This window comes from Antechinus flavipes, chromosome 3, assembly GCF_016432865.1.
Source record: "Antechinus flavipes isolate AdamAnt ecotype Samford, QLD, Australia chromosome 3, AdamAnt_v2, whole genome shotgun sequence".
Lineage (NCBI taxonomy): Eukaryota > Metazoa > Chordata > Mammalia > Dasyuromorphia > Dasyuridae > Antechinus > Antechinus flavipes.
The window spans coordinates 240,990,534-241,062,622 of NC_067400.1; the positions used below are offsets into that span (position 1 = coordinate 240,990,534).

Consider the following 72,089-nt stretch of genomic DNA (forward strand, 5'->3'; position numbering starts at 1 on the left):
TTCAGCTTAGTATTTGAGTCTCCTATTGAGACTTTCCCTCCAAACTTCATTTGCTAATGGGACCCACTCAGGTTGTTAACATAGCATCCCGTTAGTCAGAATCCAAAAAACCAGTAATTCAAGATTTAGTATTCCATTTGAGGTTTCTCACTCTAAATTGATTAATATTAATAAACTGTGAAGAGCTAAAAAACCGTGGTTTCCTAATGGAATATGGCTTTGTTGAATATTCTTCCTCTTCTATGGCTATATAAATCTACATTTATTGACTGCTGATTAATCTCCAAATATCTCCTGTTATTAAAATGTTGTAATTAAATGCATAAGAGGACCAGCCTAAGTTATCCTTCGCCTCTTTAATTACCAAGGGAGCTTCTCTTTTTAACTCAATTGCCAGTCTTTTTTTGACATAATTCTAGTGAATACTCAATAGCCAACTAAAATTATTTGACCATGTAAATTATTTATCAAGGATCCATAAATGTAGCCTTCTAGAAGAGACTAGAGCACATGCTCAGCTCCATGAAAAGTGTCATCATGTAGTAGGTAGAGGAGTAGGGGGATCATTTAATTTTTAATACATGTAATTTGATTATAAAAATAATACAGTTTATATAATAGTTATTAGGAAGTATCCTCTATGACCAAGTATGCTTTTTTTATGCTCAAGTCAAAAAAGAAGTCTAAACATTAAACTTATTTCTTCTATTTAAAAAAAATAACACTTTTGTTTTATGATTTGTCTTGATTCTTTGTATCCAAAAAAACCACTGCCAAGATAGTAGCATCTGCCAAGACAGATAACATAGACATCATTCCAGATTTCAGCAGTTCTATAAGCATTTGACAGTAAAAGATAAGTCTCGTGTATAGTATTATTTAATAAGTTTCTCTCCTGGTGGTAAATTAATTTTTGAAACTGAATTTTTCTTCCCAATTAATCCTGGTTCTACTATTGGCTAACTCTGTGATATTAGACAATTGGCTTAGCCTTTTCTTACCTGTAAAATGATGTCTCTTACCATTGGAAGATTTTATTATTCTATAAATTTATGATTTTTAGCCCATTCATCTATTTAAAATCAGTTGTTGCAGAAAATACTTTAAATCAACAAAAAAGAAAGGATAAGTATCATAAAATGATAATATATGCTAAATTTATAGAGTTCCTTCAGGATCAAAAATTCAAAGAAAAGACCAAATCATTTTAAAAGTAAATTTGTGAGCCTGAAGGAATGAGTGTTAGATTATGGAAAAAACTAACAAGCTAGGATATAATAGGATGATTGCTACCTTTATGTTTATTTAATTAAACTCAACCATGACCTAGACCTATATTTGAGACTCAGTATAAACAATGACACTAATTGCCACAATTTCAGGATAGTGTTGCTCCTGACCTATAAATCCTTAGAAATGACAGAAATTTCCAATATTAAGAATTCAAAATAATTGACTTACATAAGTATCTTATGATGCATGAACAGATTTTGAGCATAATTTCTCTGATTTTTTACATTTGTTGTAATCAGCCTATTAATGAACATCATTATGTTTTCATGATTTCATTGCTATGTCTTTTACTGATACATATTATAATATCTCTACTGCAACATAATCACTGGTAATGCCATGTTTTCCTAAAGTTCTACCTAGTAAATATACTCAAAAGCCTGAAATTCTTCCTTTTGTTCAATTAGTGTCTCTAGGGCAGTAATAATATACCATTTTAGGTGTTTGGAATATTGTTTTTAAATGTTTGTTTTATTCCATAAAATAAAAATAACAAAAATGATAAAAAAAAAAAAGTCAAATTTCAAAGCTTCCATGTAAAGAAGAAAATATTGTTAGCAATAACAACATTAAACAATTTAAATATCATGGAACTACAGTACTAACAGCTACTAGATTTAAGAACTATAGGTCTTGACATACTATATTTCATAGAACAAAGAAGCTGGGATTATAATCAAGGATAACTTGTCCGGCAAATAAAAAAATAGACATTTAATGAATTGAGGAGAAACAATAAAAAATTGTAAGACTACCTGAAAGTTATGATAAAAAAAAAAAGAATCTGGATACAATATTGCAAGAAATTATTAAGAAAAATTATCCTGAAGTTCTAGAAGAAGAAGGTTAAGTAGAAATAGAAAAAAAAAAATTTACCATTCACCACCTAAAATAGATCCCAGGAGGAAAACTTACTGGAATGGCGTAACCAAGTTTCACAACTTCTAGGTTGAGAAAATATTTCAAGCAACAAGAAAAAAAATTAATACTATGGAAATATACTTAGAATTTCACAAGATATATCAGCTTCTACTCAAAAAGACTGTAGATCTTGGAACATATATTTCAAAGAATGAAAATACTAGGTCAGCTTCTGTCAGCCCATAGTCAGTAAGGTCTAGTTCAGCTAGCTGGATACAATAACACCCATATAAATACAAGATATTTGGGATAATAAGAGATAATAGAAGCTTGAGCAATAAGAATTTGGTTATTTGAAATAACCAAGTAATGAGGGCAATGAGGGGAGTGACTAGGTGAATAGAGGGAAGGAGATTAGATTTGAAAATTAGAAATATTTAGTCCAATCTGAGGGAATGAGTAGGTTTTTGCTGATGTCACTGATGCAAACTCACATTATTCTGTTGTATTCTTCCTAACAAAAATAAAGTATCTCCTTTATATGACTGATACCCTCCAGTGATTGGTATCCCACTGTCATTTAACCCATTAAACAAAAATTCCTTTTTACAAAGGTATATTTATGAAAACTAGCTAGTAAGGACAGAAGTACACATGCTTTTGTCCAGCAATTGGAAGTAAATACTTTCCAATATCTGATTTCACCCTAGGAAAAGTGATCTCAACCTTAAAGCAATTGATACAAAGCCTTTGCCCAATCAAGATCACTTCTGAAAACAACATAGCTGCCACTCCCTCCTTTGGAAGCCTTTGAAACAGGTCATTAGGGAAAATATTTCTTCTCACTGTGTTTAGAGTCTATAATATCTGGCATAGGACTCCAGCTCTCAGACTGTTAGTGGCATACTCTCCCAAAGTGTCAAATCTCAGAAGTTTTTAAACAAGATCAGTATCCCCACAATTTAAAAAAGGAAAGAACTAATGAAGAACAGCAAAGAAGAAAGGCCCATATTCAAGGACCCAGGTGGTGAGGACCTGAGGTCTCTCCAAACCCAAAGTATCAGAACAATCTCCTCCTCAATGCAATTGCTCCAGTCTGTCTTTTGTCTTTCTTTCAGTTGTAGTTTAGCAGCCACCCAAAATTAATCTGGTTGTTAGAACAGAATTAATATTTGCATATGCTTCAAAATGAACAAGGCTGAATATATTTAGTGTGCACTTAAGGGCTAGGTTCCTGTTAGCCAACTGTTATTAGGAACAAGTTTTGGCAACTTGATTATATATGTGGAGTGAGGGAAAATAAGAATTGAGGATGACTGTAAAACTGTGAGCTTGGCCAGAAGAGCAACTGTTGTGACCCCACCTACAATAAGAGACTGAGGCAGAGTTCTTAGCCAACAGCACTTTATTAAAGAATCCATGGAACCCTCTAATTAAGTGGTCCTCAGATCTTTCTCATTATCTGAAATGCCTCCTCTTTCGAGGAGCTTATTTTTATAGAATCATATATCTAGACATTCAAGAATAATTATGTCAAATATAGAATAATTTCATTGACATATGATACATAAGCTAAAATAAGCAAAATAATATGTCAGGGAATCACAAGTTGGATGAAACAAGGAATATCTACATAAAAGATGAAAAAGCTTCTCCTCAGGTCAAGCAATAGAAATGGTACAAACTATCACAGTCAGTGAGCTAAATGGTCATAAGATGCTCATCTTATCCTACTGGGCAAGAGACTGGATCAGAGCTACAAAAAATATTTTGGGAGACTTTCCATGTGGTAGAGTCATCTCTGCCATGTTGGATCACCATGGTCACTTTGACAAGAAAAAACAAGGGTGGAGGGCCTCTAACTTCCTGTTAACTGAGCAAGTGAAATTAAAATCTGCAACTCATAGCTCTAGGACCTAATATATGGAACTTTGATATGATTCTATAAATTGATTCATACTGACTGGAATAGAGTAGGGGTCTAAATGCAATTTTGAATAAAGGACTACTGAGGTGAAGTTAAAAGTTGCCTTACAATAAAGTCTTTTAACCCATTTTATATTTGAAGAAGATTCTACAGAGATATATGTCAAGCAAGGAGCATGATGAGACCAAAGAAATCAAAATAGATTTCTAATGTTAGATTAGAGTTCAACTGAGAAACTCAGGAGAGAAAGGGCAATTTAATCAGTCAATACACATTTATTAAACACCTACTGTATGCCAGGCACAACATGAAAGCAACTATATATAAACAAGCTATACACAGGAAATGATGAACATAGGGAATGTACTAAAATTAATAGAGATTGGGAAAAATCTTCCTATAGAAGATGAGATTTAAACTGGGACTTGAAGAAAGCCAAGAAAGCCAGAAGGCAGAGATGAGGAGGAAAACCATTCCAGTCATGGGACACATCCAGCAATAATGCTTGCAATTGGACAATGCAATGTCTTGTGGGGGGAATAGCAAAGAGGCCAATATGATTTAATCAAAGAGTATTGGGGAAGAGCAAAGTATAAGTAAACTACAAAGAGCAGGCAAAATGGAAAGAAAGAGTGAGAAAGTGGGAAAGGGTAAAGAAGACAATTCTACCTAAACTAATTCATATATTCAATGCCATTCCAATTAAATTATTTTATTGAATTAGAAAAAAAAATTCATTTGAAAGAACAAAAAGTCAAGAATATCAAAGGAATTAATTTTAAAAAATGTAAAGGAAGGAGGTTTAGACAGTACCAGACCTTAAACTATCTTATAAGGTATTAATTATCAAAACTATCTGGAACTGGCAAAGAAATAGGAAGGTAGATTAGTAAAATAGAGTAGACAAACAATTTACAGCAACATATGAGTATAGTAACATTGTATTTGATAAAGTTAAGACAAGTTTTTAAGATAAAAATTAATTATTTGGAAAATTTATTTGGAAGAACAAGAAGGCAAGAATATAAAAGTAACTAATAAAAAATGTAAAAGATGGATATTTAGACTTATTAAACTATATTACAAGGCACATCTTAAACTATATTATAAGGCAGTAATTATCAAAACTATCTGGCTAAGAAATAGAAAGTTAGATCAGTGGAACAGAGTAGATATATAATTTACAGTAGCAAATGAATTTTGTATTTGTATTTGACAAGGGTAAAGACAAGTTTTTAAGATAAGAATTCATTATTTGTTCAAAAAAAATGTTGATAAAAACTGTAAAGCAGTCTGACAGAAACTGGATATAGATCAATATCTTATTTTTATTAATCCCCATTTACTGACAAGGTCAAAAGAGATACATGACCTAGACATACAGAGAGATATTACAAGTAAGTTTGAAGAATGTAGAACATATTACTTAACAGATTTATGGATAGGTGAATAATTTATGAAACATAAGACAGCAGAGTTGTAAGAGACTAGAATGTTACCAAGAATTCTATAGAATCGCTGTCTGAAGCCAGGAAAGGATTTTATTTTATGTTCTTGCAGGAGCGGGTGTCTAAACTAGTCTGCACTTAAAATCAATAAAGCATGTCTTTCTATTCCCTAACCCACCTACTTCCAAATGCAAGTCCCTCTCTGATTCCCCCCATTAACTGGGTACTATGAGTTTACAAATAATCCAAAGCACCAAATTCCCTCACATGCATGTGAGTCCCCAGCCTTGATTACATACCCCCTTAGCAGTCTCAATCACATTATTTGGACATAGTTCAGTCCCTCTACTGCTTTTCCATTGGCTGGGTACTACAAAGGTTACTATCAGGAATGCCTAATTCTCCTAGTGAGTGTGAGTCCAGATTATATCTGTTTGGGTATGTATACACTTCTTCTGCATTTAAAAGCATGTTTCTTATTCTAATTTGTGGTTCCCTCTAAAAGTTTTGTTTTCTTTGTTTCACATAAGCCTAATCTTTAGGTTCCATTTCTTAGGTTTCAATTTTATTTTTCTGATTTAATTTTTATTTCTCTGCATTTCTCCAATTTAAATTTGGAAACTAAGCCCTCATCCAATTCTCAAAGAGTGAGGTATAAAATGGGTATTTTTGACTAGATTAAGTTAAAAAAAGATTGTATAAATAAAACCAACCAAGATCAGAAGGAAAGCTGACAGTTTCTCAGATATCTTATATCTCAAATATAGAAAGAATTTTATCAAATCTACAAGAAAATGAGTCATTCCCCAATTGATAAATGGTCTAAGGATATGAACAAGCAATTTTCCACTGAAGAAATCAAAACACGTTATAGTCATATAGAAATAATCTACATTATTATTAATCAGAAATGCAAACTAAATCCTTAAGATATCATTATATATAAAATCAGATTGACTAAAATGATAGAGGGAGAAAGTGACAAATGTTGCAGAGGATGTGGAAAAATTGGGACCCTAATTCACGGTTGGTGCAATTTGAAATAACCCAACCATTTTGGAGAGCAATCTGGAATTATGCCCCAAGAGTTATTAACCTGCTTATACTCTTTGACCCAGCAATACTACTACTAGAAAGGATCAAGGGAAAAAGGAAAAGAACCTACATGTTCTAAAGGAAAAGATTATAGATGTTCTAAAATATCTATAGCAGCTCTTTGTGATGGCAAAAACCTGAATTGTGGGGATGCACATGAATTAGGGAATGACTGAACAAGCTGTATTATATGATTTTGATGGGACATTATTTTGCTGAAAATGATAGGTTCAATTTTGGAAAAACATGGAAAGACTTGCATGAAATAATGAAGAGTGAAATAAGTAGAACCAAGAGAACAAGAATGGTTTATACAGCAACAGCAATACTGCTTAAAGAATAACTTTGAGCTACCAAATCATCTTGACTATTTATAAATATCCAAATTAACTACAGAAGACTTGCAAAGTAAGATGTTACTTGAATATAGAGAAAGATGTGATAAATAGAAATGCATAAAATGATTTTACATATATTTATACAGTCAACCTGAATTTAATGAAAACAGTTGATACAACAAAATGATGGTCTTGAATCTGAGCATATGAATGGGTAGCCACACAGCAAGTGCTGGAGTACCAAAAAAGGGGGCTGGGAACAGGATTTATATAGATTTACTAAGGAAGAGAGAATGACTCTCCAGCAAGAGGGTTAGTCTACTCATAGTTACATTAAGTAAGTTTGTTTTACATAACAAACAAAAGTCCACAAAGAAAGCTATAGAATCTCCAGAAGGAAGAATTTGGGAGCACAACAAAATTCTAGAGGCTGGAATTGACAATCAGGTCAGCTCCAGGCAATTCATTACTTTTGGAAAGGAGATAAGCTCTTATTTAACTGAGTTTGTCTGTCTGAATCTTTCTCTCTTTCTCCCTCCCTCCTTAGACACACACACACACACACACACACACACACACACACACACACACTTGTGTCTTCTAATGGTAGCAATTGGGGGTGGGGTGGGGGGTGGGCATCAGAGAAACAAAGGGAAAAAAATGCAAATGTCCTATACAGCCCCTTTTCTTTATTTATACATGTAGTTTAGACTCTAATCACACTGCTATAGCCTTCTAGTATGTCTCCCTGTCTTAAGTCTATCACCATTCAGGTCTCTCTCTGTTCCACTCAGGTGCTAATGTTATTTTCCTAAAGCATAGATGTGCCTTCCTCTCTCTTCCCCCACTCTATTCAATAACCCACAGTGGCTTCCCTATTATTGCTAGGATCAAATATTAAATCCTCTATTGGTCTTTTGAACTACTTTACAACCTAGTGCTTTCCTGACTTCCCAATCTTATTACATCTTTCTCCTCTCTACATATTTTATAAACAAGCTACACTAGCCTACTTGCTATTTCTCATACATAACCTTCCATTTCCTTTCTGTGCTTTTTCACTGTCTCTCCTTGGAAGGCTTTCCCTCTTCACATCTACTTCTTGGCTTCCTAAATAACTCAGCATAAATCCCATCTTCAAGAACTGATATGTAGAAGTATGTATAAAATAAGTTTACACACACATTACCTATTTGTGTCTAACAAAAGCCATCTCTAAGAGTCAGGAGGGAATAGAAGGGAAGAAAAAATGGAAAAAGGAAAAAAAATTTACATGATAACTATTATATAGTTAAAAGAAATAGCAACTTGTAAATAATGGAATTGCAGTTTTGTGTTCAATCAACTTTTTAATCTTTGTTTTATTTCATAAATTAAAAAAGAAAGTTAATTAATTTTTAAAATCCCATCTTCTATGTGTTTTTCTTGATCTTTCCCTTACCCATTCACCCTTTCCCTTGAGGGCAGGAAAGGTGTTTTTGCTTTTTTGTTGTTGTTGTTGGTATACATAGTGCTTAGCAAAATTTATTAAATATTTCTCTAGCTGAGCTCATAGGAAAGGATTAGTAATCACAGTATTTCTACCTGATGAAATAAACTTTCAGGTGATCTGAAGAGTTTATCTCAGAACTATTGTTGAAACTGGAGGAAGCAGGAAGAGGCTCATTATCATAGCATTCTCTCAGTGAATGGAGCAGCTGGCTTTTTTAGATGGGGGAAAAAACCTGTAACCAGTTTCCAGTGGACCGTAATTCAGATGACCCTGAATAGTTGATGACCAGCTGACATGTTAAAAAAAAATGTTTTTTCAGAGGACAAAGCCTCGTGGGGGTTTAGGCGATGGTAGTGTGATGTCTTTTGTAGAAGACACTAGCAACTCTGCAACGTAAGGGGCGTGAGTTGCCTCTCTAATACATGTCGGCCTATCACCATTACACATGCTCTCTATGTATACATCCTGGTAAGTACAGATGCCTTGGACACAAATTTGCAAGTGTGGATGCATTATCCCCACATCTAATTCCTATGGATGGCTACTTTTAAACTTGATTTTTATGGGAAGAATGCTACGTTATTATTTTATTTAATAAAATTCCGCTCTTACAAACTATGTGTTGCAATGGCTGATTGGATAAAGAAGGACTTTTTTGGGGGGTGGGGAGGAGGCATCAGTCCCAAATATGTAGAATTTGGGATGGCTAACTGAGGACTTAGAATAAGAAAAGCCCTGTGATAATCTCTACATTTTACAGAGGAAGAAACAATCTTAGAGAAATTGGTATTTGGTAAGATTATGGAGGCAGTAAATTGCTGAGCCAACTTTTGAATCCAGATCTTCCTTACTCCAAATCCAGTACTCTTTCCATTGAACTTTCCATTCGCTGCCCCGAAGACATTCACTGCGTATTATTTTAACGTCATTATAGCTGAAAACAGGTAATCTTCCAAAGAGCAATCCTGAAAAGAAATAGCTGAAGGAATCCATCCTAAATTAATTGGGGGCAAATCCAGCAGTTTTGGAAATTAAATGTAACCAATCACCCGATACTTTTCAACCACTCTTAAAAGTGTCTATATAGTACTTACTATATATATATATATGTAGTCTATGTACTGAATAACAGATTTTGCTTTATTTTGTTCAGAAAAATCTGCCTATCCTTTGCCCCAACTTCGTCCCCATTTTATATTCACATATAAATAATATTTAAAACCTGTTTTGTTTAATATGCTCAGCCCAGATCTTACCTATCGACTTGCCTTAGATAATTTCCCTCCCCATTCCCTCTTTGATTTACTTATTTTTTAAAGTTTAATTTAATGAGATTTCTTCTTCCCAGGGGAAACGAGAACTGTGCTCTCCTTTTAATTACACTTTGTCCACTCTCTAAGGCCTGGAGGTTAAATAAAATAAAGGGTAAATCCGTTTCTGGATGAAAGCAACCAGAAAAAAACGCACCCAATCTCCAGCGGACTGTTTCTAGACTCTGCAACGTGAACGTAATTCTTTTAGTCAAAAGGGGTGGGAGTGGAAGGGCTGGAGTGAACTATACCTTTTTGTTCCCTCCCCAAAAGTAATTGTTAGTTGGCCTATTAAAAAAAAAAAAAAAAAAAAAAGGACTACCAATATGGGCGGTGGTTAGTGAAGATTAGATTCCAATCCCACAAAACCTCCCTCGGGGCACGGGTGCCTTTTCTCCCCGGCTGACGTGCACGTGGAGTCTTCCCCTCTACCTAAGGCACCAAACCCCCAGAGGACGGTCTCGGGGCGTAGACGTACGGCTGTCCGGTGGTGCATGAAAAAGATTTAGAGTCTAGGCGGACCTTGAACCCCGGGAATACGCGCGGAGCGAAAACCTACACAGGGCAGTTAGAGCGGAAGTGACGCCAGTTTCACCTGCTCGCCCTGGTGAGGATTGGGAGAGGGAAAAGGAGAGGACAGAAGCACCGAGGTATTGGTGAGCGAGCCTGGGAGCGAGACTCATCAGGAAAGCTGCGTAGAGGAACCGGAGCGCAGACCCAGGGGAGTCCCCTCGCCATGAAGCTCCTGTTGTGCTTTGCGCTCCTGTGCTGGACAGCGGGTGAGTGAGTAGAGGAGAGAGGATGGATCTCCATTGCATTCCTGAAGGTCCGGGAATCACCCCGCCTATATTCACCCTGGGTACAATGGGGCGGAGAGACAAAGGAACCGGACTCTGCACCCGGGGAGGGAGAATCATCGAATGAAGCGGCTTCAAAGTGATTTTTCTAATAGGTGCTGTAGGAGTTAGGGGTAGTTTACGTGGTCATTGGGAATATCTTCGGGAGGTGGCCATACTGGACCTTGAGGCTTGTTTGTCTGAGGGAAAGATAGCCTGGTGGGAGAAATAAAAGGCCCCGAGGGAGCCATGAAACAAAGAAATTTTCGAAATGCTTCTCTTAGGAATTCGGGGTCGAACCCCTACTGCCTAGAAATTGTGTTGTCCTCTTGAAAGTGTTTGGTGTGGTCACCCTCCCTCTAGGGCTGGTTTCAGAAATGGGAGGCGTGCGTGATTGATGTGTTTGGTGGGGGTGGGAAACCAGTGACTATGTGTATGTTGGGGGTGATGGTGGTGCTTTGAATAGTCCTGCTGAGAAGCACCATGTTCTGGAGGGACTTTTCGGACTTTCCGATTTTGCTGGTATCTTCTTTTTTTTCCTTCAATGGTATCGATCTGTCTCCACTGGTTTCTGTTTCTCTGGCCCACTTTTATTTGTCATTGTATCGTTTCCGGCTAGAGACACCTGTATTTTAAGTCCTAGAAGGTAAAATTGTAGATAATTACGCTTGCAATTTTAAAAAAGGCTCAGTGACCTAGTGGCACCTGTGATCTTCCAATTGCTTTAGAAAAAAAGTACTAATTAAAAATTAGCAGGATTTATATAGATTATGAATGATTTAAGAGAGAACTATTTCTGATTTTTAAAAATACAGATAAGTCTGTGTAATGGTTGCATTCTGAAGAAATTGGATTCCTACAAAAGGATTAGTTTCTATGGGTGGAGGGATATCAGTACATTAGAGAAGATTCAGTTTTATTTCTTGATTTCTCATGAGTTCTTTTAGATAAAATGTCTTGTAGGGGGTTAGAATTCTCCTTAAAGTACTTTATGGAGGATTTTCTTGGAGAGAAATATAATATCTACATGTTATATATTCACATATACATACACAAACACATGAAATAGAAGTATACCTAGCATTTGCTTTTATTCCTGTGGAAGTAATGTTTTTTTGGATCCTATTCTTGAAAGTAGAATGGCTCTATTTATTTTGTCAGGCTTCCCTACCTCTGAACTTGATAATTTATGTTTTGAACAGCACCTGGAAGGTTAAATGTTAAGAGTATTTTGCTGCAGAATTGAGATGGCACTTTCTGTTTCCTGTTGAAATGTAAAATCCATTGTTACTGTCATGGATATGAGTATTATTCATGGCATGAATATTCTATTTTGAAAGTAATCGCTGTCTTGAAACTTTACCACTATATATTTTTTTTTGTTAATGAATTAAAGTCAACCTAAAGTTCACTTGAATTGTTTGATAAAACTAAGACTTACCTTGTTAGGAAGTTACTAATTTTTAAAATAATTTAATTTCATTCTTTTCCCCTATCTCTTTGGAGAGTTTCTCTTTAGGTGAAAATGGTCACATTTGAAGTAATGAAATAGAAAAATAAATTATCAGTAATATGAAATGTTTTAATTAGATTTAAATCATTATTTTATTGTAGATAATATTTTTTCAAAAATTCAACATTTGTATTGTACATTAAAATTCACATTTTTTCCTTGGATTTGGACATCTTAAAGTCTCATACAGCAACATGAAATTATTACTATTTAAAGAAGAGACCTTAGAGATCACCTAACCAAACCACCCACTCCTCCTTTTATAGATGAAGAAACCTGTTGTAACTTTTCCAAAGTCAATAAGTGGAAGAGGGTAATTCAAACCCAGGTCTTTTAACTTTAAAATCTGAAGTCCTTGCCATTGAAATAACGCTGCCTTTTTTTTTTCCTCTAGATTTCCTGGTGCCAATTTTAGAAATCCTCTGATGAGATCATGTATATTAAATGTACTTTTTTTTTGTCTAGGTAAAATTATAACCACTAGAAAGTAGTTGACAGAATAACCTATGAATCAAAGGGCTTGTTGTCAAATCTCCTTTGTGAAGCATTTCTAAGTACTCTTTTCTTGGATTCTATGACACTATTCTTTTAGTCTACCTTTCTAAGCACAGAAAAGGCATCTTGGTGCAGTGGAAAGAGCACTGGCTTTGTTAGCTTTGTTGGCAACTAATTAGCACAATGGATAAAATGCTGAGCCTAAAGTCAGGAAGACATTCAAATTTAGCTTCACACACTATTACCTGACTTATCTCCACTGAAAAATGGAAGTATTTAAAACTTGTATCACTGAGGGTAAAATGAAAGCCCGCACATCGTAGGAGCTATATAAATAGCACCTTCTCCCCTACTTTCAGAAGACATGGGTTTATATCCTGTCTGTTATATATCTCTGATTTCAGTTTTCTCTTCTGGAAAATGAGGGAATTGGACTAAATTACACTTGTCTGACTGAGATCCTTATGTGCTCTAAATTTTATTTCTAAGTTGTTCTTTTGTAGATGTCCCTAAACCATCTTAATTACACATATTTTCCTTTTGAGTCTACTTTTATGCTTTAATGATCATCTCAGAATGATTTTCACATCTATTTCTAGTCTATATCTCTCCTTGAGATTAAGGTCTAATGTTTTACATATAACTATACTTAGTCTTCGGGAGAGATGAAAAGATTACTTAAGTCTCTCCATGGATTTCAGCATCCATTGTTGGAGCTTAGAAATAAAAATAACTAATACAAAATAGTTGTTATAAGGAATGGATGAATGATTTTGCCTAGCACTTTGTTGAGTACTGGGGATGCAAATATAAAAGCTACTTAAGGAGTTTACCTTTAAATGGAGGAGATAATTCACATAGAGGAGTAGTGGCCAGGGAAATGTTAGAAGTTACCTAGATCTAGATCAGGTAACTTGCTGTAAAAGACCAGATAATAAATATTTTAGGCTTTGTGGTCCAAAAGACAAAATCAAGGATGTTATGTAGGTAGTTAGATAACAAGAGAAAAAATTAATTTCTTCAAAATTTTTATGAAATTAAAATATAATTTGAGTACAGATTTTTTAATAATATGCTACTTCTGAGAAGAATGGAATTCTTTTGGCCAAGATAATACTTAATTGAGATTCAGAGTTACTGTTACCTATCATCAAAAATCAAAAATAAATTCAGAAAAATAGGTGGAGATAAAGTACACGATGCCACATTTGGGGGGCAGCCAGAGAAAATGCCAAGAAATGGAGTATCTTTCTCATGGACCAGCAAGAATGCCAGTGTCATTGAAGTGAAGAGTATGGGGTGGGGGAGAAAGATGTAAGAAGTCTGGAAAGGTAGAAGGCTAGATTATAAAGGCTTTTTATGCCAAATAGCATTTTGTATTTGATTCTACAGGCAATAGGGAGCCATAGGAGTTTATTGACTAGGGATATGACATCCATTGTGGAAAATTCACTATGATGTCTGAATGGAGAATGGGTTGGAGTGGGGAAAAATTTAAGGCAAGATCTACCAGCAAGAACTTTCCCAATTTTTACAGTATTAGAAGTGTGAATTATAATAGTCATTTTAATTGAGTTATGAAGGATCACAGGAAAGCTTATGAAGTAACATTTGAATGGTACTTTAAAATTAGGAACATTCCAGGTTAAAGAAATTGCAATCACCGTTTCATTAGAGACTATGGCATATATACAATAGAAGATGATGGTTCATTTTGCAGGGAATGGAGGATAGGGATAGAAGAATAGAGAAGAGAGGACACTAATAATTGAAGGAATTATAATGGAAGTGTAGCTTCTTGTCCCAGCCTTGCAGTAGTAAGACAAGGTTTCAGATTGAAAGACTATACTCCTTGGAAAATTTCAATTGGTACAAGATTAGATTTGTGTGTAAATCTAGTAGAAATGATGAGATTTTTGGCAAGTACAGGAAGGTAATGATGGTCAGTCATTCATTATGGGAAGTTGTTAGTTTGTTAAGATCCATGTCTGCAAATGTTCTACTGGAGCATAGCAATGAACCACTCTATTAATTGATAGAAAGAATCACCTCCAATCAGAGCACCTGACCCAAGAATCTGCAGAAGGACTTCTGAAGAGATTCTGGGACAGAATAGATATTAGACAAAGTGCTGAGAGTTTGAATTCAGTCAGCACTGTCTGGAGCTTTTGGGACAAGTCCAGCACTTCTTGTAGCTCTGTTGTGTCCAAGACCAGGCAAGCCTGACCCTTAGGAAATGCTTGTTGGACTTAAGAGATTTTCACTACAGCCCTTCAAAACACTCCCTGTCCAACCTGAACCTTTCCCAACACGGCAATAGGCTGCCTGAGAACTTTCCCAGATGATCTAGCATTGGAGGCCTAAGACCATCCCAGTCCCAAAAGAAGCCAAATCTAGCCTTAGTCTAGCAGAGAGAATAGAATAGTCTCAAGGCATTCCTGGCAAGGTCCAATACAATACCACTGGCCTCAGTTCAGATTCTGGGGTCCTACACAAAGCTAGTCTGAATGATTCCTGAAGCCTGTGGCAGAACACAGCATTTGAGGGGTAGGACCCCAAAAGCAGACTACAATAGGGAAAGGTCCCAGAACCTTGTAACAAGAGGAAGCTCTAGCATAGCCCAGTACTAGAACAACCATTGAAGCAATTCTTAAATTACAATTAATTCTTTCCAGCTGCTATCTCTTTCTGTTTCTTTCTCCCTCTCACATACACACGTGTCCCCCCTTCCAGAAATTATCTAATTATTTTATTTGTATACATGCTGTATTTAGAAACAGTGCCTTAATGTATAATAGGTTCTTAATATTTGCTGAATTAATCTAAACCTTACTGAATTAATAATCCAAATATCCTTATGTTTAAACCTTATGTAGAGATATATATTTAAAATCTTATATATAGATAACTTGGAATTATTCTACCTTCAGTACTGCCTTATCATTGCTCTTCTTTTACTTTGCTTTAGTAAACTAATGTGCCTTTGGGATTTTGTTTATGCAATTCCGGAACTATGCCTGAAATGTTACCCCACCCTTCCTCTGCTTTTATTTTAATCTCAGAATTTTAATACATCAATTGCTTTGTAACAAATTCATGTTTTCAAAACAAATGTCATAGAACAACTTATGCTATAGAGGGAATTCTTATTAAAGTTTGACTAAGGGTGTCTCTGGAGTGCTTCTCAACTCTGATCCCTGTTTATAGAAAATAAAAGGAGTGGTATGCTGAAGGGTTTTGACCACTTTGGTAGAGGTTCATAGCAGATTTGTCTGTGTGGGACAACCTTTGTTTTGACTGTTATTTTAACAGAATAGGTAACAGTTTGAGAGTTTAGCTGCAAACTTTTCATTTATGGAAATTAAAAATAGAAATAATTTTATGTTATTATGCTCACATCTAACATCTTGTAGCAAAGAACTAGAAATGAAGTATATCTTCCTGCCTCTCCCCTATCCCTTCCTAAATAGATGACTTTGGCATCTTAGAATATTTATTTAAATTCCTAATGAAAGATATGCTTAATTTCAGTTAGAGCTTATTGAAAAATGTAATTTTTTTTCTCCCATCCAATTTCACTTTCTTTAAAATCTGATCATGGACCTAAGTTAAAAACTCTTACAAACTTTTGCCTAATGTCTCTGAAATTGTATTTATGGGTAAACATTTAAGCACTATGTGCCAGCTACTGTGCTAAGTTCTGAAGCTACCAAAAAAAGGCAAAAAATAGTGCTTGATCTCAGGGAGCTTATAGTCTAATAGAGGAGAACAACATGCAGATAGATATGTACCAAGTAAGCTATTTACTTGGGATGTATGGATATATGGGATATAGTTAAGAGAAGGAAGGTGCTAGGAAAGACTTTCTATAAAAGATAGGATTTAACTGGGTCTTAAAGAAAACCAGGGAGATTAGTAATCAGAGTGGAGGAGGGAAAAGTTAGAGGTATAGGGAACAGCTAGAGAAAATGCGGGGAGTGGAGAGATGGAGTGTTCTTTCTTTGAGTAAGGACCTACAAATTTGACCCTAACTTTCTATGTCAGTGTCAACCACAAAGTAATATTTGTGGATTTTAGTTTGAAGCTCCAGTATTCACATTCTCAATGGCTTGATAATTTTAGTCCAGACAGGTGAAAGTCTTGTCACAATATAGTGTGTAATTTGAAATTTGAAAATTTCAGAATATAGAAAGGTTGTCTACTGATTTTTTTTATTGATGGATTGATTAAAAAGGCTTCGAGTTTACCAGAAAGTTTACAATTTATGTCACTGGGCAAGGAAATAATCTATGAGGCAAAAACAGTATCCATTTATTATCTATTGATTCAATAAAAATCCCAAACCAATAATCCATAGTCAACAATTAATACTTAAAAACAAAAATAATACTGAAAAACTAATAATAAATAATGAAAATTATTACACACATACCTCTCATGCCCATGAGCAAGTAAGGGATTATGATCCTAGATCACTAGAGATACATATTTGTCTTAAATATTAGTGACTAAAAGGGATAAAATGATCTTTTATTTCAAACCACTACATGCATCTTAGCTAATTTCTATTTTGGTAGATTATTTTATGTCAGTAATTATATAATTTATACAATAATATAAATAACAATGAATAATACAATACATAATAAATAGTAATTTACTGTCAGATTCTAAGGGATATGGCAAGTAATTTAACTATTTCATGTTAGATGGAAATACTGTGCTCCAAAAAGAATCAAATTACAAAAAAAAAAAAGAACTAAAATCTAAATCTTTTAGCAATCTCATAAAATTATCCTTTTTTTCTGCTCTGATATATTTAAAATTATGGATAATTCGAGCTCTAGAGATAGAAATGAAGAAAAGTCAACTATTTCATGTACTTTGCACATCATTATTCCATGTAATTTACAATTAAACTGAATGGTATTTCCTTGAAAAGTAATACAGAAATTTAAAAATTCAAATAGAGAGAGGTTTTGTTTGCTAATTGTTTATTAATATCTTAATATATGTAGTCTTTCATCTTTGTTTTAAAATAACATTGGACACAAATTAAACTTAATCTTTCTAAAAGTCCATGCAGGCCATTATATAAAAGTAAAACTTTGAAAAGCAATCATGACTTATCTTAAGCATTTTATGAGAAGCCTTTTGATTTTATTTCATAGATTGTTTTGTCACAAATGATAATTTAATTTGTTGATTTTTTTCCTTGGTAAAATAGCTAATCAAGTTCATAATTTTACTTGTATTCCAGTTGAGTGCCATTATATTCATATTATATAGTTTGTTTTTTAGATCAAGGTAATGAAATTATCTAATGATTATATATCTGAGGTTTTATCTTAAATCAGGATTCCAGGACTCCCATGATTGCTGGTCTAGAAGAGACTAAGAAAGATGGAGCAAGAGAAAATATGTAGGAAAGACAGCTCAATCAAGGAGAATTTTAAGGAAAAGACTGTTTTGGCTGCATGAGGGCCCTTTTGACTCAGACTTGAGGACATAAGCTAATTAATGAAATTGCCATTTGGACAACAGGGGCATAGGTGTTACTTGACCTGATGTAGGTATTACTTGAAAAAGTTAATGTCTCAACTGCTAAAAACAGTTCAGTAGCTGAACTGTAGCTGAAAATTGCTGTTTTTTCAAAGCTATAGGATCATTTTTTCTTTCTGCATTTGATTTTAAATTTATATCAAATTCAGATTTTACCTTGTTGCGGTTTTAAGTTATCTTGTCTCATTGTTTAATAAAAAGAATTGCATTTTCAAATATTAGACCCCTCTAAGATTGATTTACTCTTTCTAATTGGAAAGTTATACTTGTTCTTCAGAGGATTTAAAATCTTTCTAAGGTACAATGCAGTTTTATATCGTTACAAGAAAACTGTCAAACATTTGAAACATAACACTGAATCTACATAGCCAAGATACAAAATATAATGATTCCTTCCTCTTCCCCCTCTCCTCAATAAAATATTCCTTCGGTTACCCTAGGAAAGGGTTAATTTAAACACACACACACACACACACACACTCTCTCTCTCTCTCTCTCTCTCTCTCACTCTCACTCTCACTCTCTTACTCTCACTCTCACTCTCACTCTCCCTTTTTCTCTCTCTCTTATTGCTTCACCCAAATGTGGGGAAGTGAAGAGAGGACTGTAATTTATTTATAGTCAAGTAAACACTTGCACAAAGTAAACTAATAAAATGTTATTATGCTTCCTATTTTAAAAAGTTGTTGTTTTAAACACAGACTGCATAGTTCTACTCTGAATAAAACTATCTCTTATATCCTGGGGCAACATAGAAAAGTAAATAAATGATTATCACTTAGTAATTAGAGAAACTGCTGATAATTTCTGTAACTGTAATAGTAAACTGTTAGAAAAAGGTATCAAAATCTTGAGTGCTGATATGTAAGCTTCCTTCTTACTGTTCCTGTCCAGTTTAACTGGTAAACTCAAAATGAATTTCTCAGAATATAAACCATGAAATATTTTACATATTTTGTGGATCTGAATTCCAATTCACAGACACAGTGGAAATGCACAAAAAGGCTATCAGATAGTTTACTCTGCCATATCAGTTTGGGTGAGGGTGGAGGGGTTGACAGATACACATTCTTCTCTCCCACCCTTCTGAGTGCCTATCTAGTTAGTTGGATTCAAAGAAAAATCCTGACACATCAGAAACACCAAAGATATACACAAAGGATGAAGTGGAGTATGGATAAACAACAAACCAATTCTACTTCAAAGTCTGCAACCACTCTATTATAGATCTCAGACTCTTTGCTAGCTCAAAATGAACAGAACATGGCTCTTGCCAGACTCGAAATAGAAATAGAATAATGAGGATAAAGGTCTTTTTTATGGTTTAGTTACTTCCGAATCTTTGTAACTATTTGGAGTTTGCTTTAAGGGCCAACTAAAATCTCATCTTCTACAGAAAGCTTTTATCCAGTCTCTCTTAATTCTAGTGCCTTCCCTCAAATTATTTACTCTTTACTCTGTAGATAGCTTGTTTATATGTATTTGTCTCTTCTGTTATATTGTGAAGTCCTCCAGGGTAGGGATGGTCTTTTTTGTTTTATTAATGTGGTATTCAGTCTTTTTTTTTTTTTTTTTTTTTTTTTTTTTTTTTTGCAATCCTGATTTCTTCATGACCCCATTTGGGGTTTTCCTGGCTAGGATATGGGAGTAATTTGCCATTGCCTTTTCCAGCTGATCTTACAGATGAGGAAAGGTAGACTAACAAGATTAAGTGACTTACTCAGGGTCATACAGGTAGTAAGTGCCTAAGGCCAAATTTGAACCCAGGAAATGAATAAAAATGAATAAAGCTGTGAGCTACAGATTCTAAGTTCACTTGCTTAATTATAAAAAGGTTAAAAGCCATCCACCCTTGTTTTTCCTTGTCATGGTGACAAGGCAAAGATGACATGGCATAAGATGACACAAAGGTGTCATGGCAAAGATGACAACTGCATAGAAAGTCCCCCCAAATATTTTGTGCTGATATTTTATTTTAGCATATGCATCACATGTCAATTGTGTCTATATTTAGAATAACTGGATATCTAGCCCTAAAAATAGGGCTCTTGAAGGAAGAGGCATCGCAAATCAAGAGGAAGATCTGAGGTCCATTTCATTAGAGGGGACCGAGGACTTTTTAATAAAGAGCATTGGCTCAAAACTCTGGCTCAAGTTTCTTTTAATCTCCACAGTTGTTAACAAATTTCTATTCTTTCTGAAACTGATATTCATCCTCTGGCCATTTTTATGTTGGGGGAGGGATATGAGCCTTACATATTTCTGTTATCTATTTATATATCTTGTATACCAGTTCCTGTCAGAAATATTTGATATAATAGATATTTTTTGTTAACTTCTACTCTATTCCTAGGTGCATCAACTTTGTGTAAAAGATTTCATATATTTAAATTTGACTTCCTTGTGAAGTTTAAGAATTTCTACTCCATTCATGACTGTGACTATGATTTGTAATCATGTTGCAGACATATTTTTAATTTATTATAGAATAATAATGTTCTTTCCTAATCCTTTTTTCTGCCACACTGCTTTCCTTTTCCCCCTCCCAGCAGTTTTTAATTATTTATCAAACACTGGATTATTGAATTCCATTTCTGATTTTTCCCTAGTCTAATCTGTTTCATTGTTCTTTTTTAATTTTTTATCCAATACCAAGTATTTGTTATGATTATTATTCTCTAACATAATTTGGAGCTTTGAAATATTCTATTGCCTCCTTTTTCTTTATTTCTATTCTCTAACATAATTTGGGGCTTTGAAATATTCTATTGCCTCCTTTTTCTTTATTTCTCTTAATATTATAGATCTTTTGTTTTTCTTGATAATTTTTATTTTATTTTTTAAAATTTTTTTTTTAATTTGGCTCTAGAGAGTATTCCTTTAGGACTTTGGTATGTCATTAAATCTGTAAAATAATTTTGACAGTATTTTATTTTTTATTATATTAGCACAGTGTGCCTATGTGCATCAAATAGTTATTCTTTTTTTTTTTTTTTAAGAAACATTTTGTAATTGAATCTCTACAAATATGGAGCATGTTTAATTGATGCTAAAAATCTTAACTATTTTATTATTTCTTTCTATTGCCTCTTGAATGTTGTTACTGTAAAATAATATTCAAAAGATTCATGATTAAAACTATGGTTCTTACTGGGTCAAAGTTACTTAAAAGGAAGCATTATAGAACAAAGCTTCTTAAATTGTGGATTGCAAACCCATATGGGCTTGCAACTATATGATTTATTTGATGGAAGAAAGAGGGCTTTTGAAGATGTCAGACATAATCTATATCTCCAGTTATGCACTATGTGAATTAGTGAGAATCATTTCTTACACCTGTAGACATAGATGATATTTTTGAGGAGGAACAAGTATAACCCATCCTTACTTGTTTTTACCTATTGAAAGTAGTAACTAACCTGATGATCTCCTTCTTCACCAACAGTAGCAAGGCATGAGCTACTGGTCCCTAAGCAACCCAATTCAAACCAGTAATCCAATCAAATCAATACTTATTAAACACCTACTATGTACCTCTCAGATCTGTGGAAGAGGGAGGAATTTATGACCAAAGAAGAACTAGAGGTCACTATTGATCACAAAATAGAAAATTTTGATTATATCAAATTGAAAAGTTTTTGTATAAACAAAACAAATGCAGACAAGATTAGAAGGAAATAATAAACTGGGAAAACATTTTTACAGTCAAAAGTTCTGATAAAGGCCTCATTTCCAAAATATATAGAGAATTGACTTTAATTTATAAGAAATCAAGCCATTCTCCAATTGATATGTGGTCAAAGGATATGAACAGACAATTCTCAGACGAAGAAATTAAAACTATTTATAGACATATGAAAATATGCTCCAAATCATTATTAATCAGAGAAATGCAAATTAAGACAACTCTGAGATACCACTACACACCTGTTAGATTGGCTAGAAAGACAGGGAAAGATAATGCGGAATGTTGGAGGGGATGTGGGAAAACAGGGACAGTGATATATTGTTGGTGGAATTGTGAACACATCCAGTCATTCTGGAGAGCGATTTGGAACTATGCTCAAAAAGTTATCAAACTGTGCATACCCTTTGATCCAGCAGTGTTTCTACTGGGCTTATACCCCAAAGAGATACTAAAGAAGGGAAAGGGACCTATATGTGCCAAAATGTTTGTGGCAGTCCTGTTTGTAGTGGCTAGAAGCTGGAAAATGAATGGATGCCCATCAATTGGAGAATGGTTGAGTAAATTGTGGTATATGAATGCTATGGAATATTATTGTTCTGTAAGAAATGACCAGAGGGATGAATACAGAGAGGACTGGAGAGACTTACATGTACTGATGCTAAGTGAAATGAGCAGAACCAGGACATCATTATATACCTCAACAATGATACTGTTTGAGGATGTATTCTGATGGAAGTGGATCTCTTCGATAAAGTGAGCTAATTCAATTTCAATTGATCAAGGATGGACAGAAGCAGCTACACCGAAAGAAAGAACACTGGGAAATGAATATAAACTGCTTGCATTTTTGTTTTTCTTCCTGGATTATTTTAACCTTCTGAATCCAATTCTCCCTGTGCAACAAGAGAAGATTGTATCTAGGATATACTGTAACCTATTTAACATGTAAAGGACTGCTTGCTATCTGGGGGAGGGGGTGGAGGGAGGGAGGGGAAAAGTCGGAACAGAAGTGAGTGCAAGGGATAATGCTGTAAAAAATCACCCTGGCATGTATTCTGTCCATAAAAAGTTATTTAATAAAAAAAACCAAAACAAACAAACAAACAAAAAAACATCTACTATGTGCCAGGCAGTGTACTATAAACACGCGGGATACAATTGATAAAAAGAAAACAGTCCCCACCTTCAAGAGTTTACAATATGATGAGGGGGAGACAAAAGGAGGCAGTGAGTGGCAGTATTTCAGGATATTTCTGATTAACTTTTTACTCTTTATCTTAGTTGTGATCGGTAAAAACTTGCCTAGTTTCTACTAGGAAAAAAGGGGAAACCCTTTTATGTTTCTATCAGGGATTTTTGTTGGAATCCTGCCAATATGTCTGTTGCTATACAGGTGCCAAAGGTAACTGTCAGGCCTATAACATGATATATTTTTAATAAACACTTGGATTGAAGTGGGTCTAAAAAAAAGATGTGCTCTTGATTTCTATGGGTTATCTTGTTATCAACTTTGCCCAACTGATTACCTCAGTTACTATCTTTTCTGATACCTTAAGATTTTCTAAGAAAGCTATCATCAAATAAGGACAGTTTTGTCGCTTGGCTATTTTTATGCTTTTAATTTTTTCCTATTTTGACTGTTTCAAGGTATTTGATATGCTAGCAAGGAGAGGTAGACATCTTATTTTATCTTTTTACTTATTTTGCAGAGATTTGAGGTTATACCCATTACATTTAATTCTTTTTAAATTTTTGAATATATATAAAATTTTTTTAGCTGAGGCAATTGGGGTTAAGTGACTTGTCCAAGGTCTCACAGCTAGGAAGTGTTAAGTGTCTGAGGCCAGATTTGAATTTGAACTCAGGTCTTCCTGACTTTAGGGCTGGTGCTCTATCCACTGTGCCACCTAGTTGCTCCCAATACTTTTTAGTATTTAAAAAAAAAAACACCATACCCATACTTTGTAAGGATTTTTGACAAGTGATGTACTGATAATTTCTGCATTTGTTAAGAAAATCATGTGAGTTGAGACTTTTTTCTTTTGATATTATTTCATATTGATTATTTTTAAAATTTTGAACTATCCTTGTATTCCTGCATCTTAATATTGAATTGTGAAGTTTTGAAATACTACATTCCATTTAAAAGTAAGTTGGCAATTTCCCTTGCTGATTACTTATTATGGTCCCATGGGAAAATGGACAAGGTGCATGAAGGTAAAGTTGCTACTGGGGGAAGAAAGAGTATCCTTCATTAAGGAATGAAGTCCGTATCTATCCCTTTCATTCTGCATTACCTAAATCAGAAAACTGAGATGTAAGTTAGGATGTTTAGATCTGCAGTTTGACTTATAGCAGGAACACTGATGTAGGAGGACAGTGCAAGATGGAAGTGGATAGAAAAGAAAAGTGAAAGCAAAGATATATTTACAGAATGAAGGAAATGGTCTCCTGGTGTCCTTGATGGAGTTAGGTGCCCAACATAGATTAAGTGGGGGGAGTTTTATTGAAGTTCTTATTTGAGTTAATTTAATAATAAGTTCTTTATTGAGTTAAATAAGGGAGTATGGTGCTGGGAATTTGGACCTGGGGTGTAGGTCAAGGCTTGGTATTAGTTTTGGCTCTTGCTAAGGGGAAACACCTGGCTTATCGTCAACTCTTTAGAATCTCTATTCATGGGTGTGTCTTGTTTTGACTAGGTGACTCCAGTATCTATTTGCTATTAGAACTGTGTTTGTCTCAAGGAATTTGATAAAATGCTTTCTCAGTTTTTGAAAATAATTTGTATAGTGTGGTTATTATTAATTAAATGTTTGAAAGAATATTCCTAATCAGTCTGACTAAATGTTTATCAATTATGTTAATCTTTTTCAGGATCCAGCTAATAGTTTTGTTTTTCAGTCTTATGTGGTTTTTGGTTTTAAATTTATCTATTCCCTGATTCACGAGTTCCTCTTTTATGCTTACTTTGATTTGTTTAATTGTTTTTAAAAATGTTTATTTAATACACTAATTCTCCTGGATTTTGCTAATGTATGTTGTTAGTGTTGTGATTTTTCTTTTAAAGGCTACTTTAGCTATATACTTTGGGGGGGAGGGGGTGCTGATTATCACAGGAATTCTGATTTTCCTGAATTGAGCAGTTGAGTCAGGATTAAAGGAGCAATCAACCAATTAATTATTTAGTAAATGTGTAATAGGTATTTTGTGCCAGTACTTAACTGCAGATACAAATACAATTAAAAACAGGCAGTCCCAATCCTTAATATAATGGAGAAAGACAATGCACAAAAAGAAGCTGAGAAGGCTGAAGAGGGGGTATAGAGAAGTAGGAAGAAAGTACTGAGGAATGTTGCAGAGTTCCAGAGAAGTCCAAAAGCACTGCAGTTTGTGAGAAATGAAGAGAAAAAATTATACTAAGATTTCTCTCTAAATAAAGATCCTGGAGCCAGGGCCCTTGCTCTTTATTTCTCCTTGCTACAACATTTATTAAGTGCCTTTTATATATTAAAATCTGTTCTAAAAGCAGAAATACAAAAAGAAGCAAAAGATAGTATTTGATCTCTAGGAATTCCAATCTAATGAAGGAGACATAAATATATTCAAACACAATCTATGGTAAGCATTTTTTGACATCCATTTCTCCTACCTGCAAGTGCCTTTCCCCTCAAAATTACTTTGTGTTTATTTTGTGTGTATGTGTGTGTGTTTGTGCTTATATGTATAAATTCACACACATGTTATCTTTCCCAGTAAAATGCCTTTAGAGACATGGACTCTTATATAGTACTTAATAAATGGTTGACCATTTGGTTCACTCTTTGAAGTTATTGAAGATATTTAATGTGATTAAGGTTCATGGGGGAACAAGATAAGGCTATGTACAGGCTTAGGCTTACTCTATTTGGCTCAGTACAGCAGAATGAGGAGCAAAAGGTGAAAGTTACAAAGTGAAAAATCTAGCCTAGTTATCAGGATACACCTTTCTAATAGATCTAACATATATATTGAAAGGTAGTAGTGGGTTCCCCTTTACTAGAGACCTTCCAACAGAAGGTACATGTTTATTTTTCAGATATGTTATAGTTAGGCTTTCTTTTTTTGTGCATGGGTTAGATTAAATGGCTACTTAGGTCCTTTTAAATAAAAAAAATGCTCTGATTACTATTGAGTCAAATTTAATAAGAATAAATCAAATAGGGAAAATTGTAACCTCGGATGTGGGGAAGATGGTACATGGGTAGATAAAGCAATTGTTTTGAAAAAGATCTTTTGGGACTTTTAGTAGACTTCAACCTTGGTATGGTCAATACTTTGGAGAGGTGGTCACACTCTACTCTGTCCTAGACCACATCTGAAGTTTTATGTTTAGAGTTGGGTGCCATATTAAGGATTGACATTGAAAACTCACATATACAGAGGAGGACTGCCAGAATGATCAAAAACTTTGAGACTGTGCTATTTATGAGTCATCCAAAGGAATTGGTTATGTTTAGTCTGGAGAAGAAAAGATAAAATTTGGATTGAGGTTGAGGGAAAATATGAGCTAACATGACTTTGGCTTTTAAATGGTTGTCATATGTCTTGTCACTTATTAATGGATATAGTTTGCAAAGAGGTCCATTTAAGTCTGATGTGAGGTGAAACTTGTTAATATTTAGAGCTATTAAAAATGTGGCCAAGAAAATCACTTCTATTATCGTAGATGAGATTGTCAGTGAGATATCAGCTGGACAAGATAGTCTCCATTCCAGCACTGAAATTGTGTGATTCTGTGATCTCACTGAGATGCGATCTCCACATAACCACAATTCTGCATAAGAAATAAATTTAAAGGTCTTTCAAAAATTTATCAATGTCATACACAGATTTTATTCAAGACCTAACCAAAATAAGATGTTCTTTTATCCTGGACCTCTCCAATGACAAGACAAATATTAGCAATTTTATAAGTGTTTATTTTTGTTTAAAAAAATTAGTGATTTTGCCATGCTTATGATATTTTTATATCATCCCTATTTCTGGTTCTTTAATGTTTCTCTGTCACTCTGGTATATGTCTCTCTCACTTTTTTTTCCTTCCCTTCTCTCTCAGAGTATTTCCATTTATAGGTTTATTTTTTCTTTAAATTTAAGAGAAATTTACATGCCAGGTATCTCAAAGACAGAAAAATACCAAAGGTGTTTTTTTTAAAAAAAAAATGTGACAGGTAAAAATCAACAACTACACAGGCAATCATCTTGTTTGCATTGAGATGTAGCATATTTAAAGCTCATTAAATTTATTGTTTTTTGATTGTGAAAGAGCATTTGAGTCACATCTTTTTCCAAGAACATGTGTATCTAAATAATTCAAAACCCCTTGATAGACCGATAACTCCATTCAATAAACCTCTGATCATTTTTTTAAAAAGTGAGGCATAAAAATATTCCTACTAAGAACATGCATTTAGTTGGAAAATCTGTAGTATTTGTCTGTTAGTATGTGTATATCTGAAATAGACATCTTTTTTACATCAACATTCTGCTATTGTTATTACATACTGCTGTCTCCCAGAGCTTAAAGTTGACTCACTCACATGGATGGTGATGGAAAGGTACATAATTGGCACAAACAGGTTGCAAAATAAAACCAATGGAAACATCAATCTCCTCAAATTATATCTCCTTGTTGAAAAGAGCCAAGTTCTTCACAGTTGATGATTACATAATTTTGTTGCTATGTACAAAGTTCTCTTGTTTCTACTCACTTCACTTAGCATCAGTTCATGTAACTATTTCCAGGCTTTTTTGAAATTAGCCTGCTCATCATTTCTTATAGAACAACAATATTCCATTAATTCATATACCATATCTTATTCATCCATTCCCCAACTGATGTGTCCCTTTGCTTTTTAAGATGTAATAATATATGCAAATGATATCATTTGTTCAGCCATTGCACAACAACAAATAGTTAATATATATATAATCTATATTTTTGTACCTATAGGATCTTTTTTTTCCTCTTTAATTTCAAGGCTAATAGTGCTTCTTCATTATTTCTGATCTGAAACTGAAGTGACTGACACTTCCAAGCTAACGTCATTTGTTTTTGTTTTGAAAACCTTGAAGATATTTGCAGACATGAAAGATACATTTCTCCAGTTATTTTATTCATTGTAAGACATGCAAAAATTATAGTAATGACTAAAATTACTTATGATAAAAATACTTTTAAAACTAAAACACTAGGAATTTTTTATACAATTGTCTAATTTGTCTTTAGAACATAATATTAGCTCCAAGAATATACAGAACATGTCAGTATCCAAGCAACATATTATTTTGTATCTTAGCAACACTTGATGACCTTGTTCTATGGGGATATTGTCAAATACACATATCTATAACAAAATCACATATAAACTATTGAAAGATAAATAAGAGATTGTCTTGACTATGCAATATTTCCAAGACTCTAGGTTCTTTCCTAAATAAAGGTCCTATTTTTAAAATTTTGTTTTCAATAAATGGAGAAACAGGCTAAATCACACAGTATTTATATTACATGTCAACAAGAAAAAGTTTTCTACTAAAGATGTGAAGAAATACTGGATATTTAATATATGCCCAGCACTAGACAGGTTTGTTTAACTGATTTAATCACACCCTTAATTAGCAGACCTATCTCTCCTATCCTCACTTCAACACTCAACAATTATATTCAACAATTATCTTCTCAGACTTTTTCCTTCCCAGACTGATCTCTATCTGGGCATTCATATTACCACATTGCTCATCACAAAGTGAGCAATGCTTTTGGTTTTCACCTAAATATTAATTAATCTATCATAGTGTTCACAATAGGGAGCAGTCTCAAAAATGAGAGAAATAACTATTACCGGTTTGTCTATACCATGTATATGGTAAATAAATTTACTTTGGAAATGGCATTAATTTGTGTGATAGGACATTATTCTTGGGTTTTTCTTCGCTTCCTTTTCCTCCAATTTGCCTATATATTATCTCTCCACTTCAGGCCCCATGTCCTTTCTTGGGCTTCAGAAAGCTATTCCAGGTTCTTGTGAGCCACAATCCTCTCCACCCAATGGCTCAGATTCCTACTTTGTTTAGTCATCCAAAAGGACCCTTAGTTCAAAGAAAAAAACATCTAATGAAATACCAAAGTAATACAAATAATTACAGACTAGTCTCTATAAACCTGGAGTTCATTTTCCCATAAATACCTCCTTAGAGGGAAGAGTAAATATGGATAAGAATCAAATGTGGAAGGAGTATCTTCATGTCACTTCTTCACTCCATATGTTCTTCAGCTATCTTCCTCTCTTTAGTACCATCTTTTTTACATTACTTCTGGGGATATTTATGATTTAGTTTTTCCCATAGAGCATCACAGCTCTATTAGTTTTTAAAATCCCATTATTATTCATCAGAGAGGGTTGGCTTAAAACTAGACTTGACATAGAGGAATCAGGAAAGCTTCAGAAAATAGTTTGGAACAATTTCTTACCTGGAACATAATGGTTACTAGTTCTTGCTGCTCAAGCGGCAAGATGACAGAAGAGGGAAAGTATTCTTCAATTAAAACAAAAGATTTATTAGATATTTTACTTCCAGTTAAAAAGAAAAGCCTAAGCTTGAATATTTTCTCCTTATAAAATAAGCACTGAACTGTTAACAATACACACACACACACACACACACACACACACACACACACACACCAAAGATTGCAGCATTCTGGAAAAGAAATATTGGGATACACCACTTCTTTGCTCCTTCATTTGGTACATTTCTCACCTGGGCAATGAGACGAGGTTTGCTCCAGTTAACAACAGGACAGGTTAGGCAATTTAGGGATGTGCTCACACAAATCACTAGCCTTGAACCTTATAATCATCTATATGTAGCAAACCTCACTGTCATTAAACCTGGGCTCATCCTCATTGGCTAGCATATTACTATACTCTCCATCTGCATAATACTGAACACCTGGCTGCCCTAAAACATCCCCTTCTACTGTCTCAGCTGACATTTCCTCATTCTTATTCCCAAAACCTTGAATCCCACTCTAGATCTGTTTCCTCTTTCCATTTTGTAGTAATTAACTCTTAAAATAAAACAAATATTATGTATGAATTTTCAAAAGGAAAACAAAGATGGAAAGATATCTTTTTCATAAGTATCTGAATTTATACATACACAGATAGTATTATTATAAGTACTATTTTTTTTTTAAAAAAAGCATATTTTGACACATTTTTCCTTTATGAATTATAGCCAGCAAAATGTTGGTTAGTAATATTTTCTTTAAGTGTACCATATATACTTAAAAAATTAAAAAGCCATGGGCTAAAAAGGATGTTAAAATTAGTTTAAAAATCAGCCCATTAATAAACATTGAGTGTGCACTATAGTATGACATTCATAGATTCTAAAACTGTTCTTAGGACCAAATTGCTATAACAGTATGTCATTCAATATGATGAGACCTTTTGTCATCCCATTTGGATGGCAATACAGAAAGTTTAAATTTGGATTATATAGAATAGACACATAGGCCATCAAAATTATCATTCAATAAATACTATTTCATCAAGCCATTCTCCAATTGATAAATGGTCAAAGGATATGAACAGACAATTTTTAGATAATGAATTTGAAACTATTTCTACTCATATGAAAAGGTGTTCCAAATTACTATTAATCAGAGAAATGTAAATTAAGACAACTCTGAGATACCACTACACACCTGTCTGATTGGCTAAGGTGTCAGGAAAAAATAATGATGAATGTTGGAGGGGATGTGGGAAAACTGGGACACTGATGCATTGTTGGTGGAGTTGTGAACAAATCCAACCATTCTGGAAAACAATCTGGAATTATGCCCAAAAGTTAATCAAACTGTGCATACCCTTTGATCCAGTAGTGTTTCTACTGGGCTTAAACCCCAAAGAGATAGTAAAGAAGGGAAAGGGACCTGTATGTGCAAAAATATTTGCGGTAACCCTTTTTGTAGTGGCTTGAAACAGGAAAATGAATGGATGCCTATCAATTGGAGAATTGGTAAATTGTGGTATGTGAATGTTATGGAATATTATTGTTCTATAAGAAATGACCAGTAGGATGAATACAGAGAGGCTTGGAAAGATTTAGATGAACTGATGCTGAGTAAAATGAGCAGAACTAGGACATCATTATACATTTCACCAACAATACTGTATGAGGATGTATTCTGATGGGAATGGATATCTTCAACAAAGAGAAGATCTAATTCAGTTTCAATTGATCAATGATGGACAGAATCAGCTACACCCAGAGAAGGAACACTGGGAAATGAATGTGAATTGTTTGCGTTTTTGTTTTTCTTCCCAGCTTATTTTTAACCTTGTGAATCCAATTCTTCCTGTGCAACAAGAGAACTCTTAGATTCTGCTCACATATATTGTATCTAGGTTATACTATAACAAGTATCAACTCATATTAAAGTGGGGAGTTTTTGTTTCTATTAAAAATGGCATATTTTTCTGTAATGTACTAAGTATCTTAAAGTACACAATTGATGCTTCATCTCTATACAAAATTACTTTTTTTTTAGACATGACTAGAAGTGTGACTATAACCACTACTGAAGAATCCTTTGAAAAAGCCAAGGGTGAAACAGTTCATTTCCCTTGCAAATTTACAGTCAGCCCAGAAGACCAAGAACCACTACACATTGAATGGATTAAATCACCACCTGATAACCAAAGGGTTGATGAAGAGGTGAGTATTAATATGCATTCAACATAAATATTTCTAAGCATTTACTGTACATACTTAATGTCATAATTTGGGGATATCGGGCAAAGGATCTGGACCCATCAATGATTTAATCATAGTAATAAACTCTTCACATGGAAAAGCCTTCCATTGATAACAGTTTAGTAGCTCATCTATAATTTAGATTTAGACAGTTGACTAGGGCACGGAGAAATTAAGTGATTCCAAGACTGACTCTATCCACTGGACCACTATTGCTTTCAATAATAAAAATCCATTGGCTCATTAAATTATGGTGTGCTCATATAATCACAATTTTAGGAAGAGACCAGCCACCTCATTTTATAGATGAGAAAAATGAAGCTGAGAGAGATGTGCCCAAAGTCATATATACACATGGAGGATCTCATTCCCAGGATATAATCACACATTCATTAATTTTATTTCTGTTGTTCTTTATAAAAATCCCATAATTATTCCTCATAATTGTCTTATAGTTCTTCATTGTGCGGTAAAGGTGATTCTTGAAGACTATAAAAAGAGTACATTTTAGCACCTTCTGTTATCTTAGAAATATTTCTAAGGATAGTGCCAGTAGCTGAGTCTGCTGTATAAGTCTAGCTAATTGCAGAAAGATTTCTCAAATGTGGATGATAATATCATTAGTTAGAGCAGCCTATGATATAGGAAAAAAACACAAAATTTCTTTTAGTCCTTCCCCAATAATGGTAGCAGAGATTCTGAAAAGGATTACTTTTATAAATGGTAGCAGTTAATTTATGAGATTTTTATTCAAAAACCTTAGTTAGACTCAAAATAACACTGGAAGATTTGATCCATAAGAATTCATGAGCAGGCATTATTTATTTATATATATTTTATTGTTAAAGCTTTTTGTTTTCAAAACATATGTAGCTAATTCCAATTTTTTTTCCTCCCTCCCTTTCCCCCACCTCTTCCCCAAGACAGCAAATAATCCAATATATGTTAAACATGTGTAATTCTTCTATACATATTTCCACCATTATTATTATCTTACACTAGAAAAATCAGATTAAAAATGAGAAAGAAAACAAAGTGCAATTTTTGTTTTTCTTCCGGATTATTTATACCTTCTGAATTCAATTCTCCCTGTGCAAGAAGAAAACTATTCGGTTCTGCACATGTATATTGTATCCACGATATAATGTAACCTATTCAACATGTAAAGGATTGCTTGCCATCTGGGGAAGGGAGTGGAGGGAGGAAGGGGAAAAATCAGAACAGAAGTGAATGCAAGGGATAATGTTGTAAAAAATTACCCTGCCATGAGTTCTATCAATAAAAAGTTATTTAAAAAAAAGAAAAAAGAAAACAAAGTGCAAGAAAACAACAACAAAAAGAATAAAAATACTATGTTGTGATCCATACTCAGTCCCCACAGTTGTCTCTCGGGTTGCAGATGGCTCTCTTTATCACAAGACTATTGGAACCGGTCAAAAAGCATTTATTAAGATTACTATTTGCCTAATGTCATACAGTTGATATTCCAAAAGACAGCAAAGAGTTTTAACAGAGGGGAAGAATGGTTCTTTTGGCAAAGGAAAACAAGGGAATTTGCTGGATTATTTCCCTGCTGTTAATAAGAAGTGTCCTTTCATAGAAGGTAACTGAATGGTTCAGAGAAGATAAACTTACTATCATGCTTATTTTTCTATTACATTTAACTAGGTAGAGAAAAATTTAGCCTTTAAGTCTTCCCTTCAGCAGATTTCTTAATCATATAAAATTGCTTTACAAATACAACTGCAAAAATAATTCTGTTAAACAAAATTTCATGCCATAAAATAGAACTACATGTTCAGCATAAGTTTGATATTTACTCAGTATATACTTTTCTGTTGTTTCCTATGTCACAGAGCCTTGAATAATTAAAAAGAAAAATATTACAAATTCAACTTTTACTTACTTTACTCAACTTTTTAAATAACAAATGTTATTTAAAAAACAAACCAACATAGAAGGTTAAATCTTAAAGCCCCCAAATTTGAACCTCTTGATTTAGAAAATGGGGTGGGGAGGGAGGAAGGGAAGTGGTGATCATATCGTTCTTACATTTTATTTTAGCTAAGCAAAATCAAAAAAAAAATAAGACAATCGACAACAACAAAAAAATGTATGCTCTGTCTCTCCTACTTTTAGAATTTATTTGAAACTTTTTAAAAGTACACACACAAATTTGCTGTAGTCAAATGTGTGTATGATAATTGTTGTGTAGTTATGTACATATAGTTATAATTAATATACAAGTTCTGGTTCTATTGATCTTGCATCACTTGATATGCCTTCATATTTTTTCCCATGTTTTTGCAGTTATTATATTTCATTGTTATCAATATAACAATTCTGTCATTTCCTATCCTATCATTTTGCTGTCTCCAGATATAGCATATGTTCGGGTTATTTTTCTTTTTCTATCACAAATAAAACAATTATAAATATTCTAATATAACTTAAGTCTCTTTTTTACTTACATGGTACATAATAAGAATAGAATCAGTGTCACTTTTACAACTTCATTGAATATTGTCATTATTGCTCTGTCAAACCTATTTGAATCAGATCTTACTGCTAGGTCCAGCACTCTTATCATACCACCTAACTGACCCTAGAAGTATTCTTTGTTAGCTCTCCAGTGACATTCCTGTAAAACAAATAAAAGATGGTGGGAATACAAGTAGTGAAATAATTTATTAAATTTATACAATTCCTAGTTTGGTGTTTCTCAAGTTGTATTGCTTTCTATATTTTAGAGCCCTTGAAAAAGCCATGTTTGCTTAGTATAAGGCAGGAAAGTCTGAATGAAAAGTATCCTACATAGAGATAGCTTTAATAAGTTTTATTGCTACACACAAGGGATAAAGAAAAATGGCTACTAGCAGGGACAGTCTCATTATGTGGCTTCCATATCCTCGGTAAGCAGCATATTGGGAGAGATATTAGCAACATTGCAACTGAAAGTCTTATATATCATTTTTATCAGTCAGTATGATACCAGTGGGTAGCAACTGATGCTTATAATTTATCTAAACAGAAGTTATGAGCTATAATATTAAAATCTCAAATAAAAGTAAAGAAAGAAAATTTTCTTGTTTTGTTGATTTAGTTTTGTACACACCTGTGTTGCCATTAAACTGGAATGACTTTTTTTAATTATTAAATTTTTGGGGGAGGATGCCTAAATTCTTTAAATTTTAGGTATTGATAAAGTAGTTACAGTTAAATTGAACTCACTTAAATAGCTATTAGAACTTAAAATTACATAAGACTTTTTTTGTTTGTTTTTTGCTTAGGCAATTTGGCAATTAGGCAATTAAGTGCCTTGTCCAGGGTCATTCAGAAAGTATTAAGTGTCTGAGGCCAGATTGGAACTCAGGTCTTCCTGACTTCAGGGCTGGTGCTGTATTCACTGCACTATCTAGCTGCCCCCTGTGTTTTTTTAATAAGATGATACAACTTGAAACTGCTCTCTCCTAATGGTCTTAGTTGCCAAATCCAGTGACCTTTTCTCAATCCTCATGTCTTTTTGGCCTTTCCGCAGTCTGACACTCTCTCCTCCTTCATATTTTCTTTTCTCTAAATTTTCAGGATACTGCTCTTTTAATTTCCTTCCTGCCTCTCTGATTACTCTTCTTTTTACTGGATCCTCTTCTATGCCCTGTAACTATATGTAGAACTACTCTATATCTGTATCTTCTTTCTCCCTCTATACCAATAACTTCACTTGATAATGTCATTAGCTTCTATTGATTTAATTACCATCTTCATGCTGATGATTCTCAAATCTATCCTTTTTGCCCTAATTTATCTGCTGACCTCCAATCCTTTTCTGTATCCCAAGTGCTTAGGGGTGTGTGTGGATGGGGGGGAAGGGAGACACTTAATAGGCATTTAATGAAAGTTTGTTGAATGAAATTGAATACCAGCCCTGAAACCAGGATGGGGGAGCTCACTTATTTGTTGAAGAAAAAAATGTTCTTCCATGCCCCATTTGAATTATAAAGTTTAGAGCAGTTGAACACTAATTTATCTCTTCTAACTCTAAATCTGCCTTCCTAAAATCTAAATAATTCCATCATTTTTATATTTATACATTGTTTAAATAATACTTTTATTGTTTTAATTCATTCTAATTTGATGTTACCATTTTAGCATATTCCAGAAAAGGTAATAGTAGCTTTAACTGCCATTTTTGGTTTTTTTGGTTTTTTTACTGGTATATATACTTGTTAATATAAAACTGGTATGTTGACCAATTTAATAAAATTTTCTGCTTTCATTTTAGATAATTTTATATTTTGGAGGCAACATTTATGATAAATACTCTAAAAATCTGAAAGGACGAGTTTATTTTACAAGCAGTGAGCCCAGATTAGGTGATGCATCAATTAACATAACAGATATACAGTTATCAGATATGGGCACATATCAATGCAAAGTGAAAAAACTTCCTGGTATTGCAAACAAAAAAATTCAGCTTTCTGTGCTTGGTAAGTTTTTTTTGTTTGTTTTTTTTTTTGTTTTGTTTTGTTTAAGCTTTGTGAAATTATTTGGTAGATATAAATAAAATTAAAGTAAAATAATAAATAAATTCAAATCAAATTAAAATTTGATGGATAAAGATATTGTCTGTCTTTTAATTTTAGTGTAATTTTAATCTTTTTTACAATTTTGCTTTGTGTGTGACATATTGTGTATGTCCCTATTTCCAGAATTCTTAAATTAAAATGATTAAAAACATAAAGACTTTCTTTTAGCTGAGTAGAGAGAAATATAAAGACATGATTTATGGAGTGCATGTGGTATCTTAAAGGTGAGTGCCTTTTACCTTAAATAGCATCTGCATGATCTCTGCATGTTTTAATAAGGATACCCATTTCACACACCAGCAAGTTAGCTTGTTTAAACAATATGGGAACACCTGAAAAACAGGGTGGTTTTTGAAAAGAAAGAAGAACAAGAAACCAAATTGCCAACATCTGCTGTATTATGGAGAAAGCCAGGGAATGACAGAAAAAAATCCATCTACTTTTTCATTGACAGTACCAAAGCCCTCAATTGTGTGGAACATAACAAATGTGGTAAGTTTTAAAGAGATGGAAGTACTAGATCATCTTATTTGTATGCACATCGAGAAGTAACATTTCTGAACATGGAACAATTGATGGATTTAAGATTGGGAAAGGAAATTGTTTGTTGTCAGTTGATTTAATTTATGTGCAGAGTACATCGTGTAAAATGCCTAGCTTAATAGATGAAAAGCCAAAATTATAGTTGCCAGGGAAAGTAGCAACAATCTCAGATGTGCAGACAATACTTCTGGCAAAAAGTGAACAAGACTGAAGTCTCTTGATGAGAGTGAAAGAGAAGAATGTAAAAGCTGGTTTGAAGCTTTATATCAAAAAACCCTGAGATCTTGACAATTGGTTCCATCACTTCCTGGCAAAACAGAGGGAGAAGAAATTGAAGCTCAAAGATCATTGCAGCCACGAAATTACAAGTTGATTGTTTATTGGAAGGAAAACTATGATAAATCTGGACAGTATATTAAAAAATAGACATCACTATGCTAAAAGAGGTCCATATAGTCAAAGTTTTTTTTTTCTTTTTCTGTATAATATATGACAGTGAAAGTTAGACTATAAAGAAAACTAAGAGTCTCAGAGCTGAAGCATTCAAGTTGGGATGCTGGAGAAAAATTTTGAGAGTCCTTTGGACAACAAAGAGATCAAATCAGTCAATACTTAAATTAATTCAGACTATTCATTGAAAAGACAAGTGCTGAAACTGAAATGCCCTGGTCACATAATGAGAAGGCAGAACTCATAGGGAAAGACCCTGATTTTGGGAAAGATTGAAGACAAAAGGAAAAAAAGGATGTCAGATGATGAAATGGTTAGATACTTTCATGGAAATAACAAACATGAACCTAGACAGATAGCAAGAGATAGCAAGGATAGAAGAGTCTGGGGTCATGCAAAGTCAGATACAGTTGAGTAGCAATAAAGATGAGCTTTCAGGGGAAATGAGAATTCCTCCAGGGGCATAATAGAAAGGATAGGGACCAATAGACTTAGGGGACTATGATTATAGTACAGTCTCATCCACTAACTACCTGTGAGACCTTGGGGAAAACTCACAATTCTATGTGGGCCTCAATTTTCTAGAAAATACAGGGATTTTATCAATTGGAGAATGGTTGAGTAAATTGTGGTATATGAATGTTATGGAATATTATTGTTCTGTAAGAAATGACCAGCAGGATGAATATAGAGAGGACTGGAGAGACTTAGATGAACTGATGCTAAGTGAAATGAGCAGAACTAGGAGATCATTATATACCTCAACAACGATACTGTATGAGGATGTATTATGATACTCTTCGATAAAGAGATCTAATTCAGTTTCAATTGATCAAGGAGGGATAGAAGCAGCTACATCCAAAGAAAGAACACTGGGAAATGAATATAAACTGCTTGCATTTTTGTTTTTCTTTCTGGGTTATTTATACCTTCTGAATCCAATTCTCCCTGTGCAACAAGAGAACTGTTCAGTTCTGCACACATATATTGTATCTATATACTGTAACCTATTTAACATGTAAAGGACTGCTTGCCATCTGGGGGAAGGGGTGGAGGGAGGGAGGGGAAAAATCGGAACAGAAGTGAGTGCAAGGGATAATGTGGTAAAAAATTACCCTGGCATGGGTTCTATCAATAAAAAGTTATTAACAAAGTTCATATGGAAAAATAAAAGGTCAAGAATTTCAAGGGAATTAATGAAAAAAAAATCAAATGAAGGTGGCCTAGCTGTACCAGATCTAAAATTATATTATAAAGCAGCAGTTACTAAAACCATCTGGTATTGGCTAAGAAATAGACTAGTTGATCAATGGAATAGGTTAGGTTCAAAGGACAAAACAGTCAATAACTTTAATAATCTAGCGTTTGACAAACCCAAAGACCACAATTTTTGGGATAAGAACGCAGTATTTGACAAAAATTGCTGGGAAAATTGGAAATTAGTATGGCAGAAACTAGGCATTGACCCACACTTAACACCATACACCAAGATGAGGTCAAAATGGGTTCATGACCTAGGCATAAAGAATGAGATTATAAATAAATTGGAAGAGCATAGGATAGTTTACCTCTCAGACCTGTGGAAGAGGGAAGAATTTATGACCAAAAAAGAACTAGAGATCATTATTGACCACAAAATAGAAAATTTTGGTTATATTAAATTGAAAAATTTTTGTACAAACAAAACAAATGCAGACAAGAGTAGAAGGAAAACAATAAACTGGGATAACATTTTTACAGTCAAAGGTTCTGATAAAGGCCTCATTTCCAAAATATATAGAGAACTGACTCTAATTTATAAGAAATCAAACCATTCTCCAATTGATAAATGGTCAAAAGATATGAACAGAAGTTCTCAGACGAAGAAATTAAAACTATTTATAGCCATATGAAAATATGTTCCAAATCATTATTAATCAGATAAATGCAAATTAAGACAACTCTGAGATACCGCTACACAGCTGTCAGATTAGCTAGAATGACAGGGAAAGGTAATGTGGAATGTTGGAGGGGATGTGGGAAAACAGGGACACTGATACATTGTTGGCGGAATTGTGAACACATCCAGCCATTCTGGAGAGCAATTTGGAACTATGCTCAAAAAGTTATCAAATTGTGCATACCCTTTGATCCAGCAGTGTTTCTACTGGGCTTATACCCCAAAGAGATACTAAAGAAAGGAAAGGGACCTCTATGTGCCAAAATGTTTGTGGCAGCCCTGTTTGTAGTGGCTAGAAGCTGGAAAATGAATGGATGCCCATCAATTGGAGAATGGTTGAATAAATTGTGGTATATGAATGCTATGGAATATTATTGTTCTGTAAGAAATGACCAGAGAGATGAATACAGAGAGGACTGGCGAGACTTACATGAACTGATGCTAAGTGAAATGGGCAGAACCAGGAGATCATTATATACCTCAACAACGATACTGTTTGAGGATATATTCTGATGGAAGTGGATCTCTTTGATAAAAAGAGCTAATTCAGTTTCAATTGATCAAGAATGGACAGAAGTAGCTACACTCAAAGAAAGAACACTGGGAAATGAATATAAACTGCTTGCATTTCTGTTTTTCTTCTCGGGTTATTCATACCTTCTGAATTCAATTCTCCCTGTGCAACAAGGGAACTGTTCGGTTCTGCACACATATATTGTATCTAGGATATACTGCAACCCATTCAACATGTAAAGGACTGCTTGCCATCTTGGGGGGAGGGGGGGTAGAGGAAGGGAGGGGAAAAATCGGAACAGAAGTGAATGCAAGGGATAGTGCTGTAAAAAATTACCCTGGCATGGGTTCTGTCAATAAAAAGTTATTTAAAAAAAAAAAAAAGTAAAAGATATGATTTTACTCTTTACCTTACACTAAAAGAGTAATTAGGTACAGCTGGTGGTTCAGTGGATAGTGTCAGACATGAAGTCAAAGAAGAATTATATTTAAATCCTACCTCAGACTCTGGTCAAATAACTTAAACCCTTTTGTCCAAATTTACTCATCTATAAAATGAATTGGAAAATCAAAGGCAAACCACGCCGATGTCTTTGAAAAAAATGGGTTATGAGATGAGTTGGACATGACTGAAGTGATTGAACAATGACGACAACATCAGAACATAAACTTTGTTTTGGTGGAGTCAAATGGGAAAGATTTTTTAAATGTATGACTACAAAAATATCTAAATAAACCTGCTTTAATAAAAAAAATATAGGGGTATTCTGTGATCTCTGAGAGATTAGATTATAGAATTTGACATTTAAAATTAGAAATGCACTTCTACCATTTTGTCATCCTGTGCTGATGTATGTAACAAGTGCTAATTAACCTGAAAATTTCAACACTCTGCTTTTTCTACAAGCCTTCAGATACAAGATTTTACATTGATGGGTATTAGAAGAATGAAATATGAATAAACATGAATAAGATGTTTGCATTAGCAGACGGTTCTAATGTAGAATTTCATGAACATTACTTTGTTGTAGTACTTTGTTTTGGGGAAACTTTCTTTTCTTTGACACTAATTGGCACACCCTTATTTTTTTAATGTATCTGGAAACTGATTTTTCATTTATTTGGAAAGATTGGCCCTAAAAAAAACCTAGGGCCGGATTTTGAGGTATTTTGGATATTTTCTTCTAAAAAGAAGTCATAAGCATAGAACAAATCTATGTTTTTGTGAGATGGGAAAAGTTCTCAAATCAGCTTGGAGAGGTAAAATGGTTATTTTGTTTGTCTTCTATTTGCCTCCAGCACCAGATGGAGTTTGGGAGAAACAGGATATCAGAGTCTTAAATGTCACTGATTCAAAATATTTCTTGCTCTGTTGTTCTTTCACTGAGTAGCAGAAATGAAATTAAGCTAAGAAAAACATTTTGAAATAAGTAATAAATATCTATGTAGATGTACATTCTGAAAATTTTAATTTCTTGCTTTCTTTAAAATACAATGTGTGCGCCTCTGTGTGTGTGTGATGTGATGCACACTGAAAAATGCTCCTTTAGATGAGAGTATTAAATAAGCAAATCAATTAATTAAATGATTTAATTTCTTTTTCAGTTAAGCCTTCAGGAACAAGATGTTACCTTGATGGATCATCAGAGATTGGCAGTGACTTTAAACTAAGATGTGAATCAGAAGGTTCACTTCCTTTATACTATGAATGGCAAAAAATTCCCAACACAGAGAAATTTCCTCCTGTGTCATTATCAGGTATTGCTGTGTGTGTGTGTATCTCTGTGTGTGTGTGTTAAAATAAAATATTTATTTTAACATTTGCTTGGCTAAAAACTTTTGCCTTTTTTTTTTTTTTAAGATTTATGTAACCCCAATGAGAAATTGGCTCAAATCAATTATTAACAACAGCTAAATAATGTTAAGTGATATTGAAGTTTGTTTTGAGTTTCAAATGCTATCTTTTTCCCCTCCCTGATAGGGTAAGCAATCTGATACGGGTTGTACATGTGCAACCATGTAAAACATCTCTGAATTAGTCATTTTGCACAAGAAGATGGAAAGAAAGTGAGAAAAGTATGCTTCAGTCTGTATTCAAACAGTATCAGTTCTTTCTCTTGGAGGAGTGATAGCATTTTTCATCATGAAATCTTTGGGATTATCTTGGAACATTTGTATATTTATTTATAATTGTTTATAATAAAAACAATATTATATTTTGCATCGGAATTTGAATCTAGTTCTGAGTAAAGCCTGACTGTGAGATGATAATCTTAGATTGTCACAAAATTTTCTTTTTCACTGAACTTGAATTTCCTAATTTTAAAAAAAACCAAGACAAAATAAAACTATACCATCAATATTACAGAATTATTTTAAGGAAATTACATTACAAAAAAGCACATCATGAATACATTATGTTTGTATGCTATTATTAAAATAGCATGAAATTGACAGAAATCAAAGTTTATACCCTCAAAAGAGATTTTAATCTTAGATTTATTATGTTTATTGATTACTCAAATTTGGTCAGAGTCCCTGAATTCAGATCTTAATATGATCCCCCCCCCCAAAAAAAAAAAAAAAAAAAACACATTCTAGCCACATTCAACCAAATGTACATGTTTTTCCCACTAGCTGCCCCAATTACCCCAAACCTTGCTGCACTTTAATCCTTATTTTTAACTTGATATTTAATGATTTTTAAGATGAGGTCTGCAGTGGCAGGAATTACAGGAAAGTAGGAGAATGGCTTCCATTTTCCTTGGTTTTCACAGTTATATCTATAGTCCCTGTCTTATCTCATCTTTTACCTATTTCCTCACTTTAAAAAACTCATTGAAATGTATATAAAGTTTATTTCTGTTTGTTGAAGAGTAGAGAGAAGGAAATAGGAAGGATGTTTACCTCATATCCTTTTAATAATTATTATTATTAGAAAATTTCAAAAGAATTATATGCTTCTTTCATAGGCAAGATAATAGGAAAGAAAAACTGTTCTTTTTTTAAAATGTTACTGATATATTTTCTTTTTGTATTATTATTCATTTTCTTTATATCCCTCAATTCCTTACCCAGACAGCAATTAATTATAATGAAAAATAAAAAAGAAGAAAAAAGAAAGAACCCAAATCTGTGACAGTATAGTATGCAAAGTAGACCCATAGTTCCTCACCTGTGCTGAGAAGAAAAATACTTTACTCCATCATCAAGTCAAACTTGGCTATTACTACATTGCTAAATTTTCTTCTTTTCTCTTGTCATTTGCATGACTTAAGTCATGTATATTGTTTTAATGATTCTGTTGACTTCACTTTGCGTCTATTCACATAAGATCCCCCATGTTTCTCTGATTTCTACATTAATCATTTTTTATGGCTTAGTAATATAAAATTAATTCATATAATAGAATTTGTTATTAATAAAATACCAAATCTGGAGTCAGGACTAATCCTCCTGAGTTCAAATCTGGCCTCAGATACTATCTGTTATGATCCTGGACAAGTCACTTAACCCTGTTTGCCTCAGTTTTTTCATCTATAAGATGGGACAAACCACCCCAGTATCTCTGCCAAGACAATTTCAAATGGGTTCAAGAAGAATTGGACATAAATGAAAAGAACTGAACGACCACCACCATTTGTTTAGCCATGCCCCATTTGATGAGCATCTACCAACCTGAGGAGTGGATGCTATAATTATTTCATTTTACAGATGAGGAAACTAAAGCTGACTGAAATCAAGTGATTTGCCCAAGATTGCACTGTTAGTAACTAGGATCTGAGATCAGATTTAAACTCAGATCATCCTGACTTCAGGTCCAGCACTCTCTCCTACTTTCCACTTCTTTGACCTCTTTATGATAGATATTTAGCAGTTATATCTCTCAGACAATGGGTGTGTGACTATTTTTGTTCCTCTTCTCAAAAAAAAAAAATAAATCCAAATTCTTTTCAAAATGGTTGGACCAATTTCTATCTCACTTATGGTGAAAAGGCAGTGACCAATCATGAGTTCAATCAGACTTACTTTCGGGCTATTTGTCTCTCCCTGTCCCAGTGTATCTCTTTCCCTCCCCTCCTTGCAGTCTCATTCATGGCGGTTTATCATATTGGCTGCTGGTTGCTGGATTAATGTAGATACCCAGTTGGCTTAGCCAACTAAACTCAGAATTCTTGAGATAAGAGATTTCCCCAAGTCTTGACACACTAACTTCAGCCTTCCTAATAGTAGAGATCATAGGCATGGATCACTATTCCTAGCCTTGTTAATAGTTTGTGATTCTTTTTATAAGAATTGTTTGTTCCTGTTCCTTGGACCATTTAACAGTCAACCACTTGACAAGCATTCCTTGGAGTAGGGAGAGTGTTGAGGCAGGCTGACTGTTGAATCCAATGATTCATGGATTTTTATCAGAGGGATGGCAGTATCAGAGAAGAGTGCATGTTTGAGAAATATTGCAAAGGTAAAAATCAACAGGGCTTGTACCTGAATTGCAAGTTTTGGGATTGGGAGGATGATTTAACTTCACGAGAATTAGTAGAGTTAAGAGTAGAGAGTATTTAAGAGAAATGAAAATGAGATAAATTTGCATATTGTGTTGTTTTAAATGATATTGGACATTAACTTTGAGATGTCTAAAAAATCATTGGGAGTTGTAACGTTTATAGACAAATTAGAGGATAGTGAATTTGAGAATCATCAGTACAAAGGTGATTATTAAATCCCTGAGAGCAGATGAAGTCACCAAGTAAAATAGTAAAGAGAGAAAAAAAGAGCTCCACCCATTTTTTCATCTTGATGAAATTTTTATTTAGTATATTTCCCTTTTAATTCTTTCTTTTATTTCATTTTTGATCTATTGTATTTTTGATATTAATTCATGTAGTTCTGGTGGAAATTTTTTTTCTCCTTTGAATTACTGAAATCGTTTCTACCTTCTCTTCTGAGACAGATGAGGGGAAAAAAAAGAGAGAGATTGACTGGAATTTTTAGTTTTTGAATAGGGTAATACCTTGTAGTAGTGTCCTGGGTTCCTCTGTTGATTCCTCCTGGAGTTGACTCACTGGATCATTGAACTTCAGACCTCACTGCTACTTCAAGATGGAGTGTTTATCTCATAGTCCTTCACCTCCTGTTTTGAGAATTGCAACTCCCTACTTATAAGACTTTGCTACCAATATAAGGTCCCTACTTCAGGGTCTTCTGACTATCTTGGTACTTTCTCAAGGAAGCCTCCTGCTTGGACAAAGTTTTGCAATCTACATTTGGAATTGAAGGCTACCCTAAACCAATACTTAATTTGCTAGTGGGCCTCCTTGCTTTCCTGTTACACATGAACTTCTGGATGACCTCTTAAGCAGCTCTGAAATGGAATAGCTCTAGTTTCTTGATCATTATTCTGTCTGGTGTACCCTTTCAGGTTTTGCTGAACTAATTATTTGGGAGATAAGCAGTTAGCCTCTGTGTGATTGTTATTAGTTTACATTTCTCACTGGAAAGATGCCATTTTATATCCTTTAACCATTTATTTCCTGGGAACATTGTTCCTTATTCTTACATATTTCAGAAGTTCAGAGGTGAGACACCTGCAAATTTGGAAAATTTGTATAAAAATTTTTGACTCTCCCTTCATACCAGAGCAGTCTGAGTTATTATGGTATATGCTGATATTATATAACACTATACATATATTTATGCATTTCTGGGTTTCTAAACTTGTGTTGTTTGCTGGCCTTTGTTTGCCTTCTGTGGCAAACTCAACAAAAATTCCCATTTATTTTCTTATGCTGACTCATGATATAGTGAAATCAATGTGGAAGGGATAACTTTATTTTGAATATCAAATGAGAAAGAAGAGTGGTGCAGTGGAAAGTGTCCCTCACTATCTGTGTGGCATTTGGTAAGCAATTTCCTTATAATTCTTTGGACCTTAGTTTCTTCATCTTAAGAAGAGTTCTCTAGGATTGCGTTTAGCTTCACATCTATGATACTGTTACTTATTAGAAAAGTCTATTGCAAATATTTTCCCCTACCTAATGGTTTTCTTTCTTCTTTGAGGTGCATTCCTTTTGCTGTTATACAAACTTTAACTTTATTAATCAAAGTTCTCTTTTTTTTATCTTTTCATGATTATCTTTATGCCCTTTTAAATCAAGATTTCTTTCCCATTTATGAATATGAAAACTTTCTTTGTCTAGCACTAATTTTTTTAAAATTACATGACATTTTATATTTATGTCATGGATATGTTTTAGTATATCAATTGCTAGTATTGATGTAGTGTCTTTCTTGGTAATGTAAGTTTAATTTCTGCCAGACTGCTATACAGTTTTCCCAGCAGTTTTTGGACTAATACAGTGTGCTTACCCTGGGGTGTTTTTGTATTTTGTTTACCATAAATATTTCTATTGCTAAATTCCATGGCTTTTTAATACAATTTCATCTTTAAAAACAAAACAAAACTTTACTGCAGTCTTTGATAATGTACCTTCTTTTCCCCAAGTAACAAAGATGTATTTCAAAAGTAGATAAGAAAATTAATTATCTGCTTTTCTACCCATAGATCTCAACCCAGCTATTATTTCTGTACGAAATGCCACTCCAGAATATTCTGGCACATACAGCTGTACAGTTAAAAACCGAGTTGGTTTTGATAAATGCACTTTGACAGTGAATGTCATTCCTCGTAAGTATATTCTTTATATTTATTTGGGGAGGAGGAAAAGGAGGAATATGTTTCCTCCATCCTTGATTTTACTGCCTTTGCAACTGGTCGTTGACCTATAATTTCATAATCTTAGATTAGCCTGGGACACTAAATAGCGTCCATGTTCATGTAGCCAGTCAGAGGAAGGATTTGAACTCAGATCGTCTAATGAATGCCAGGTGTCTATCCCCAAACACTTGGTAATCTCTTGTCTTTTTGATAATTAATAACAAGGCATTGTATTTCTTAATTTAGTATTCCATTTTAAAAATATTTGTTAGTGTGCACCTTAATCACTTTGATTTGTTTGTTAATGGATATGAAGAGGATAGGAAAAAAGATTTTTTATTAATACATTGTTTTTATCATGTATTGATGGGTGGGGCATCAAATTAATGTGCTCTACTATTAGAATTGTGCATATAATTTTTTTTTTTTTTTTGGCTGAGGCAATTGGGGTTAAGTGACTTGCCCAGAGTCACACAGGTAGGAGGTGTTAAGTGTCTCAGGTCAGATTCGAACGGAGGTCCTACTGACTCCAGGGCCAGTGCTCTCTCTACTGGGTCTCCTAGCTGCCCCAGCCAGTTACTCTTCTAAGAAAGGAAGTAAAATTGCTCTTTCCAGTCATTTCCATCCAAAGTCCTTATAAAAGGTGTTTTTAAATATTGCAGCTTCAAACACTGCTGGTACAATTGCTGGAGCCATTATAGGAACTTTGTGTGGTCTGTTGCTCCTGGGTCTTCTAATCTTTTGCTGCTGTAAAAAACGCAAGGAGGAAAAATATGAAAAAGAAGTTCACCATGATATCAGGTAACCTTTGGAAATAAGCTTTTCCTAAATAATTCCTAAGAAAGCTCCCTTAAGAGATGTAATTAACTACATTATCAAAATCTTAAATATTGAATGTTAGTATTTTAATCAATAGCTCACTTTAGCTAAATATTAGTAAATGTTTGATCACTGAGGTCTTTGCTTCAACTTAGCATCAGAGAACATGGAATTAAAAAGAACTTGAAAAATTATCCAGCTCAGTATCTTCATTTTTAGATACAGAACTGTAAGTTGGAATGGCTTAATAAATTGACAAGGCCACATAGTTATTTAGTAACAGAAAATATCTTCCCTGATCTTCCCTGAGAATTGCACACTGTTTTCTTTTTCTTCCCCACCGAAAGAAGAAAGTTTATTTTTTTCCCAAAAAAAGGTTTTTTTTAAAATAGTATTTTATTTTTTCTAATTACATGTAAAGATAGTTTGCAATATTCACTTTTACGTAAGATTTTGAGTTCCCTATTTTTTCCCTTCTCTTCCCCAAGGTGCAAAGCAATCTGATATAGATTATAAAGGTACAGATCATATTACATACATTCTTAACATTAATCATGTTATAAAAGAAGAATCAGGACAAAAAGGGAAAACCACAAGAAAGCAGAAAACAAAAAAATGAAAATAGTGTGCTTCAGTCTGCATTCAGACTCCATAGTTCTTTTTCTGGATGTGGATAGTATTTTCCATCATGGGTCTTTTGAAATTGTCATTTACCGTTGCATTGCTGAGGAGAGCTAAGTCTATCAAAGTTGATCATCTCACAATATTAATGTTACTGTGCATAATGTTCTGGTTCTGCTTAATTCACTCAGCATTAGTTCATTTCATTAGTTTATCCAGGTTTTTCTGAAATCTACTTGCTCATCATTTCTTATGGCACAATAGTATTTCATTATATTCATATACCATTCCTTAATTGATGAACATCCCCTCAATTTCCAATGCTTATCATCACAAAGAGAGTCTCTATAAATATTTTTGTTCATGTGAATCCTTTTATCATTTTTATGACCTCTTTAGCATTTAGTAGTGGTATTATTAAATCAAAGGGTATGCACAGTTTGCCCATTGGGCATAATAGTTCCAAATTGCTCTGCAAATCCAAATGATTGGATCAGTCACAACTCCACCAAGAGTGAATTAGTGTTCCAGTATTCCCACATCCCTTTTAGCTTTTATCACCTTATTTTCCTGTCACATTAGCCAATCTGATAGGTGTGACATGGCATCTTAGAGTTGTTTTAATTTGCATTTCTCTAATAGTGATTCAGAACATTTTAATAAGACTATTGATATCTTTATATAATCCTTTAGATACTATTTTTTCATGCTAGTCCTGACTGATTTTGACCTTTCCCCTATACATTCCTAAGTGGTAGCAAAATATACCAAAAGAAGGATATATTATTTCATTCTGTTATTTCAAAACAATTCTTTATATATGATTATAGCATCATATAGCTAAAAGAGTTTTTACTGGTCTTTAGGTCTAGTTATATACTCTAGATGAGAATTTCTTTCTTATGCTGCTTCTTTCTTTCTTAAATTGAGATCTACTTCACATTGAACAAGTGGCAGTCAGAATTTAAACTTGTATCTTCTGGCTCCAAATCCATTTTTTTAACCATATTGTCAGAAATTTTTCAAATACATGTTTTATACAATTAATTTTGTAATTGTGTGTATAGAGGAAGGCTAGTGAATTAAATAAAGGTATATAGTTCCTTCTCAGAAAAACTAAAAGTATTGTGTTATCATTTTTGTATTACCTGGTCTAGGGATCAGTAAATTTGTAGTTATTGCAGTTGTACTATATTCACACTGTAAGTTCTTTAACTGATACCTTTTAATTTTATCAAATTAAATGCTTTTTTTGAGCGTAGCTTACTGGTTTGAATGTACAACTTATAAAGTTGAAACAGCCTTACTCACAAGATCTCTTAAGAGTTATGTCTTGTATTGGACTACCTGCCAGATTGGGGAGGGGGTGGGGAGAAGAAGGGGAAAATTTGCAACAAAAGGTTATGCAGGGGTCAATGTTGGAAAAATTATCTATGCATATGCTTTGCAAATAAAAAGCTTTAATTAAAAAAAAAAGTTAAGCATTTATTCTTCGCTCCTTCAACTAATTGACAGCAGAAATTAGTTTCTTAAGCAGATTAGAGCATAGACTTGTAAATAGAAATATAATTTATGAATTTCCTGCTTTCTTCCCCAGTATAATACACATTATTATCATATGTAAGTTTACATAATAAGCTTATTAAGACATTTTAAAATGTTTGTATCTGGGCTTTCATTTATAGAGAAGACGTTCCTCCTCCAAAGAGCCGTACATCTACAGCCAGAAGCTACATTGGTAGCAATCATTCATCTCTCGGATCAATGTCTCCTTCCAACATAGAAGGCTATTCCAAAACTCAGTATAACCAAGTACCAAGTGAAGACTTTGATCGTACTCCACAGAGCCCAAGTTTTCCACCAGCTAAAGTAGCAGCATCTAATCTAAGTAGAATGGGAGCTATTCCTGTGATGATACCAGCACAAAGCAAAGATGGGTCAATAGTATAAAAACATCTCAAACTTTGTTTCTTGAGACTTTTTCTTCTCTGGAAATAGGAAAAAGCTGCCAACCTAAAAATTGCTTTTGAAGAAATAGAATAATCCAACCTGAACTAATAAAAAAGATGATCAAGAAACTTGTTTAATTGACAAGAGTTTGAATCCTACATCAGATTCTTAAAAACTGCAAGCAAGTCATTTAACCTTTTTTAGCCTATTTCCTCATCTGTTTCACAGGGTTGTTGTGAGGAACAAATGCTACATATGTAAAGTGCTTTGTGAATTTTAGGGTATTATATAAATACTAGCTAATATTAATTTAAAGAAGGATCTGATTGAATCTCTTGGGAAAGGGGGGGTTTCTTAGGTTCCTTTAGAAACAACAGATTTCAGTGATATTTAATGTCTTCTGTTTTATTTGTATACCAAGAAAAGGAAGATTCCCTGTTACTATTACTGTTTCTCAGCCATCTGTAGCAAACTATATAAGCCCTACAGAAATTTGAAGATAATGGCAAAAATAACTAAACTAATTTAAAATTTAAAAATTACTATTTTTGGAATTAATTTGATGGAAAGATGTGTCTTAAGCATCTTATTGTATAAATATCAGCTATTACTAATAACTAGCTGAGTTTGGTCATCTAATTAGTTTGGTAAAATGATTTCTTTAAATGTTTCAACACAAGGAAATACTACAGAAGAGTAGCAATTGTTTTTTGCCTTCTGGCTATATTTAGCAATAAAGGAGCAGCTGGCAGATTCTACTCAGGCACTGTTCTTTTTAAAAAGTCACATATTTGGCAATAGTTTTTATTAAGAAGCCATTCACATGGCGTCACACCTAGTCTACCTCGTGTGGCCGGTAACAAACACTTCATCCACAGTGGGCAGGACTGCAAATTAGGGAATTCAGTGTGTTAAGGAACATGGCTTGTTGCCATATGTGCTCTTAACTTGTAAGCTTCCTAGCGAATGATTGAATAGGGTTGTACTTGTACATTTTCATTTTACTGCTTCAGGCTGTGTTTATGTGAATAAAATAATTACTGTTAATTTTTTTAAAAATACAATTGTAGAACAAGTTTGCCAGACCTACATAAGAGTTTGGTTTTTGTTTTTCTGGAATGTTTTTCTCCCCAGAGATGTGTACAACCATATTTACCTTTTTGAAAAAAAGATTTCTGAAAGAAACAATTTTTTCAAACCACCAGAAAGTTTACTTTTAAAAGAATGAATCTTTTCTCTCCACAATTGTTGTAAATTAGTACTTTATGGCTTGTGTGTTTATTATCTTGCAGAAGTAGTTTTGTATGGTATTCATAGAGAAGTTGAGGTTTGGGAAGATTTCCTACTTAGTTTTGTGAAAATTAATAATTTTTAACAAACTTACAAAAAACAGTATTTTTAACACCTGTATCTTAGAAACAAGAAAACTAATTTTATTAGAAAATAACATCTATTGCTTTTTCCCTTAAGATTTTAATGACTATGCTAGAAGCAAATAAGATCTGCTTTTAAAACTCCAATGCTTTTTTCTCCTTAGATTTTTGTAAGAACTTAATTCTTGATAAACTGTTTGAGTGCTTTGGTTGTAAATACTACACAAAAATAAATGTTGTTGTGAACCTAGAATTATGTACTATATCCTATGTAAAACTAAATGGCTGTAATGTTTAATTTTTTTGTATACGTATGGTTTTTACCATATCCTATTAGAGCTAAAAGAAATTTTCATCTGTGCCTTTACGGTAAACTCCTATTTATCAAGCATTTTTGTGCCCATGAACTATCACATGAAAGGTGCTTTAGGGGTGAAGGTACTGTTTGTTTTTTAGTACATCACTGTGATACCTTTCCACTTTGCTTTTTAATACTGCCTTTTTTCTATGTGTTCTTTTTGAATATTGCCTAAATGTATTGAGGGAATTCGTTTTTGATATTGTTGCATTTCTAATAGCCAGTGCTATTTTCTCATGGTTCTGGCTCCTGTGTTCTTAGCTAGACTGTTAGACGTTTAGGATTTATTTTTACAATAATAAAATTAGGGTTAAGAAATTTATTGTGAAACAATACTTTTAAGATTTGATCCTTGTTTTCTGCTAAGGAGCTGTCTAAACACTTGACAGACATCACCTTAGGTGTTACATATGAATGATACGGTTGATCAGCTCTTCCTGGGAAGGTTTTTGATTTTCAATTTAACTAAAATACTAGATCTAACCTGAGGAATTAGAATCCAAAATCTGTAAAATATTTTTCATTGTATATTCTTTTAAAGATTTTTTTAAAACAAGAATAGACAATAATTTATGCCTATTTACTATGATCATTCTATTCTATCTTTTGCTGAAATTTCATTCCATAATTCAAATCAGTTTTATTTAAAATTGAATCTTGTAAACTTAGAATTTACAAGTGAAAAAATTTATTCACTTAAAAAGAAATTTATTATATTTGAGAAAAATCTGCCAGTTGATGGTTCTCAAATTGGCATCTCCTTTCACAAGTAACATAAAAATTTCTAGATTTCTTTTGTATTTGCATGGGTACAAATTTAAACTGTGCAGATCACATATTTAAAAGCTATAAAGCAGTATGAATAAAAAAGTTGTATGTAGTTGGGATTTTTTAATGTTAGTCAAAGAAAACTTGTAGCATGTATAAATAAGTTGGCACAATTTTAACTTTTTTTCTATGGCTTAGAGAAATGTATATTTACCTTCCCTGTATTCATACATTCCTTCTACGTTGTACCATAATGAAATATTAGGGGCAAATTTTAAATCCAAAAAGAAAAAAGCTCCAATTAAGCCAGCATCTCACGACAGAATTTATTACAGCAATAATAACATAAACTGTAGGTTTCTACTATGTGAGCTTAGAAGAATGATCAATAAATTTATGCTTTTGTTTAAACTGGCATCTCTAATGTTAGATTATCTTTATGATAATTAATACCAATAAGTATTGGTTGAGTTTGGGCCATTTCTATCACATCATTTTTTTATTTTGTGTTTTGGCTAAACACTTCCATAAGAAATTGTGCAAGGATCAGGATGAGTTTAAAGTATAATCTTGTGAAGTTAAAGTTCTTTATATTTGTGTTCATATTGTTCTAGTCAGTTATGTTTCAAGTTAATTAGTCTTGACAATATAAAAGTGAAAAGAACCATAAACCATCCTTACTAACTGAACAAAATTTTTATGAAACAATTACCCATTTGCCACTGGGAAAAGCTATTTTGGTATGCATCACATTGAACAAAACACAGGTATGACAATGTCAGATTTTACATTAAAGTTTCTAGTTTTAAGTATTTTAAATGAGGCTTTTGAAATTTTTAAATAGTTCCTATAGTTTTATGTACTTTTGAAATAAAATCAAGAAAGCAATTTTGTCTCTTATGAGTGTTGTGTAGTTTCATTTTGTACATTTTTGCATTTCCTACAATATCTCATTCTTTTCTATCATTCTTGTATTAAGTAAAAGGGTTATAAATTGTAGGCTTTGAAGGGATTTCAGAGTATATTGCCCACATGTTATAGAAACTGAGTTCTAGAGAGGGGTTAAGTGGCTTGCCAAAAGTCATGCATAAAGTATTACTTGATTAATATGAATACTTTAGAGAAAGTTTAAAAAAAAGACAAACTCTGGTTTACCCATTTCACTTTTAACTTTTCCCATTAAACATATTCTCATAATTGGAACCTTGTTTTAAATTCTTTTGATCAGGGAGAATCTTCTCAAAGTTGAATGAAAGAAAGCAATTCAATAGTCTTTTCCTATGTTCTAATTGTAATTATAGTAACCAAAATGTATTAAGGATAAATTAAACCACTCTTATACTCAGTTCAGTTTAACACATTTTGACATCTACTCTGCAGGATCCTGCTATATCTGAAAAAAATAAATAGCAACACAAAATTCAGCCTATAGTGTTTTTCACAACTCTCTACCTAGATTCTACCAGGACCATCTCTTATTCCTAACCTTCTTGCCAATGTGTGTTCTGCATTTGAATTTCACATAGAGATTCTGACTTACTGTCATTCAACCACTGTGGGGAGACCACACATATTAGGGGCAAATTTTAAATCTAAAAAGAAAAAAATCTCCAATTAAGCCAGCTTAATTTAACCACTGTGGGGAGACCAGAATTGAAGACTCTACTACAAGACTTGGACTCCCCCTTTCTAGTAGTTTTGGGACCAGATCACTTTATAAGTCAGTAGTCACCAAGTACAACTCTTTTGGAATGATAGCATCCTACTACATCCTGCAAGCTTCGAAGTATTGCCATCTACCCTGCTTATCCATCAGAAGGTAATAACAATTTAATTTGATTGGAATACAGACTCTGAAAAGGGAAATGATATTCTAAAGTTAAATAGTACAAGTCAAAAATCTAAATTGGAAGATCACAGATCCTTAAATTTAAGATCTAGAAGGGACATCTGAGGTCTACCAGTCCAACCTCAAGATTACATATGAAGAACTAAGGCTCAGGAAAGTTTAGTGAATTGCCTGAAGTTTTACAAATAGTAAATGACAGGCAGGCTTTAAATTAATGAACTGATGCCAAAACCAGTACTTTCCCTTTCTAACATAAGCTTAAAAACTTGAGAGGGGATGAAAAATTACCCTCAAGGAGAGAGAATTCTATTTTTGGATGGTTCCAATGATTTAAGAAATTTTATCCTTTCCTTCATTGATGCTTTAGTAACAAAATAATTTTAATCCCTCTACCAGATGGAAATGTATTAAATACCTTGAATTGTCACATTCCTTACTATTGTCCCATTTCCAGTTTCTTTATCTAATTATCATATGGCATGATATGAAGGCTCTTAACCCTCCCAATTACCTTCCTCTGGACATTTCTTGAATCTTCCTACATTCAGCTCACATATCAAGTTTTTAGTCAAATCTTGTATTACTTTCACAACGTCTCTTTGTCCCTTTTCCTATCCCCATTATACTCCCTACATGATACAAAACTTCATCATTGGACCTTTTCAATAAATTTCTAGTCTCCAGTTCAAACTATTCAACTACTGAAATGATATTCCTAAAACACGGGCTTCATCATGTAATTCTCCCATCTCCTTGATAAAACTGAGTAGCTCTTCTATTGGGTACTTGGATGGATAGATTAGAGTCCTGGACCTGGAGTCAAGAAGATTCATCTTCCTGATTTCAAATCTGGTTTCAGACACTAATAGTTGTATAGCCCTGGTTTGTTTTTTTTTTTTCCCCCAGTTTTCTCATCTGCAAAAGGAGCTGGAGAAGGAAATGGCAAATCACTCCAGAATCTCTGCCAAGAAAATCCCAAATTGGGTCATAAAGTTGAACTTGACTGAAAAAGGATTGAATGGTAGCTCCTTATTACCACCAAGATCTATATAAAATTGTTTTTCTTTTAAAATCCTTCACAACCTATTCATATTCTACATTGGAGTTCTTGCAACCTTTCACATGTGACCCACCAACTCCCCTTCCTCTATTTTTTCCCCCTGAGGCAATTGGGTTAAATGACTTGCTCAGGGTCACACAGATAGGAAGTGTTAAGTCCTCTTGATTTCAGGGTTGTGCTCTGTCCACTGCCTTACCTCCTTCTCTATCTTTTCTCAGCCTCACTCATGTCTGCAATGCTCTCCCTCCTGTTTTCTAGCTTTCTTCCAGGCTCAACTCAGCTTATAGTTTCTGCAAAAACCTTTCTGGATCTGTTCTTCCCTGTCTCCAACTGCTAATTATTTCCTTCTGAGATTAACTTCTAATTTCAATGTAGGATGGGAGTAATGAATTTCCTTAATTCATTTTCTTCCCTCTTTGCTCTCTCCATGTCTATTTCCCTGAGCCCTCTTCTGTCTTTCATGAGGGATTATTATTTTTCTTAAAAGAAGACAAAACTATCTCTAGAAATTGATTTCCTGTAGTTTCTTAATGCAGCTTCCTGGTCACCTAATATCAAGTCTTAGTCATAGGCAGACAGTCTGAACCTCTCAGATTTGGTGAACTATCAATATCTCATGCTCCACCTTTACCCCATCCCATATCCAATTATTTGCCAAGACCTATCAATTTCACCAATGCCACATCTCTCAAACATTCCCCCTTTTCTCCTCTGACACTGCCACCATCCTATTACAGACCATCATTACCTCATACATGTAAAATTATAAGAGTCTACCTCTCAAATCTCTCCCCACTTAAATCCATCCAACAGCTACCAAAGTGATTTTCCTAAAACAGGTTCTGTCATATAAATCCCATACTCAATAAATTTCAATGGCTCCCTTTTGCCTTCAGAATTAAATATAAAATCATCTGTCTAACATTCAAAGACTTTCATAAACTTCATTCTCTCTACCTCACTCCTACTTTTCAAATTTCTCCCTATAACTCAGTAACATTGACTTCTGCTGTCAACAAATGAGATTCTCCAGATATTTTCTATGGCTGTCCCATTGTCTGAAATGCTTTTCTTCTTCATCTCTACCTGCTGGTTTTTCTGACTACCTCACAAGTCCCTGCTACAATCCAGTCTTCTTCAGGAAGCTTTTCCCAATACCTCTCAATTCTATTGACATCTTTTAATTATTTTCTAATTTTCCTAGATATAGCTTACACATGCAGTATCTAAATATTTAAGGAACTCTTAGAACTCACAGGAAGAAATAGAACTGCAATAATTAGTAGTGTCAATATGCTCCTCGCAGATCTAGATAACTAATTTAAAAAAAAAAAAAAAACACGGTAGGGCCAAAAATAGAATTTTAGAAAAGTCAGATATAATAGATTTCTGGTGATTGCTGAATGGGAAAAAAAATCCTATTTTCTCACCTGTGCATGGCACCTTTACAAAGGAAAAAAATTGACTTTCTATTAGGGACCAAACACTCATTTCAAAAACACCTATTCCAAAAAGCAAATAGTTGAAAACAACTATTATGAAAGAAACCATAATTAAATAAATATATGCAACAATTCTTTGAAGAAAGTATTTTTTTTAATGGAAACATCTACAAAAGAACTATAAACAGATAACTAATGGAGAAAATGGCTAAACTTTTATGAATGTAATGGAGTATTATTGTGCTATAAGAAATGAAAATGAATACAGAAGCAGAAGACTTACATGAACTGATGCAAAATTAATTAAGCAGAGTTATGAAACTACACAATGATGAAAAAAATTTGGGAACAACAATAAAAAATGAATGCTACTGCTAAATTACAAAGTACAGGCTTGTTCCCAAGAAAATTCCCTCATTGTCCTTTGCATAAACGGAAGGTTCATGTGGTCACTGATTATATCATATTTTTTCAATGTGTTGATTAATTTTACTGATTTATTCCCCTTTATATATATGTGTGTGTGTGTGTGTGTGTGTGTGTGTATATATATATATATATATATCTTTATGTTTGTTTTAAAAATTATTTATTTAAAGGTATGTCTTTTTTTTTTTTTTTTTTTGCTGAGGTAATTGGGGTGAAGTGAAGTGACTTGCCCAGGGTCACACAGCTAGGATGTGTTAAGTGTCTGAGGTCAGATTTGAACTCAGGTCATCCTGACTTCAGGGCTGGTGCTCTATCTACTGCATCACCTAGCTGCCCCAAGGTATGATTTTTCTAAGGTGTGATTTAGGGGATGTTAAAAACAGTATCAAAATTAATTAATTAAAATTAATTGAAGAACAGATAATGGATAAAAAAAAATTAAGGGTTGAAAAGGCAAGATCCACAATACTTTTAATACTGGAGGATAAGAGATTCAAGAACAGTATAAAATTGACCTGCTTCATCAATGGATCAAATTGAGGAAGGAAGGAGAGTGTAACTAATGATGGGAAGTTAATAATGGGCCTGGGGAAAAAAACTGAGGGACTGAGGGTTTGGATATTAATGATATGAAACAATTTAGGGTTTCAAGGCAGGAGAGGTAGAATGACACTGGATCGTGATCAGAATTCTCCCTGAGCCAAGAATTCTAGTTTATAGCCTCAGGTGAGATGAAAAGCAATATCCTTTTCTGACCATATGACTTCCACTGCCTGTGAAGGGTGTCCCCAAGGATCTAGGTCAGGTCAACTTCCTTCTGTGCCAGAACAAAGCAACTCCCACCTCATCTATGTTCTCCTGATTTTGATGTAGAGAACCTCTGGTGCAAAGAGAAACAACCTTCCCTTTGACTTAAGGCATTCCCTCTCGTTCTGCCTATTTTCCTTGAAGAAAAAGGAATAAGAAATTTGGTTTCTGTCTCCTGCTGTACAGTCTCCTACCAAACCTCCAACTTTTGCAAGGAAGAAATGGGGCCTCCCCTCTGACAATCTGATTATGTTCCTTTCATCTATAACTACCTTTCTCCAGCCCAAACTCTAGTTTGCTTTGGGAAGAAAAGTAGTATTTTTGACTCCATGATGAACATGTTCACACATGGTCATAGCCCACACATCTCAGTGATTCTGAACCTCCTGTAGTATGTAGAATCATACAAATTCTACTACACATCCCTCACAATGTAATTCCTTGTATTCATACCCCTGAACCATCTCACCCCAAGTTCAATCAAATAGCACTCTGCCCTTCCATTATGCCCTCTGCAAGGCCTATTTCTTAGAAAACAAACTTTCCTTCATCCTTAATATTTTCCTCTCCCACTTCTGTTTTTTAATTGTTATTGATAAAAAAAGAAAACAAGGTTCTCCCTTAATGATAGCATTTTTACTCATTCCACTCAGCTCAATGGTCAAAGCAGAGAATTAGAATATTCTGTTCCACTTTGCTACTTCCAGGTTCTCTTCCTACTCCATCTTTAATAATCTCTCTTGAGATTCATGCTATTCATTCCTACCACCAAATTGAAATTCCTACCACCTACAGAAATCCAGGTCACTCCCTTTCCTTCTTCATTGAGTTCATACATGAATCACAATTTTTCTTTTCTCCCCAGTTGCCACTAGGGAACTCTAGCATAAATAATGACTCTTTTTGAACACCCAAGCTACTCATTCAGATCACATACTTCCCATACTCTTCCACCCTACTTTAGCCACACATAATGATGGCCATACTCTTCATCTTATCCCTCACAAATGTGCTACTTTTACATTCAAGAATTCCAAAATCCTTTTATCCAACTATCATCTGTTGGCTTCCTACCTCTCACTTCACAGCCCCTTATGAGACCCTATTCTTCATCTACAATGTGATTTCTAATTCCTTGACCCAATCAATTCTCTCCCAAACCACCTGCACTATACTATTTTCTCTCACCTTTTCCCCCTGTCTTGACCCCTAAAGGAACCAAATCAACTCTACATTGTTCTTAAATTTATCATATCATTAATTATACCCTGCCCACACCTCTCAGTCTTAGATTACTTCTACTATTTGTTGTCTTTGTTCCTATATAAGTCTGAAAAAGATTAAGAAAATTACACAATCATTCTTTATAGGTTCACTGCAAATTTATGTTATACAATCTTAACTGGGCTCTCACTGCTACTAGGTGGTCTTATTATACCTTCCTTATCAGCTCACAATCCCACTTTCCAAAATGATTCATTCAGTCTTTTCACTCCTCAATCATTCCATGGTTCTCTTTCTTTACTTTAGCTGAGAGCTTTGGTTCATATTTAACAGAAAAAAAAATGAGGTCTTTCACTGAGAACTCCTTTTCCCCTCTTCTTTATCACTCAGATGCCTTCAACGACAATCTCATCATACCTGTCTCATATGATGTTAATCACTAATGCTAACCACTTTATCTGTTCCAGTAATCCCATTCTATCTCATTTCTGGCAACAGATTGCCCAGTTTGTCATTCCCACTTATTTATCTTCAATTTTTTCTTCTGTTGGTTTATTCTGTATTGCCTGCAAACATACCCCATCCTCAAAAAACCTTCACTTGATCATTCCATTGTCACTATCATCCTGTCTCTTCTATTCTTTGCAGTTAAACAACTTGAAAAAGCTACCTTCTACAGGTACTTCCACTACTTTCTCTCCTCTTATTCTCCTTAACCCATTAAAACCTGGCTTCTGACTTCATCATTTCACAAAAGCCTTCTCCAAAGTCACCAAATCTATCCTTGACTTCTTTCCAGCTTTTCACACAGTGGATCATCCTCTCCTCTTTGATATTCTCATCCCTCTAGGCTTTCAAGATGATATTTTCTTCTAGTTCTCCTCCTATATATCTGATTGTTCCTTCTCAGATTCCTTTGGTTGATCCTCCTCTAGATGACTCTCTTTAAACATAAATGTCCATCAGGGTTTTGTCCTGAGTCTTCTCCCTCTACACTACTTCATTTGGTGATCTCATTAGCTCCCATGATTTAATTTATCATTTCTATGGTGACAATTTTTATATTTATCTATTATACTCTAACTTCTCTGCTTATCTCCAAATTTAAAAATGCAAAAAAAAAAAAAAAAGTTGTTCTAACTATACTGGACCTAAAACTACATTATAAAGTGGCAGTCATCAAAACCATTTGGTACTAGCTAAGAAACAGAGTGGTAGATCAATTGAATAAGTTTGATATATACAAGACCCATTAGTTGATAACTATAGTAATAAACTATTTGATAAAGCCAAAGACTCCAGCTTCTGGGATAGAACTCACAATCTGACCAAACTTGCATGGAAAATTGGAAAAGATATGGCAGAAACTAAGCATAGACTAACATCTCATACCCTATACCAAGAGAAGGTTGGAAAGGGTGATACTATAAACAAATTAGAAGAACAAAGTATAATCTACCTTTTAGATCTGTAAAGAAGGGAGGAATTTATGACTAAACAAGAATTAGAGAAAATTGTGAAATGCAAAATGGATAATTTTGATTATATTAAGTTCAAAAATTTTGTCACAAACAAAACCAATGCAACCAAGATTAGAAGGGAATCAGAATGCTGGGAAACAATTTGTATAACCTATTTCTGATAAAGGCCTCATTTCTAAAATATATAGTGAGCTGACTCAAATTTGTAAGAATACAAGTAATTCCCCAGTTGATAAATGGTCAAAGGATATGAACAGATAATTTTCTGTAAAGCCACTTCTAGTCATATGAAAAAATACTTCACATCACTATTGACTAGAGAATGCAAATTAAGAAACTCTGAAGAACCATTTCATACTCATTAGATTGGCTAAGAAGACAGGAAAAGATAATAAATATTGGAAGGGATATTGTGGGGAAACTGGGACACTAGGGCATTGTTGGTAGAGTTATGTATTGATCCAACCATTCTGGAGAGAAATTTATAATTGTGTGTACTTTTGATCTAACGGTGTCGCTACTAAATCTGTATCCCAAAAACACCATTAAAGAGGGAAAAGTACCCACATGTGCAAAAATGTTTGTAGCAGTTCCTTTTGTAATGGCAAGGCTTCATTCTTATACACTGAAAGAAATCTATCAAATTAAAAAAAATCACAAACAAATTGAAATAAATTATGTTGAATATTTTTTAAAAATGTTTTGAAAGAATATATCAAGAATTCATAAATATTACTATATAGGAATTATATTGTATTTTTTCCTGCAGAATTCACACTCATGGATTCTGTTGGATTATATTGTGCTATTCATGTGGCATTTGTAGGATCATTCTTTTAGGCTGCAATCTGATATAAGGTAGAAGTTTCATTTTTCTAATAGATGAAGATTATCAGAGAGATGAGTGATATTTAAGTCTCTTGTGGAAGAATCACAGTATTCTTTTGCTTCAGAATGAAATAACCTATCTAAATATGTTGAGAACAATATAAAGACAATTGGACTGAAGTGCGAGGGTTTAAGACCAGTTATCTGAGTCTAGTGAAGAATGAGACTTTTAGTTCTTTATGTATTTCCTTAGAGGTGGCACTGAATTTTATTTGCTGAAATAACAGAAAAATATTTGATAGGCAATCTAATCATGGAAAGCAAAATTTTATTCTTCTAAATTGAAATATTTTGATCCAATTAATTGATGCCCAAAAAACCAAATTGAAATAAATGCTATAGAATGTATGTATTGTATTCGACAATGGAATGATCAAGTGAAGGTTTTTTGAGGATGGGGTATGTTTGCAGGCAATACAGAATAAACCAACAGAAGAAAAAATTGAAGATAAATGAGAGTGGGAATGACAAACTGGGCAATCTGTTGCCAGAAATGAGATGGAATGGGATTACTTGAACAGACAAAGTGGTTAGCATTAGTGGTTAACATTATGTGAGACAGGTATGATGAGATTGTGGTTGAAGGCATCTGAGTGAAAAAGCTGCCAAATTAATAATCACACATATTAATTTGTATATATCATATTGTGGTTTCCTACAGTATTTTTAGAATTATTCCTATATTGGATATTATAGGAAAATAATCAGACATGACTTGGAAATCTCATCTGGAAATTAGATGAAGGTACTTAAAGAATTGAACATAAGACACCTTCTTTAGAGTAATAATACTTTGCTGTACCTTGTAGAAAAGATTCTAACTTAATATACTGAAAAAATATAAGTGCAATGGAATCAAGTTATGTGGGTCCTAGAGTACTTATTTGATTCTAGCAAGGACCTGGGTTTCTAGTTCTTTATCTAGATTGCTAGAGAAATCACTGCATTTTATTGGCTGAATTTTCAGGAATTTTATAGATAAACCACTGCACTTTATTTGCTGAATTTTTAGGAATCATATCTTATAGATAACAGAAAACAAGGTTTTGATCTCATATTTTGAAAGATATTTATCCTATCAAATTACAGCAATAATAAACCAACTATAATAAACAATGTAGAATATTTTTTAAAACGGTTTCATACAAAGGATAGTCTACCTCTCAGATCTGTGGAGAAGAAAGGAATTTGTGGCCAAAGAAGAACTAGAATACATTATGGAATGCAAAATGGATAATTTTTATTATATTAATTTGAAAAGTTCTTACGTAAACAAAATCAATGCAGACAAGATTAGAAGGGAAGCAATAAACTTGGAAATTTTTTTACATCCAAAGGTTCTGATAAAGGCCTCATTTCAAAAGTACATAGAGAATTGACTCAAATTCATAAGAATACAAGCCATTCTCTAATTGATAAGTGGTCAAAAGATATAAACTATTTGAGATGATGAAATTAAAACCATTTCTAATCATATGAAAAAATGCTCTAAATCACTATTGATCAGAGAAATACAAATTATGATAATACTGAGGCACCATTATACATCTCTCAGATTAGCTAAAATGACAGGGAAAGATAATGAATGTTGGAAGGGAAGTGGGAAAACTGGGACACCAATAATTATTGGTATAGTTGTGAAGTGATCCAATCCTTCTAGAGAGCAATATGAAACTCTATGCCCAAAGGGTTATCAAACTGTGTATACCCTTTGATACAGCAGTGTTTCAACTGGGCCTTTGGGATCATAAAAAGGGAAAAGGACCCACCTGTGCAAAAATGTTTTTAGCAGTCTTTTTTTATAGTGACAAGGAAATTGACTGAAAAGTGACTGAAAATTGAGTGAATTCCCATTAATTGGAGAATGGCTGAATAAGTTATGGCATATGAATGTTATGGAATATTTTTGTTCTATAAGAAACAATCAGCAGGACAATTTCTGAAAGGCCAGAAGAGACTCACATGAACTGATGCTAAGTGAAGGTGAATAGAACCAAGAGAACACTGTACACAGCAACAACAAGATTATAATGATCATCGACTCTGATGGACATGGATCTTTTCAACAGAGAGGTGATTCAGGCCAGTTTCAATGGTCTTGTGATGGAGAAAGCCATCTGCATCCAGGGAAAGGACTGTGGAGACTGAGTGTGAATCACAAAATAGTATTTTCACTTTTTTGGTGTTATTTGCTTGCTTTTTGTTTTCTCTCTCATTTTTTTCCTGATTTTTCTTGTGCAGCAAGATAAATGTGGAAATATGTGTAGAAGAATTACACATGTTCAACATATATTGAATTACTTGCCATCTGAATGAAGGGATGAAGGGAAGGGAGGGAGAAAAAAACTTGAAACATAAGGTTTTGCAAGGGTGAATGTTGAAAGCTATCTGACTATATTTTGAAAATAAAAAGCTTTAAAATAAGAAATGTGTATTAAAAATTAATGTACATGTATAACCAGAAAATAAAAACATAAAAGTATTTTTAAAAAATACTCAACTGAAAAAAACCAAAAACTATTTCATTTAAAAAATTATTAGTTGCATACATTACTAATCATATACATTAGTTCATAAGATTATATGTTGTGCATTTCCTATGATGTTTTCAGTTTAAATTGGCTATAAGATAAAGGACTTCAAAGAACTGAATATAATGTGTCCTGCTTCCCAGTTTCAATATTCCTTTATGTTAGATTCAAATAAAGCTACCCTACAGATGGAGAACAATATAAAAAAACAAAATGGGATTGAAGCTACTGAATTTCAGACTATCTAATGGATTCCAATAAGGTAACAATTTCTACTTTGTCATTTCTCTGAGGGATAACTTAAATTTTGTGAAATTTCATAAATCTACTAGTCATCAGTCTCAGAATCAGGAGCTTATTTTTGTATATTGAAATATATGTATGTATGTATATAATCACATAACTGCAGTAAAAACCAAATTCTTTTAAATTGTATTAAGTAGAAAAAGTATTTTATTCAAGGAATATGCCAGATGGCTTATTGCGTAAATTAATTCAAAAATAAATTCCTTTTATGTTTTTAATATTCCCCCTATGAAGAACAATCTAATATTAACAATAAAATCACTAGTGGATACAAGATTTCTCAGAAATGAGAAATGAATGAAAATTTTTCATCTTATTTCAGAGTTGCAATATTCCTTATTTTAGAGGGAAATAGAACTATCCCATCAATCATGTTTCTTCATTTTGCATCTCTCTCTCTGCAGATATTTACAATTTTTTAATATTTACTCTGTGGGTGAGATTGTTCTTTCTATTTACAATATTGTATTCATTGTGCATATTGGTTTGTTGACCCTGCTTACTTACCTACATAAGTTAATGTAGATCTTTCCATGTTTCTCTTTATTCATCACACATATTACTGCTTATAGTACTGTAATATTCTATTCATGAACCACAATTTGTTTAGCCATTGTTCAATCAATAAGCATCCATTTTGTTTCTAATTCTGTTATTTTTAAATTTAAAAGTGCTGCTAAAATATTATAAATACATTCTTTTTATCAATACCTTTTTTGGAGTATAAATCCAGTAAATAAGTCTCCAGGTCAAAGAATATGGGCATTTTAGTCACTTTATTTGTTTAATTCCAAATTGCTTTCCAAAATATATAATTCCAAGGCTCAAACAACAATGTATTAGTGTATCTACATTGGACAACCCCTCCCTCCCCAACATTGTAATTTTTTGGTCATCATTGCAAATTTAAAGGGTGTGAGGTGAAATCTCAGAATTGTTTAAAATTTTTCTTAACAATAATTATTTGGAGCATTTCTTCACATGGTTATAAATATATATATATATATATATATATATATATATTATTACATATTTTAAAAAATTTTTCCACATGCCCTATCCCTTTCCCTCTGTTCCTCTACTCTCCTCCAGAAATTTTTGAAACATAATACTGGCATTCAAAATCTCAGCAAATTTCTACAGTTTGGATCTTCACAGCACAGGAACAAGGAAGAAGGCACTACAGTATGAAAACTGAGTTTTGTTTTGTTGGATTTCATAATGCAGTTTTGCTGTTGATAGCATAGTCTGCAGAGAGAGAAGTACTGAGTGAGTTTGAATTAAGTATTAGTAATAAAGCTTTTTAAAAGTATTTTATTCTTTATAATTATATGAAAAGATAACAGCATTCACTTGAAAAATTTTTTCAGTTTCAAATTTTTCTCCTTTTTCTCCCTGAAATGGTGGGCAATTTAATATAGGTTACATATACAATCATGTAAAACATTTTCATATTCGTTGTGTTGTCAAAGAAGAAATAGGCCGAAAGGGGAAAAAAACAGGAAAAAAATTAAATGAAAATAATATGCTTTGATCTGCATTCAGACTCCATTAGTTCTTTCTCTGCATGTAGAGAGGATTTTCCATAATGACTTCTTTGGACTTGTCTTAGATTATCATATTGCTGAAAAGAGGTAAGTCTATTGTAGTCGATCATTGCACAGTGTTACTGTTATCGTGTGCAATGTTCTACTTCTGCTCATTTCACTTTGTATCAATTATGTAACTCCAGATTTTTTTTAATTTGCCTGTTCATCATTTCTTATATAGCTCAATAATACTCCATTACATTCATATGCCACAACTTATTTAGCCATCCTTCAATTGATGGACATCCCCTCAATTTCCAATTCTATGTCACTACTAATAGAAATCCAAGAAATATTTTTGTACGTGTAGATCCTTTCCCCCTTTTTTTTTTTATCGTCCTTTAAAATATATAGTCATGGTATTAAAGGTCGAATTGTAGGATCAAAAAATTGCACAATTTGATTTCAAATTTCTCTCCACAGTTGCTGAATTAGTTTACAATTCCAACAACATTGCAGTAGTGTCCCAATTTTCCCACATTCTTTCCAACTTTTGTCATTTTCCTTTTTTGTCATTAGTTGTTAGGTGGTATCTCAATTATTTTAATTTGTATTTCTCTAATCAAAAGTAATTTATAACATTTTTATATGACTATAGATAGTTTTGTTTTCTTCATCTGAAAACAAACTTTGGAAAAAATGTTTCATCCTATTCTTTTGTGGGTTGTTGCTCCTGAATTCAATTGTTTTAAGGAAAAGTGGAGAGACATCAGGCAAGAAAATGACTTTTCTCTGACATCTTGCTTCAGCCTTTCATGAAATCTTTTTTTTAACCTTTTAAAAACTATTTTCTGTAGTCCTGGACCATGTAGCCAGTTGAAGTTGCCCTATTTTTGGCATATAACCTCTGTTTTGATGAAGGCTGAGAGCTCATGAGGATGAGGGAAAATGTCTAGTGCCTTGTCTTGTTGGCCATGTGACTTTCCTTCAATTCTGCCATACTAGTTTTCAATTTTTCCAGCAATTTTTGTCAAATAGTGAATTCTTATCCTAAAAGCTGGGGTCTTTGGGTTTGTCAAACACTGGATTGCTATAGTATTGACCTGTTGGAATCCTTACTAACTGCTAACTAATTAGAGTTGATCTAATCTTACAAGAAGATGTTTTGGCCAGAACCTGAAACAAGGTACTAAGTAGAACTAATCAAGACAAGGCTTGTGTTCCCACCTTTACTCATTGGAGTCCACAAGTATGCTAGCTTCACAAAGTAGACTTTCTACTTTCAGGGAGTCCACACCTCCCTTAAAGCTCATTGGGCCAGAGAGCACTATGGGAGAAAACCCATAATCCCATTCTCTCAGAAGAGGCAGATAAAAGGCCAGCAATGAGGGATCTATGGCAGAATACATTTTTTCCTCTTGGCTGGCTAATAGCGCTGGACTCGAGAGGAACGACTCTGGTGCAGAGAACACTTTGACAGATTTCAGTGGAGCTACGCCAGAAGCCCTCTCTCCGCGGCAAGTTGGTGGCTGGGCTCCCCAGAAGGAGATAAGAGAGACCTTCCATCTCTGTCTTGGTTGGAAGCAGAAGAAAGCAGAGGCAGAGGCTGAAGGACAGAACCTTTGGATTTGGAGACATCCGAAGGGCTCCAAGCCTCTAAACCGGCTTTGCCTTGAGAAGAACAGGAACTCCAACATTTGAACTCATAACATTGACCCACATTTACCATACACCAAGATAAAGTCAAAATGGGTTCATGATTTAGGCATAATGAGATTATAAATAAATTAGGAGAACATAGGAAAGTTTACCTCTCAGACCTGTGGAAGAGGAAGGAATTTATAACCAAAGAAGAACTAGAGATCATTATTGATCACAAAGTAAAAATTTTGATTATATCAAATTGAAAAGTTTTTGTACAAACAAAGCTAATGCAGCCAAGATTGGAAGGGAAACAATAAACTGGGAAAACATTTTTACAGTCAAAGGTTCTGATAAAGGCCTCATTTCCAAAATATATAGAGAATTGACTCTATAAGAAATCAAGCCATTCTCCAATTGATAAATGGTCAAAGGATATGAACAGACAATTCTTAGACAAAGAAATTGAAACTATTTCTAGCCATATAAAAAAGATGCTCCAGGTCTTAATTAATCAGAGAAATGCAAATTAAAACAACTCTGAGATACCACTACACACCTATTGTTGGGAGTTCAAATGTTGGAGTTCTTGTTTTTCTCAATACACAGCCGGTTTAGCTTAGAGCCCTCCAAATGTCTCCAAATCCAAGGGTTTTGCCCTTTAGCCTCCAACCAGCACAGAGATGGAATGAATCTCTTGTCTCCTTCACTTGGGGCTCGGCTAGCTTTCTGGTGAGTCTTTCAGACCAGCTTGGTTTCAGTGGGGGGAGTACAGGAGCCCAGCCACCAACTACAGTGGTGTGAGATGAAGATGAATCTGGTTGTCCACTGAACTCTCCACTCGTAGCTTTATCCTTTGAAAACTCTTCGTCTGCCACCAGCCAGCCAAGTGGAATATATTCTGCCTTGCCTCGGAGAGAGGGCTTCTGGCGTAATTCCGCAAAGTGCTCTCTGTCTACACCAGAGTCGCTCCTCTCCAGTCCAGCTGAACTCTCCTCTGCGACCAGCCAGCCAAGTGGAAAATGTATTCTGGAATAGCTTTCTCTCCTCATTGGCCTTATATGTGAATCTTCTGAGAGAATGGGATTATGGGTTTTTTCCCATAGTGCTCTCTGGCCCAAAGAGCTTTAAGGGAGGTGTGAACACAAAGGTGTAAACACAAGCATTGTACTAATTAGTTCTACTTAGTACCTTGTTTCAGGTTCTGGCCAAAATCTTCTTGTAAGATTAGATCAACTCTAATTAGTTAGCAGTTTGTAAGGATTCCAACAACCTATCAGATTGGCTAGAATGACAGGGAAAAATAATGTGGAATGTTGGAGGGGATGTGGAAAAACTGGGACACTGATACATTGTTGGTGGAATTGTGAATACATCCAAACATTCTGGAGAGAAATTTGGAACCATGCCAAAAAAGTTATCAAACTGTGCATACCCTTTGATCCAGCAGTGTTACAATCAGGCTTTATATCCCAAAGAGATCTTAAAGAAGGGAAAGGGACCTGTATGTGCAAGAATGTTTGTGGCAGCCCTCTTTATAGTGGCCAGAAACTGGAAACTGAGTGGATGTCCATCAATTGGAGAATGGCTGAATAAATTGTGGTATATGAATGTTACGGAATAATATTGTTCTGTAAAAAATGACCAGTGGGATGATTTCAGAAAGGCCTGGAGATACTTGCATGAACTGATGCTGAATGAAAGGAGCAGGACCAGGAGATCATTATATAGGTCAACAACAATGTTATATGACGATAAATTCTGATAGACATGGCCCTCTTCAACAATGTGATGAACTAAATCAGTTCCAACCCAGTGAAAGAACTCCGGGAGATGACTAGGAACCACTACATAGAATTCCCAATCCCTCTATTTTTGTGCGCTGGCATTTTTGATTTCCTTCACAGGTTAATTGTACACTATTTCAAAGTCCGATTCTTTTTGTACAGCAAAATAACTATATGGATATGTATACATATATTGTATTTAACTTATACTTTAACATATTTTACATGTATTGGTCAACCTGCCATCTGGGGGAGGGGGTGAGGCGAAGGAGGGGAAATATTGGAACAAAAGGTTTTGCAATTATCAATGCTGAAAAATTACCCATGCATATATCTTGTAAATAAAAGGCTATAATAAAAATTTTTTTAAACAAATGTTTGTACCTTTTAAAAAATGACCAATAGGATGATTTCAGAAAGGCCTAGAGAGACTTACATGAACTGATGCTGAGTGAAATGAGCAAGACCAGGAGATCATTATATACTTCAACAACAATATTATACCATGATTAATTCTGATGGACATGGCCATCTCCAGCAATGAGATGAACCAAATCAGTTCCAATAGAGCAGTAATGAATTGAACCAGCTACACCCAGCAAAAGAACTCTGGGAGATGACTATGAACTATTACATAGAATTCCCAATCCCTCTATTTTTGTGCACTGGCATTTTTGATTTGTTTCACAGGTTAATTGTACACTATTTCAAAGTCTGATTCTTTTTGTATTGCAAAATAACTGTATGGACATGTATACATATATTGCATTTAACATATACTTTAACATATATAACATGTATTGGTCAACCTGCCATCTGGGGGAGGGGGTGGAGAGAATAGGGGAAAAACTGTAACAAAAGGTTTTGCAATTGTCAATGCTAAAAAATTATCCATGCATATATCTTGTAAATAAAAGGCTATAATAAAAAAAATAAATAAAAAAATTATTTTGTTCTTCCAGATGAATTTTGTTGTTATTTTTTCTAAGTTAGTAAAATAGTTTCTTGGGAGTTTGATTGGTATAGTATTAAATAAATAGGTTAGTTTAGGTAGTATTGTCATCTTTTATTATATTCGCTTGACCTATCCAAGAGCACTTAATATTTTTCCATTTGTTTATATCTGACTTTTATTTGTGTGGAAAGTGTTTTGTAGTTTTGCTTATATAATGCCTAACTTTCCTTTGGCAGATAGAGTCCCAAATATTTTATATTATCAATAGTTATTTTAAATGGAATTTCTCTTTGTATCTCTTGCTGTTGGATTTTGTTAGTGATGTATAAAAATGCTGATGATATATGTGGATTTATTTTGCATCCTGCAACTTTGCTAAAGTTGTGGATTATTGCTAATAGCCTTTTAGTAGATTCTCTGGGGTTCTTTAAATATACCATCATATCATATGCAAAAAGTGATAATTTGGTTTCCTCATTACCTACTCTAATTCCTTTAATCTCTTTTTTATCTTTTATTGCCAAATTTCTAATACAATATTAAATAGTAATGGTGATAGTGGGCAGCCTTGTTTCACTCCTGATCTTACTGGATACAGTTCTAGTTTATCCCCATTACATATGATGTTTACTGATGGTTTTAAATAGATGCTACTGACTATTTTAAGGAAAAGTCCATTTATTCCTATACTCTCTAGTCTTTTTAATAGGAATGGATGTTGGATTTTATCAAATGCTTTTTCTGCATCTATTGAGATGATCATATGGTTTTTGCTAATTTAGTTATTGATATAGTCAATTACGTTAATAGTTTTCCTAATATTGAAGCAGCCCTGCATTCCTAATATAAATCCTATTTGGCCATGGTGTATTATCCTGGGGATGATTTTCTGTAATCTTTTTGCTAACATTTTATTTAAGATTTTTGCATCAATATTCGTTAGGGAGATTGGTCTATAATTTTCTTTCTCTGTTTTCGTCTTACCTGGTTTAGGTATCAGTACCATGTCTGTGTAATAAAAGGAATTTGATAGGACTCCTTCATTCTCTATTTTTTCAAATCATTTATATAGCATTGGAGTTAATTGTTCTTTAAATATTTGGTAGAATTCACATGTAAATCCATCTAATCCTCAGGACTTTTTCTTAAGGAGTTGATTAATAGCTTGTTCTATTTCTTTTTCTAAAATGGGACTGTTTAAACAATTTACTTTCTCCTCTGTTAATCTGGGCAGCCTATATTTTTGAAGGTATTCATCCATTTCACTTAGGTTATCAAATTTATTGGCATAAAGTTGGGCAAAGTAACTCCTAAATTATTGCTCTAATTTCCTCTTCATTAGTGCAAAGTTCTCCCTTTTCATTTTTAAGACTAACAATTTGATTTTCCTCTTTCTTTCTTCTAATCAGATTTACCAAAGGTTTATCTATGTTGTTAGTTTTTTCATAAAACCAACTTTTAGTTTTATTTCTTAATTCAATAGTTTTTTTTTATTTTCAATTTTATTAATTTCTCCTTTTATTTTTAGAATTTCAATTTTAGTGTTTGATTGGGGGTTTTTAATTTGCTCTTTTTCTAGGTTTTTTAGTTGTAAGCCTAATATATTGAACTTCTATTTCTCTATTTTATGCAAGTAAGCCTCTAGAGATATAAAATCTCCCCTTATTACCGCTTTAGCTGCATCCCACAAATTTTGGTGTGTTGTCTCATTATTGTCATTCTCTTGGGTGAAATTATTAATTATATCTACGATTTATTATTTCACCCATTCATTCTTTAGGATGAGATTATTTAGTTTCCAATTACTTTTTGGTCTATTTTCCCCCTGGCTTTTTAATTGAATGTAGTTTTTTATTGC

General features: G+C 33.7%; 1 protein-coding gene across 1 annotated transcript; it reads left to right on the forward strand.

Annotated features, from left to right (window-relative positions):
- Positions 1-9,830: 9,830 nt before the first annotated feature.
- Positions 9,831-53,202, forward strand: CXADR (CXADR Ig-like cell adhesion molecule). The gene is made up of 7 exons (XM_051984761.1): positions 9,831-10,543; positions 31,459-31,625; positions 35,947-36,151; positions 41,301-41,453; positions 46,261-46,383; positions 47,076-47,214; positions 49,539-53,202. The coding sequence occupies exons 1-7, from the start codon at positions 10,501-10,503 to the stop codon at positions 49,801-49,803; spliced, it is 1,095 nt and encodes a 364-aa protein (XP_051840721.1). The 5' UTR covers positions 9,831-10,500; the 3' UTR covers positions 49,804-53,202.
- Positions 53,203-72,089: the final 18,887 nt, after the last annotated feature.

Coding starts and splice junctions, on each gene's coding strand:
- CXADR (XM_051984761.1), top strand. CDS start 10,501: ATGAAGCTCCTGTTGTGCTTTGCGCTCCTGTGCTGGACAGCGG. Junction 46,384..47,075: donor GACAGTGAATGTCATTCCTC/GTAAGTATATTC, acceptor TAAATATTGCAG/CTTCAAACACTGCTGGTACA. Junction 47,215..49,538: donor GAAGTTCACCATGATATCAG/GTAACCTTTGGA, acceptor TTTCATTTATAG/AGAAGACGTTCCTCCTCCAA.